The sequence below is a fragment of the Rhinatrema bivittatum genome, chromosome 6, assembly GCF_901001135.1.
Source record: "Rhinatrema bivittatum chromosome 6, aRhiBiv1.1, whole genome shotgun sequence".
In the NCBI taxonomy this organism is placed as follows: domain Eukaryota; kingdom Metazoa; phylum Chordata; class Amphibia; order Gymnophiona; family Rhinatrematidae; genus Rhinatrema; species Rhinatrema bivittatum.
In genome coordinates, this window is record NC_042620.1 from 308,645,311 (window position 1) to 308,717,399 (window position 72,089).

Sequence of the window (72,089 nt, forward strand, 5' to 3'; positions counted from 1 at the left end):
AGTGGCTGAATTCATCCTGCTCCTCTCTTTCCAACTTCCAGGAGGTGCCTGCTGTTAACATCATTTCCTTTTAGCTGGTGATTGATTGGTCTCTTTCCTTTCCTCTGGCGGATGTCAGTTTTTTAAAGTGCTGCCCTTCTTCTCTCCTGCTCCAGCATGAAACATGAAGGAACTCCGCTAGATAAGGAAAGCTTTGCAGAGGCACATGCACCTCTCAGAAAACTGGAAGTGCTATCCAGCCATGCGGGTGGTGCCCCTTCTGTTCTGGTGCCCCCGGCAACCGCCCAGCTCATCCAACCCAAAGATAAGTCTCTGGCTACTGCTCACAAGTTTCAAACTTCTGCTTATTTAACACATTTTGTGTGTGTCTTCACTTCCTGAAGTGAGTCACTTGTTTAGAAAATGAGCGTGTAAGAAAATAATTCGGAGAAAGCAAGTGTTGCTTACCTGTAACAGGTGTTCTCACAGGACAGCAGGATGTTAGTCCTCACATATGGGTGACATCACAAGATGGAGCCCTGTACGGAAAACTTTTCTGTCAAAGTTTCTACAAAGCTTTGACTGACACTGGCACACTGAGTGCACTGAGCATGCTCAGCCTGCAATTATCCCTGTGAGCCACAGGTGTCTCCCTCAGTCTCATCTTATAGCTAAAAGCGCAAGCGAAACTAAAATAAATGTAAAAATGTATACAGACCTAACTCCGCGGGGTGGCAGGTGGGTTTCGTGAGAACTAACATCCTGCTGTCCTGTGAGAACACCTGTTACAGGTAAGCAACACTTGCTTTCACAGGACAAGCAGGATAGTAGTACCGAGCTGAGGATGCCCGAGAGTGCACCAAATGCACCCAAGACGCGCGAAAAGTGCAATGACGGGGGTGGAATTTGGATCGGAGGGCATCCTGAAACCTTTAACAGGATGGTGGAAGGATGTTGGGTAGTGAAACTGAAAAGAATAAGAGTAGACGGACTGGCCAAACATGGAGCATGCCGGCTAGTCGTATCTAAGCAATAATGGGCTGCGAAGGTATGGAAAGAACTCCAGGTTGCAGCCTGATAAATATGTACAAGCAGCAGCGGCCCGAGGGGAAGCTATGAAGGCAGGGACGGACGCAACAGAGTGTGGTTACACACAGTGTTGTAGTGAAATGCCTGCTTGTTGGTAGGAAAAAGAGATACAGACCGTTATTTAGGAGGAATAGGTCTGTTTGCCCACAGGAACTCGCAGCTTGACACTTGCCACAGAAGGAAAGAGTTAGGTGGAATTCCTATGGAGTGTAGTGCGATCTAGATAGAATGCAAGTGCATAGAAACATAGAAACATATAGAAACATAGAAATGACGGCAGAAGAAGACCAAATGGCCCATCTAGTCTGCCCAGCAAGCTTCACACATATTTTCTCTCATACTTATCTGTTTCTCTTAGCTCTTGGTTCTATTTCCCTTCCACCCCCACCTTTAATGTAGAGAGCAGTGATGGAGCTGCATCCAAGTGAAATATCTAGCTTGATTCGTTAGGGGTAGTAGCCGCCGCAATAAGCAAGCTGCACCCATGCTTATTTGTTTTACCCAGACTATGTTATTAGCCCTTATTGGTTGTTTTTCTTCTCCCCTGCCGTTGAAGCAGGGAGCTATGCTGGATATGCGTGACGTATAAGTCTTCTCCCATGCCATTGAATCAGAGAACTTTGCTGTATTTTCATTGAAAGTGAAGTATCAGGCTTATTTGATTTGGGGTAGTAACCGCCGTAACAAGCCAGCTACTCCCCTCTTTGTGAGTGTGAATCCTTTTTTCCACATTTTCTCTTGCTGTTGAAGCTTAGAGCGATGTTGGAGTCACCGTAAGCCTGTGTATGTTTATTTAATAAGGGTATTGACTCCAGGCAGTAGCCATCATTCTGGCGAGTCACCCACTCTTCATTGGCAGCCTCTTGACTTTATGGATCCACAGTGTTTATCCCACGCCCCTTTGAAGTCCTTCACAGTTCTGGTCTTCACCACATCCTCCGGAAGGGCATTCCAGGCATCCACCACCCTCTCCGTGAAGAAATACTTCCTGACATTGGTTCTGAATCTTCCTCCCTGGAGCTTCAAATCGTGACCCCTGGTTCTGCTGATTTTTTTCCTTCGGAAAAGGTTTGTCATTGTCTTTTGATCATTAACACCTTTCAAGTATCTGAAAGTCTGTATCATATCACCTCTGCTCCTCCTTTCCTCCAGGGTGTACATATTTAGATTCTTCAATCTCTCCTCGTACGTCATCCGATGAAGATCCTCCACCTTCCTGGTCGCCCTTCTCTGTACCGCCTCCATCTTGTCTTTGTCTTTTTGAAGGTACGGTCTCCAGAGCTGAACACAGAAAAAACCCCCTCTCTCTCACGAGAGAGAGGTGTTGGGAAAAATGGGCAGAGTATAAACATAACAGATTGCTAACTCCATGGACTCGGCTCAGCTCTCAGCCCTTCAGGCCATCCCTGACCTGGCCCAGTGTCTAGCTGACCAGCAAAGGACATTGGAGACACTAACGCCTTCAATTAGCTAAGTTCTCGACTGAATGCTGCATCTCTGCCTGATAAGACTACCCGCTCTTCGCGGGTAGTCTTATCAGGCAGAGATCCACTATTATGCAGAGAACTTCCTGAACCAGTGCTGTATGCACTTCTCCTTACAGCCTACCTATTTCCCAGACGTAGTATCAAAAACTACATACATCCTGTCTCTTTTAGACGGGAAAGCCCTGACCTGGGCTTCACCTCTCTGGGAGCGTAACGATCCTGTCCTCAGTGATTTGACGGGTTTTCTTACCCTATTTCATTCAGTGTTTGATGACCCCGCTCATAAGACCGTCACTGGATCTGCACTCCTACACCTTCAACAAGGTACCAAACCTCTGACAGACTATGTTATTGAGTTTAAAACCTTGTCATCTGAGTTACTGTGGGACCTGTGTTGTCTATGGACTATCTTTCTGGAAGGTCTTAACTATCGCATCAAGGATGAATTAGCAGCCCATGAGCTTTAATCGTAATCTCATTCAGACCTCGATAATCGATACAAGGAAGTAAGGTTCCATCCTTCTTACCCACAAAGAAAAATTCTGCGCCAGCTGGCAACTTTGAAGGTCTAATGAAACATTTCTATAAATTCTCCTCAAAGGTTTCATTAGATCTTCAAAGTCGCCAGCCGGTGCAGGATTCTTCTTTATTGGGAAGAAGGATGGAACCTTACGTCCTTGTATCGATTATCGAGGTCTGAACAAGATTACGATTAAAGACTGATATCCCCTGCCTCTAATCTCAGAGCTGTTTGACCGGCTTCAAGGGGCCAAGATATCTTCGAAACTTGACCTGAAGGGGGCCTACAACTTAGTCCAGATTCGCAGTGGCGCCGAGTGGAAAAACGGCTTTCAACACTCAAGACGGTCATTTTGAGTACTTAGTAATGCCCTTCGGCCTGTGCAACGCACCCGCTGTATTCCAGAACATGATGAATGACATTCTGTGGGATTTGTTGTACAAGAGTGTCGTGGTGTACCTAGATGACATCCTGATATTTTCTCAGAATTTGTCTATGCATGTAGAAGACGTCAAGCAAGTTCTACTAAGACTCCGAGAACACTGGCTCTACACCAAACTATCCAAGTGTGAATTCCATAAAGACTCCGTGCCTTTTCTTGGCTACATTGTGTCTAAAGAAGGTTTCCAGATGGATCCCCAAAAATTAGAAAGTATCAAGAATTGGTCCCAACCTACCAGCCTGAAGACCCTGAGATGATTTCTGGGGTTCACCAACTATTATAGAAGCTTCATAAAGAACTACTCTTCTTTAACCATGCCCTTGACTGCCATGACCCCACTGTGAAAACTGACCATTTAATCCTACTCTGTTTCCTGTCTTTTAACCAGTTTGCAATCCACAAAAGGGCATTGCTTCATATCCCATGAATTTTTAGTTTTCTTAGAAGCCTCTCATAAGGGACTTTATTGAATGCCTTCAGAAAATCCAAAAACACCAAATCTACCGGTTCTACAATGGACGATTGTTATGGTAGGTTACAAATTTTTACTAATAGGTCTGAAACTTAATTTTTGATTTCTTTCAGAACCCTGGGGTGTATACCATCTTGTCCAGGTGATTTACCACTCTTCAGTTTGTCAATCTGATCTACTGCATCTTCCAGGTTCACCATAATTTGGTTCAGTTCATCTGAATCATCACCCTTGAAAACCACCTCTGGGACAGGCATTCAATAAAGTCCCTTATGAGAGGCTTCTAAGAAAACTAAAAATTCATGGGATATGAAGCAATGTCCTTTTGTGGATTGCAAACTGGTTAAAAGACAGGAAACAGAGTAGGATTAAATGGTCAGTTTTCACAGTGGAAAACGGTAAACAGTGGAGCGTCTCAAGGAACTGTGCTAGGACTGGTGCTTTTTAATATATTTATACATGATCTGGAAAGGGTACGATGAGTGAGGTTCTTAAATTTGTGGATGACACAGAATTGTGCAGAGTAGTTAAATCTCAAGCAGATTCTGACAAATTGCAGAAAGACCTTGTGAGATGGAAGATTGGGTAATGAAATGGCAGATGAAATTTAATGTGGACAAGTTCAAGGTGATGCATATAGGGAAAAATAAAACTTGCTGTGGTTAACAATGTTAAGTTCCATATTAGGAGTTACCACCCAGGAAAAAGATCTAGGCGTCATAATGGATAACACATTGAAATCATAGGCTCAGTGTACTGTGGTGGTCTAAAAAGCAAACAGAATCTTAGGAATTATTAGGAAGGGAATGGCAAATAAAATGGTGGATGTCATAATGCCTCTGTATCGCTCCATGGTGAGATCACACCTTGAATGCAGTGTGTAGTTCTGGTCGCAGCATCTCAAAAAAAGATATAGTTGCACTGGAGAAAGTACAGAGAAGGGCAACCAAAATGATAAAGGAGTGGCATGGTTCCCCTATGAGGAAAGACTAAAAAAGGTTAGGGCTGTTCAGCATGGAGAAGAGACGGCTGCGGGGGGGGGGGGGGGGGATATGATAGAGGTCTACAAAATCATGAAAGGACTTGAACGGGTAAATGTGAATCGGTTATTTATTCTTTCAGATAACACAAGGATTAGGGGGCACTCCATGAAGTTGGCAAGTAGCTTATTTAAAACAAATCGGAGAAAGTTCTTTTTCACTCAGCACATAATTAAGCTCTGGAATTCATTGCCAGAGGATGTGATTATGGCCATTAGTATAGCTGGGTTTATAAAGGTTTGGATACGTTCCTAGTGCAGAAGTCCATAGACTGCTATTACTCAATAAGAATTAGTAGCCTAGAATCTATTCATTTAATGTTTGGGTACTTGCCAGGTACTTGTGACTTGTTGGACACAGGATACTGGGTTTGATATATCCTTGGTCTGACCCCCGTCTAGCATGTATTATGTTCTTATATTATGAGATAAATGCCTGCCTACTCCTGCACCAGTAGGTGAGTCCGCACACCTTCATTGTAAAGATCGAGGTGCTCCACTCCCAGAACCCACATTCCTCCAAGGCTTTCTGAGCCAAACGTTCTGACCCTTTATAGGGATAAAGATGCCTGCAGTCTCTAGAGGGTCCTCTTGCCCCAAAAAGACACGATGTGATTTTTATCCTCTGGCAAAAATAGGGACCTCGGATTCCCCTCATGTATTTGCCATTTTCTCCAACTCACTGCCAAATAAAAAAAGAACCTTTAAAGGGTAATCTTATAAGCTTGGACTTAGAAATTGTGTCCGTCGACAAATTTTGCAATTGATGCTAGCTGGTATCACAGAAGCCACCCCTCTGGCAGCAGTGCGAACAAGGTCACAGCCCGTATCAGCCATAAAGACGTCTCCCAGTTCAATCACCGCTCTGCTTTTCAACCCTGCTCTATCAGTCTCCTGAGAGAGACGCAGACTAGCCCAAACCACCAGGGAGCAACGAGGTACAATTTAAAAATTCATCGCCATGGCCTCAAAGGCCTGCTTAAGGGTAGCTTCAATTCTCCTATCCTGTGCATCCTTTAGAGCTGCCCCTCCTTTCACCAGAATGGTAGATTTCTTTGTCACAGAACACACCAACGCATCGACCTTTGGGAAACGCAACTGTTCCCTTGCCACTGGATCCAAGGGGTACAGACTCACCAAAGTATGTCCCCTTTTAAAGTTTGCTTCTGAAGCACTCCATTCAAAGTCAATCAACTCTTGAATTGCACACAGGGCCGGTGCTATATTTTTTGCTGCCCTGTATGAACAATTGCTGTGCTGCCCTCCCCTGCCTCTGCATCATTCAATCTCTGTGCCATGCCCATCAAAAAAAGCCCAGTTCCCTCCAGCAATCTATGGGGGTCATTTATCGAAATGTGCTAAGGTGTTTTTGCATGTGTTAGCACCATATCATATGGTGCGATGCAAATTTGAAAAAAGAGGAGGCATGGGCTGGCCAGTCTGCAAAGTGCTATTGCACAGACTTAATGCTGATTTTAAGGTTTTAGTACATTTTGCAATGTCTCCTGAAAGGCCTGTTGTAGTAGATATGAGAGAGAGAGAGAGAGAGAGAGAGAGAGAGAGAGAGAGAGAGAGAGAGAGAGAGAGAGAGAGAGAGAGAGAGAGAGCACCTAGCTGTAATGCCCTCTCCCTAGAAAGGTATTTGTATCCCTATGGGAGGCCCACCTAGTAACTCGAGGTGAGGTTTAGTTATTAGTGTAGGGGGTTAGGGGCCACTTTGACATTTAGCGTGAGACATACGAACAGAACAGTGGTCTCTTGTGAAGATTTGATGACCTTCAGAGTGAGGAAACTCACTCCAAGATGATATTTGTGCAATGTTCTCTCAACCTAGCTTGATGGACTCTCTACCTGGGTAACATCAAGCTAGGTGGATAGATCAGTGAACAAATCTCATCTTTGGGTGAGTTTCCTCTCTCCGTAGGTCATCAAATCTTCACAAGAGACTACTGTTCTGTTTGTATGTCTCACATTGAATGTCAAAGTGGCCCCTAACCCCCTACACTAATACCTAAATCTCACCTTGAGTTATTAGGTGGGCCTCCCATAGGGATACAAATACCTATCTAGGGAGAGGGCACTATGGTTAGGTTCTCTCTCTCTCTCTCTCTCTCTCTCTCTCTCTCTCTCTCTCTCTCTCTCTCTCTCTCTCTCTCTCTCTCTCTCTCTCTGTCTGTCTCTGTCTCAGATATGGCACTTAGCACAAAGTCTAAAAATGTTATCACAATTTGTGCTAACTTAGCTCTTTGCATAGGTAATTAGCACAAATTGCAATAAACTGTATATTAACATAAAACACCCCCCCTTTGCTATCACATTCAATACTTATCACATTTTGATAAATCCAGGCCTATATTTTTAAAAACTGACACCCCCCCCCCCACAAACAGAACCCATGGTCAAGGGAAGGGGATTAGGTACCCTAAGCAAACCTTAAAGCCTTGCACACACACACACACACACACACACACACACACCCTCTACAGATGCACACACACAATTCAATTATGCATTTATAACAGATTTTACATGAAAAAAGAGCATTCAAAAATACAGCCTTCTGAGGCAAAATATCACTTACAACATGCATATTATATCTATATGCACTGCTGTGGTGCCAACCAGAAAATCCTGCAAAAAAGACACAGAACTCCTATGGAATTAGACGTTTTGTAATGTGTGCTGGGTGTGGGCTTGGCCCTCAGAAAGCCATGAATAAACAGAATTACCATTACAATATAGTAATGGTAACCTCCCATACCAAAACAACCCTAACTGCCAGCACTCAAACTGTAACAACCTTATCTATGAAAAGATAACACTGCACATATTACATCAGGCCCTAGAACACCAATTCACTTCCTATTAGGAAAATAGAACAAATCAGACTGCTATAGAACACTACAGTCACACATAAACAGACCCTGACCAAATACAGAATAAAGAGACCAGAAAGTATAAATAGAAACATGCTAAGAAAACCTGAACTGGAACCCACAACAAGCCAGCCTTATATGCAGAGCAACAATTGAAAAATAGAAACATTACCATTCTTCATAAAAACATTAAAAAATAAAATCAAGAAATATAAAACATCAATCATAATAGTAAAATCATAGTCATAAAAAAATAAATATTTCAAACCAGTTAACAAATAGAATATCCAAAATTTCTCAAACACCAATAAAATATTTCAAAACATCTAATGAATAAAAAAATCCAATAATTAAAATATGTTCTAATATTTCCCAAAAAGACCCCCAATAAAATATTTCAAAATAGCAGAAACATCAAATTACAACCAATAATTAAAACTAATTAGGATTTAAAAATCTCCTGCTCTCCACACCTGGGATCTTCTGATTTCCAGTCACCTTGAAATTGTTGTGGATTAGGGATATAGGCCCACACAAACTTTATCTTCACACACACACACACACATCCATATATTCATTCTCTCATATACTTCTCTTATACACATGCCTATGCTCTCACAAACACTTGCTCTCTTTACCTCACAGGCACATTATGTGTGTGTGAGCATGTCGGTGAGAACCTATATGTGATGCATAGGCTCTCACAGGCACACACACACATACACACACAGGCCCTTGCAGACAGGCTCTCACACAGACACACATGCGAACACATGCACACAAGCTCTGAGACACACAAAGCTCGCACATAGATACAGATACATTCAGATAAGCTCTGACACATATACACTCAAGCTCTCACACAGATACATGCACACAGGCACATGCACACAGGTTCTCACATACAAACACACACACGGCTTCCTTTATACAGGCCATGGTGGGATGGGTTCCACTGTGGCCCCCTCCGTCCTCTTCACTTTGGGCCATGGTAGGATGACCTCCACCACGGCCCTGCCAGCCTCTTTCTCCCTTAACTTCTGGCCATGTTGGAATGAGTTCTTTCTTCAGCCCCATCACCGGCCTTTCTGCGAAGGGGGGGGGGGGGGGGGAGTGGGAGCTGGAAAGCTATGCGCATGCGCGCAACTAGAAGCGTATACTGCTGCGGCCATTCTTCATTTTTGGCCGCCGGCGGGTTGAAATCTGCCGGCGGCTCTGGCCTCTTCTGCTGACACCGCCCTCCCAAGTGTGCCACTCCATGCAAATGCACAGTGTACACACCCAGTCACACCGGGCCTGAAGAAACACGATGCTGTGCATAAGTTAACCAAAAGAGGATCCTTCTTTTGCCTGCTCATAGTGTCACCTCCAGCCACACTAAGCATCTTCAGAGTCTGAGATATAAGACTTGGCAACTCATCTCTGTGAAAGAAATGAAGTAGAATTCTATGTAGCTCTAAATCCGGGGAGATTTCCCCCTCTTCCAAAGGGGAGAAATTCAAATTGTCATCAGTCATCTTTATCCACATCCTCCTGAATTTCCTCAGGGTCCATTGAGCTGTGGTGCTTGCACGTGGTGACAGACACCTGGGAACCCTGAGGGCACGACCCCAATTTCAAAGGTATTGCCATCTCTGTAGGGTGACCCTGCAGAAAGGTCTGTAGTCCCTGGAAGAATTCCACCCAGGAAAAGGTGTATGGGTCCATAGCAGGTCCCATAGGCCCCAATCTGATGTCCTCTGACCAAACATTCCCTGAAGACATCTCTGACATAGGGTTAATTGAAGAAGTGGACACCCTTGTTGTGTCACCCTCAGTGTCAATACCTACTGACCGAGAGGATGGACTAGCGTCAGCAAAATTAGTTAGAAGCAAATCACCTCAAGCATCCAGGCACTACTGACACAGATTCCCATAATTTCCTGGTTGTATTGCACTTAGACTTCTTTTTCACCAGTGCCATTCTTCCTCGAGTTTTTTTTGTGCGCCAAAATAAGATATATGTTCAACTTCATGCTCAGTATGCGCTTAAAGACGCATGTGCTCAATATGTGCCCAAACCGGCATTCAATATGCACTCTAGATGGCGCTCAGCACACACTCAAGCCGGCACTCAGACCTTGCTCAAGCAGGTGCTCAGTACAGGTCAGCGCACGCTCAAGGAGGCTCTCAGGAAGCCGCTCAGTATGTGCTGACATCACTTCACTACTGCACGGTGAAAAAGTGCCTATGAAAGTGCACAAAAACACCGCTGTGGCCTACCACGCAGCTCGACATGCTCAAGTTTAAGAGCAGAGCCCAGCCCAAAGGCTGCTCAACCTGCCGAGGTTGCGCCGCCTCCGCACCTCACTGAAACTGCCCAGTGATGTGAGAGGGAGAAGCGAAATACACCAACCACTTACGCCAAGGGCAGAAGTCCCAGTAAGGAAGGAATAGGGGAAAAGAAACCTCCCTATTCTTTTTTCTTTTTCTCCTGTTTTTTTTTTAACCTGTGCTCAGCCCTCCCTGGCTGAGAGCACGATCTGATCTCCGTCTATTGGGGAGAGGCTAAAGCCTCTACCGTCGAGCCTCCCTCGTCCTTCAACTGCTCACCTTTTTCTTTTTTAAGTCCCTGCTGTTAGGCTGCCGGACTAAAGGTGCTCAACTGAAGGAGGAACCCATAATATCATCTCAGGAGTTCAAGCTATTAAACTTTTCCATTCTTCTGAATTTTCCTTTTTTTTTTTTTTTTACTACAAGCAATCCCCAGTAGGGAATTGCATGTCCACCATGTACTGGAGACAGAGAATACTAGTGGGACAGGGCTAATTGTCCATGACATCAGCTTTTGCTCCATCTCCATCTGCTGGTAGTGGTGCACAACCCACTTGTGGGGCCTGGCCTTCCTGAAATCAGAGGAATACCTATTTTTGTGCATGGTTTTATGCTTAAAATTGTATTTAAATGCATAGTTAATGAATGACTGTGATGTGAAATTATGCAAAGCAGCTCATTAACTGTAAGCACATAGTAAAACTACACATGAAAATAGCTTTGCAAACTTGGTTTTACATAATTTTTAACTATTACTCATCCAGGTGTAAAGTTTTTGTGAAAATGTTTGCAGTAAAAAATCACTTGCAAAAAACTAAATAGTTTGTGCAGTTGTGCGCATGCTAGTACATTGGCCTCAACATATTTTGTGAAACCCAGAATGTTTTATGAAATATCTAGAAGTTAACTTTCAGACTGTTCTGAAGAGTTCATAAAACCTAAAATATTTCTGTGTTCTGTCTTGCATTTTCAGATCTGAATTCTGAAAAGTCTGCAAAACAAAACAGGGACTGTAACCAGGGCCGGCGGAAGCACTAGGCGAACTAGGCGATCGCCTAGGGCGCTGAGCATTAGGGGGCGCCGAGCCGCTGACAGCCAATGGCCGCCGGTGGACGTCATCCCAATGGCAGATACACACAGCAAGAAGATCGCAGGGCCGTGGTACAGTCGCGTCTAAACATGCTGGTGCTCTTCCTCCTTCCTGCCCGCGCGGCCCCGGAAGAAAAATGTTGCCGGAGCCGCGCGGGCAGGAAGGAGGAGAAGCAAGGAGGAGGAGCATCAGCCAATGCAGGAACTTCTCCTCCTTCCTGCCCGCGCGGCCCCGGAAGAAAAATGTTGCCGGAGCCACGCGGGCAGGAAGGAGGAGGAGGAGCATCAGCCAATGCAGGAACTTCTCCTCCTTCCTGCCCGCGCGGCCCCGGAAGAAAAATGTTGCCGGAGCCGCGCGGGCAGGAAAGAGGAGGAGCATCAGCCGCGTGCCGGAAGGAGGAGGAGCATCTGCCACGTTCAGAAGAGGATCAGCGCGGCTCGAGAAGACCGGGGCCACTGCAGAGCCCATCCTGCAGTGGCCCGTGAAGAGGAGGCCCAGAGGTGAGAGAGAGAGACTGAGGGTTTGTACAGTGTGTATGTGTGCGTGTATGAGATGAGTTGAGAGACTGTGTGTGTGTGTGTGGGAGTGAAGACCTGAATGTTTGCAGAGACAGCATGGGAGAGCCTTTGTGTGTGTGAGAGACAGCATGTGGTAGTGAGAGCCTGTGCTTGAGCAAGACAGCATGTGGGAGTGAGAGAGAGCCTGTGTGTGTGTGTGTGTGTGAGTCAGCATGTGACAGTGAGAGCCCGTGTGTAGGAATGATTGTATGAGAGAGAGCATGTGACAGTGAGAGCCTGTGCTTGAGCAGGACAGCATGTGGGAGTGAGAGAGAGCCTGTGTGTGTGAGTCAGCATGTGACAGTGAGAGCCTGTGTGTAGGAATGATTGTATGAGAGAGAGCATGTGACAGTGAGAACCTGTGCTTGAGCAAGACAGCATGTGGGAGTGAGAGTTAGACAGCATGTGCAAGAGAGAGACTGTGTATAAATGATTGTATGAGGGACAGCATGTGAGAATGAGTGCCTGTGTATGTGAGAGAGAGAAAGCATGTGAGAATGAGAACCTGACCGTGTGTTTGAGGGAAGCAGACAGATGGAGAGAAAATAAATATGTTATAAAAGGAATTGGCAAAAAAATAAGAAAGGGAAGGTGGAAAAAAAAAGCCTGTGACCAACCGATTAGAAAACTAAGATCAGACAGCAAATGTAAAAAGAAATAAATTACTTTTTACTGATTGGAACATGTAATCTTTGGGAATGTGCAAGAGTAGCACTTTCTCTATGCGGATCTCACAATGTACGAGATCAGCATAGAGGAACTGGAAGCCCATGGGGCCTGCACAGAGGAGGCAGCAGAATGGGCTTCAGTGCCAATAGCAGCAATCAGCACCTCCGCAATAGCCATACAGCGGCAGTGACAGTGGCAGCAGAAGAATGAGAGAGGCTCTGAGGTTGCTGGCAAAAGAAAGAGAGGGGGTCTCTGCCTTTAGTGTGTGCATGTGTATGAATGGGAGTCTGCCTGGGGGTGTATGTGTGTGAATGCATGGGTGCCTGCCTGTGTCTGTGAATGAGAATGTATGGGTGTCTTCCTGGGGTTTGTATGTGTGAGAATAGGTGCCTGCCTGTTTGTGGTGTATGGGTGTGTGTGAGAATAAATTGGTTCCTGCCTGGGGGTCTGTGTGTGTGAGAATGAATGTGTGCATGCCTGGGGGATGGGGAGGGAGTGGTGTGAAAATGAATGGGAGCCTGCCTGGGGTTCAGTGTGAGAATGACTAGGAGCTTGCCTGTGTGTGTGTGTGTGTGTGTGTGTGAGAACGAGTGGGAGCTTGCCTGGGAGTGTGTGTTTGTGTGTATGTGAGGGAGCCAGTGAGAGTGAGAGCATGAGTGTGTATGAGAAAATCCAGGGGAGTAAGAGTTTGTGTGGGGGTGTGTGTGGAGGGGGAGAGAGTGCCTTAGAGCCTGAGTGTGTCAGTGTCTGTGAGAGCGAGAGGTTATGGTTGGGTATAAGAGCATGAATGTGTATGTATGTGACAGTGTATGTGTGAGAGAGAATGGACATGTGAGTATGTGTGAGAGAGAGAGGATAACCTCCTAATCCTCGACAATATCAGGGTGACTGGAAATCAAGAGCTCCCATGTATGGACAGCAGGGGCTTTTTAAAATCCTTATTAATTTTAATTATTGTGTGTTATTTGATATATGTACTGTTTTGAAATATTTTATTGGTGTTTGGGAAATTGTAAAAAATGTATATGATTTTAATTAATATAAATTCTATTTATCAGTAGTTTTAAAATATTTTATTAGTATGGTTTTACTATTATAACTGATGCTTTGTTTCTTGATTTTATTTGTTTTATGAGGAATGGTGTTTCTGTTTTTCCATTATTAATACACAGAGTCTGGCTTCTTGGGGTTTCCATTCCAGTTTTTGTCTAATTTGTGCTCCTTTATTTTGTATTCTGTATTTGGTGAGGGTCTGTCTCTGCTCTGTGTGTGTGACCACGATGAGAGATTCTGCTAGCATGTAGTGTCTGTATAGGGATCTATAGCAATCGGGTTTGTTTTGTTTCCTCAGTAGGTGGTGTATTGTTATCCCAGGACCCAGTGTAATATTTACCCTTGCTTTTTCACAGGTAGGGTTATTATTGTTTGAATCCTTGGTGTTATTACTGTTATGTTATGATGGGATTGCAGTATAGATTTTGGGTGTCTCTTTTGCGGTGCTTTATGTTAGTTCACAATGTGTCTGGCAGTGGAAGCTGTTTGTGCTGCTGTTACTGTGAGGTGACACCAGAATTTGAAAATATCTTTTAGTATGATGAGCTGTAAGGGAAACATCCAAGCTCCATTGTTTGGGGGAATTTCAGTGGATGCACAGAGATACAGAACTGGAGGTGCAGGATTTGTATTGACATTCTGTCCCTTCCTATATATTCCAGACTTCATTCTCATAATCATATAGAATTAGTTGAATGAGGCTATCAAATAATTTTATAGTAGTTTTACTAGAAGTGTGAAACTGGCAGAGGACCCTTTGGACTTTTTTTAACAACACTTTTTTTTATAACCAATTTTAAAGCAGGATCCATGCTATAGAGGTGGGTGTGATGAAGAAATGTCATTTTGGCTCCCCCCCCCCCCACCCAAAACAAATTCTTCTGTCTAGAGATGCCACTGATTTTCTGTGGCACACAAATGCATTGGCCCCTGGGCGCCGGAGACCCTTGGTGCACCACTGGGTGCGAGCCATATGGGGCCGCAAGTGGTGGCAAAGAGGAGTGGAGATTTGGCGGGCCGCAAGCAGTGCCCAATCTGCTCGCGACCCAGAAAACCCCAGTCAGCGGGCGTGATTGAGAATGAGGTAGGAGTCGGGGCCGAGACCGGGGGGGGGGGGGGGGCAAGGAAGAAGGCTCGCCTAGGGCGCCAAATCCCCTTGCACCAGCCCTGACTGTAACCATCAAAAACTCGCAAGCAAAGAAGGTCACCCACCATTACTGGATTCCTAGAATTCCCATTAATAATGTTAGATAACAAGCATGCAACCAAAACACATTTCTGTTCAACAGTCAATCTGAGAGTAACAGGAGGATATTTCAGAACCAAAAAAACTGAAAACATAAGCAACAATAAACCTTAATTTAAAAATCTCTCTCTTTGAGGCCACTCCAGGCAGTTTATACAATTTGCAGCTGGGAGGCTGGTGGAGCCCAAGTGACATCAACAGAGGTGTGGCTTAGGGCTTCCCAACCATAAAAGAGTATATTCAGAGCAGAGAGAGAGAATAAGGAAAACAAGAGGGTGAGAAATAGGTTCTGAGCGTGAGGGGGCAGAGAGAGAGAGCGAGGCAGAGCAACAACAAAAAGCTAAGAGGATAAACTGCACTGGTCAGAGTAAAAGGAATTTAAAGGTAATCTACTAAGCCTTTTGCATTTCCTTCCTCGCGCTTGCATAGCTTGTATAATTCTGAGCAGCTTGATGCACTGAAATAGAAAGGCTCCCAGGGAACCACTGCTGTTTCTTTCTGTGTGCGCGCGTGTGCATGTGGGTACAGATCAGGGCACTGCAGTTGGATGCTGCATATTTTTTTGCTTTCTGTTTCTGATGCACTGGAGTAGAGATTGGAGTACGGTAGTTTCCTGGAGGGAGCCAGCAACTCTTCACCCCTTTTCGGGGGGGTGATCTTGAGAGGATGTACGATATTTGTGAAGGACTACAGAAGAGGTAGAGACATTAAATCTGGGCTGTTGATAATCCTGCTGCTGCTGCTGTTTTAGGAAAATCTACATAAGAAAAAGAAACCTTCAAAGAAGAAGAAATAGGACCCGTCCATCCTTCTTTCCTTCTTTTGTTTATGTTTTCCTACTACCCGCCTGAATTATTTCCTTGGATTTCTTCCCTTCGGATCCCATCTCCTCTGCACTGAGCATTTTGAAACTGGCAAAGTGAGAAGGTGGGAGAAAATAGATCGTTTTCAGTTTTTTAATGCTTTGATCATTGCCAACTGTACTGTGATAAATACAGCTGCAATGGGTATTAATTCTTGCAAAACAAAAAGAAAGCCTTGCTTTACAAATATTACTAAACTCTAGAGCCTTACCAGTTTTGAAATAATGCAAATTTTCTCCCTGATTAGCAAAACTGGTATGCTTTAAGTTGCCTTGATCGCTTTAAAAATAGCTATTAATATCCGAAGACAGAGGGTTAGGTCCTAACACCTTTATAAATGAAAAACTCCTAGATACCTTACTTGGGGTGGTCTAGTACTCAAAGGTCGACTGAACTTTCATGTTTAATATACGAGAAAGAAGCATGCAATTATTTTTTTTCTTTGCATAAAGTTGATAGTTTAGTTTTTTTTACATTTTGAATATGAAAGACAGTTTGACAAATCTTATCTGGTTAGGTTCTGACTTTCCATAAAGATCTTATTGCATTGCCCTGTTTAAAATATGCATTGATACAGGGAGACCTGTCTATTATTAGTGCTGCATCTATTTAAAAGGCAGTGTTTAATGTAGATCTCTGAGTGGAAGCCACTTTTCAAAGCCATTTACCCCAGTACCTAGTGATTGGTGGGTACAGAGAACTATCTGAAAATTGTCTTCATTTAGTCCGCAGTGCCTGCACTTTCAGCTGGGTTAAAAAGAGAGATTCCTGCAGGTGGGGAGAGAAACAGCAACATGCACACGAAATTTTGCAAAACTATCCATTCTGTATTTCCTCCCTCCCCTCCCCCACTTGCCTGCCCTGACACAAGCAACTTTTGATGCTTGTTCTTTATGCTAGCAGATTTTTCAAAGAGAAACTACTAGGGTATATTCTCTCTGAAAATAATCCGTAGATACAGGCAGCAAAATTACCTGCTACTTTGCAAGTACATGGATTTTTATTTTTTTTAAATTGCTCTCTTAATGTACATGTTTGCCTTTCAAACTCTATAAACCAAAATAATCTGTCAGTGTAGTGTACAGTACAAATAATTGCTTTGATAATCTCCCTAAAATGAGAGCACTGGCAGTGAAGGTATAGATAGATAGATAGATAGATAGATAGATAGATAGATAGATAGATAGATAGATATCACTTTCTGCTCTCATCCTACTATAATTAAATCTAACTTTGATCAACTGCTGTAAACACATTATCCCTGACAGTGGGTCATGGCTGAAATCAGCAATATTCTTTTCCCAGAGAAAATAAGCAATTTATTTATTAGAGGTCAGCAGCAAAGTACTTTGTAGAAAGGAAAAGTGCCTCTCAAATTTTTTTAAGCTCTCCTTTCCACCTACTCTTTAACAGCAAAAATGAATGAATTGAAGAGAAAACAACATAACTTTAAACCTCCTTATTTCTGAAATAGATAAGCATGCACTGTTTAAAGATCAGTCAAAGGCAAGGATAAAAACATTAAACTCCACATCTGGATGAAAATATAAATGTTGCAACAGGACTTGGTGCAGAATCTGAGCATCTAATCAGAACATTCTAGTCCACACCTAACCTAGCATCTTGCATAGGTATAGTTTTGTGGGGGAGGGGAACATGGGAAGCAGTGCCCTCCAAATACTCCAGGTGCTAGTGCTAAATTGGACCCTCTTCTGTTCCCCCCCCCCCCCCATCAATACGCCCTCCTTACCCCTTGCCCCGCAAAACCAAGAAGGAAAACTATGCCTATGCATTTTGGTACCAAGAACAGCTTCTCTGACAATTAAAAACACAGCACCCAGATGGAGGGTCATTACAAGGACTGGGCAAGCAGCACAACTGCCCAAACTGGGAGAGAGGGGAGAAATCCACACTGCCTTTTTGAGCTGGTCTGTGATTGTGTGAGCAGGCGAGCCGAAAAGGAAAGGGAGGCACTGAAAGCCCATAGTGCCCTCAAGTGTCCTGGCACCAGTTATGGGTCCTAAAACGACTGGTCTGGGCATTCAGCTTCTAGGTGGCATACACAGGAGGTGCCCGGACTCCATTCTGGGTCTTGCTCCATTTTTCCAGTTTTTAACCACCCTCAAAAATCCCTACTGTGCTGCATTGCTATCTCATTCATGCTGGCTCCCTCATTCCCCTTTTTCAATAACTCAGAATGAGAACCATCTGAGAGCCACAACTTTAGCTGTGAATTTTTTTGTTTTCCATTTTTTTGTTTCTCTGGGGAGAGAGGAAATATGTTTTGTATTATTGCCTAGATTAAGCTGCTGAGTTTGCTCCTTGAGCTTGCTAGCCAGAAAGATCAACTACTTTTGATATCATCCTGCTGTGGGATTACTGAAATGAAAGCATGTGTTCCAAATATTTACTTTTATTTACAGGATCTCAGGACAGAGATTCCTGTTTACCCTTCAATTCTTCAAAATTCCTGTGCCACGTAAATGGATGAATATCTAGTGTTATTCAGCCCCACAGCACTTTCTCATCCTGGAAAAAAGCAAACTGGGGGATATTCAGCTCTGTTTTACAGAGATTTACTCCCAAGCAAACATTTGTGTATACCTCTGAATTTCGCAGAACAGAAGCCCTGAAGATTAAATTGGATGTGTAGTTTTATCACTTTGTTAGCACATTGAAATCCCAGGGACACATGAGTACCCCTTGCCACATCAAAAAGAACTCCTTAAGGGGCAGACTTTCATTAATTCATTTTGAATGTCAGCACCACCACAAAAGAAAGAGGGGAATCCATTAAGATTTAGTCATGTAGCATAAGCTATATTTAATAAACAGTATATACATTCAAATCCTTTCTTCCACGCTTCTGGTTTTCACCCATAGGTAAAACTTCCCACTTTGTTGCATTCCCCTTTGGCTCCCCATCCTCAATTCATTCTTTTTTTTCTGGTGTCAAAAATCAAACTTTAGGCTCAAGTTCAAAAATGTTGTGTGGCTACTCACTCACACAGAGTGGCCTCCTCCGTATCGTTTCCCAGAAGTGGAGTCCTTCTGTTCCTGTTGGAAGCTTTTGCCACGCATTATAACAAAAGGCAGGTCCTGATGCACCAAGCTTTTTTCCCATAGACACAGAATGAGAGAAAAGTCTTAAATACATCAGAACCATAAAAACAATCTTGTTAAGATTCAAGAGGTTCACATTTCAGGTCTGATCTACTGTGGTGTTTTCCCCATTATTCGTCTTTGGAGGGTGGGGAAGGCTCAGTAAATCAGACTGGGTGGTCTGATTTCTCAAATTTTGTGCCTATGGGAGAGAAGATACCCTTCCTAAAAAAAAAGATCCTTGATTTCACAGCATCAAATGTAAGAGAATCCATCAGACAGCAAAGTTATCATTACAGCAAAAGAGATCCAAGAGTAATGAAGCCAACGTCAGTCACCCAGCTCACTATTACTCCTGTTAACCTCCCTTTATTCCCCTCAACCCCTCTATACAATGGTTAGCTCTATAGAGGGACACTTTTATAACCATCTCCTAATTATTTTTTTAAACAGACCAAAATACAGTCATTTCACCGAGCCTCCTTAAGCTGTATCAGAAACACTAGCATAACATGCTGGATTAATGCGGCAGTGAACAAACTGCCCATGCATCTGCCTCATTCACATCCTACCGTTTATGGTGCAGTCATACATAATGTTCTGCTTGGATTTGTTAATAAGAAGTATTATAGAAGCTGACGGTTAATTATAACAATGTTTTAAATCCATTAAAATGCACTGAAAATAATTAGTAGTGAAGGACATAATAACTGTACTCCAAAATTCTTTATAATATTTGCTATAATAGGGCAAAACCTCCTATTTTTCATTGTATGCTTTGTACTAAGAATTTATTCCATAATTTGCTTTCTGCCTTAGAATTTGATACCTGTAACAGACTCTATCCTTTTCCCTTTTTTTGCCCAGTAGCTTTCCACCTCTCTATTTTGGGCTTTCAGCCCTAGTCACAAGTTTCATGTACCCTTTTGGTTTCCCAACTTAGCTATATTAACTCAGTCACTGCAGTTACAATCCTCCGCCAGGCTTCACAGACTGCAGACCCCTCTGGAATGCAGCACCGTAGACTAAGTCTGGCCATAAGGGGTCACTGTTGTGTAATGACTGGAGCTTCCTTCCCTCAAGGGCTGTGAACAGTAACCCCACACAGCAGGCGCAAACAAAAGTACGCTGGATTTTATAAGATACGCGCGTAGCCGCACGTATCTTATAAAATCCGGGGTCGGCGCATGCAAGGGGGTGCACATTTGTGCACCCTGCGTGCGCCGAGCCCAGCGCGCGCTGCCTGTTCCCTCCGAGGCCGCTCCGATTTCGGAGCGGCCTTGGAGGGAACTTTCCTTCGCCCTCCCCCACCTTCCCCTCCCTTCCCCTACCTAACCCATCCCCCCGGCTCTATCTAAACCCCCCCCCCTTACCTTTGTTCCACAATTTACACCTGCTAAAAGCTGGCGCGCGATCACCCGACCCGGGGGCTGGTCCGGAGGCCTCGACCACGCCCCCAGGCCGGCGCCACGCCCCCGGCCCCGCCCCTGCAACGCCGCGTCATGCCCCCGAAACGCCGCATCATTTTAGACGCGCCCCCGACACGCCCCCTCCCCACCCCTTTTAGAAAGCCCCGGGACTTACGCGCGACCCAGGGCTCTGCGCGCGCCGGCAGCCTATGCAAAATAGGCGCGCCGGCACGCGAGGGCCCTGCGCGTGTAAATCCGGCCGGATTTACGCGCGCAGGGCATTTAAAATCCACCCGAGCATTCCCAGCCCACAATGACCTGCAAAACAGAGTCCTGACCTTTGAACTGAGCCCAGGTTCTCTGCAAAGCAGTGCACAATGCTGCCATTGAGCTACCAGAGCAGCCCAGAAGCTTTACTTTTTAAAATTTTCCAATCATAAAAAATAGTCTTTTTAATGAGTAAAAAGAATGAAAGGGGCTAACGTGATTTGAATTCAAGACCCGAACTCAGCAATTTTAGAAAACTGCCTCAGGCAGGTTTAGCATTGACTGAACAGGCAGACTAATCCTGATTACCCTTATGAGGTGCAAAGCAGTTTTTGTCTTCTAGGAAAGAACTGATTGACAGTATTATTGTAATAAAATGCATGCAAAGAAGTACATGAAAGGGAAACAGAATTTAAAATTGGGCATTGTTTATTGTGCTATTTAACATGTTTTGTGCACCTTCAAATTTAGATGAATATTTACAAATCAAGACAGTCTGTTGATGCTGCAAATTTACATTTAAATAGTATGCTATGTACAGTAACTATTCACTGCTCAGACAAACATTTGAAACATATGTACATATTGCAATGACATGATTTGCAATATCTAATTAGTGTGAAAAATATTTCTTTGCTTGAGCAGTAATTTTTCACTAATTAAAAGAGTATATATAGATATATTTGGCACTCTGGACATATAAAAGCACTAATATCAAGAAATGAAATTCATATGTGGAAAACACAAAAAACTTGAAGGAAGAAAAATCCCACGCTATATATATAGTCACTGAGAACCACAAAATAGTTATTTATGTGATGACCATCATACATGTATCCTGGCTATTGTGTAAGACAAATACTTCACTGCACTTATAGAGCCAAAAGTTAGGAATAATCATTGGTGAATCACAGTACCACTTTGTTGCTTGTACTTTTTATAGTTCTTTTTTTTAAATACGCAAATAATAATTCATAAAAGACATTTATCTTGAAAAAGTTCTGTTGACAATATAGATTTAGTCAAACACCCAAAACTGTCAGTGTTTCAAAATCCACTCTGAGTTCTGCATCAGGTGCAGTGGGACAATGTACGCTTCAAACTCATCGTTTAATTTCTGTACATTGTGTAATACCTTCAATATCTTTCAAAAGAAGGAAAAGCATAAACAAGTTACGTTGTTAAACTACTGTTCAAACTGGCTCTTTTTCGCGCCATTAACTACTTTAAAATGGCCTCCTCACAGGCACCTGGACTCAATAAAACAAAAGCAGGAACAGTATATGTTCAGCTTCCCGGTATAAATTTCTCATTTTTACATTTTAACAACATTACTTGTTTGTGCTTTTCCTTCTTTTGAAAGACATTGGTGATCTATGTACTGAAGATATTATACAATATGCTCTTTTCATCCTGTTGTGTAGAAGTTAAACGCTGAGTTTCAAGCTTACACCATTCCGCAGCCCCCAATGCAGATCCTGGAGTGGATTTCGAAACACTGACCGTGGTGGGTGCTTGGCTAAATCTTTATTGTCAACGGGACTTTTTCAAGATAAGTGTCTTCATGATTTCTTATTTGCATAATTAAATCATCACAGACCAATGATTATACCTAACCATTGGCTCTGTAGGTGCAGTGAAACATTTGTCTTGCACGATAGCCAGGATGTAATGGTCATCACGTAAATAACTGTTTTATGGTTCTTGGTGACTATACATAGAAAAGCACTGCCATAGAGTTTTAATTTATCATAAATTCCACCCCATTGGCTGTGCCTGAGAACTGTAAGAGATCACAGTGAACTAAGGGCATGCAGACATTCAAAATATGTGAAAATTATTCAGTGTGAGTAAAAACTGAGCTTTCCTCTTTCGTGCAAAGTTTGCAAAAATTATCCTACTTGTGAAGATTTTTTTCCACCACAGAATTTAATGAGAAAAATTTATTTATTTATTTATTTAACAGTTTTATATACCGACCATCATAGTAAATAACCATATCGGATCGGTTTACAATTAACAAGAATATAACTGGGGTAACAATTCAAGTACAGCAAAAACAGTAGGTAGGAATGAGTCAAAGTTACAATCAACAGGGTAAGAGAACTTGGAAGCTTGCAACAAGCTGGAAAGAAGATAAGGCAGGAAATAAATATGAGGTGATACCATAGGGCGTACGGGTTAAAGCATAATGGTGCTTTAACCTGGAGGTGTCAGAGTCCATTAGTGAGTGTAATCACCATAACGGGTAAGCATGAAGGACAACTAGTGATTGTCTGGTGGGTCGGCGAAGGCTTGGTGAAATAGCCAGGTTTTAAGTCTTTTTCTAAAAGTTAACAGACAAGGTTCCACTCTAAGACTTGAAGGGATGCTATTCCAGATGGATGGGCCAGCTATCGAAAACGCTCTGTCTTTGGTCATCGAGAGGCGTGAGGCTTTAGTAGGGGGAAATTTCAGGGTGCCTTTGAGAATATCTCTAGTTGGTCTGTTAGAGGAGTGGAGTTTGAATGGGATTTCCAGGTCGAGTTGAAGATGATGATGGATAGTTTTATGTATTACGGTGATTGATTTATATAGAATTCTGAAATTGTGATATAACATCAGAAAAGTAACACATTTCATCTAATTTACTGAAGTTGCTACCCCTTTCTTTTTTCTTTTATGGAAAGATATTCTCCAGTGTCTGACTTTCACTTGGAAAGAAGTACGACAAAACGTAGAACAAAATAACAATCAAAAAATACAGTCTGATATAGATGGAAAAGGACAGGCAAAATTCCCAGGAAAACAAAGGGCAGAAGGAAGGACAGTTAAATTGGCAAAGGCTCTATAAATGGAGGAGTACATATTTCATAGTCAGTACAGGAAGGGGCTAAAACATTCTTTCTGTATACAGCATAAGTGAAAAGATTAAGATTAAAAGTGGAATAGTAAAAATTAAAGGGGAGAACAGGATTAATGAAGAGGAGGATCAGAAGAAAAGAGATAGTTTAAGCAAATAAGATAAGATCGATGTTTACATTAGAAAAAGAGGGTGATGGACCAAAGGCAAAAAGCAAACGTATCAGTAACTGTGGGGTGAACATGGTACCGCATGCTGAGGAGCTAGCACTGAATGTACTGGCACAACTGAACGCAGGCAGGGCAATAGGACCAGATGGAGTTTCTCCCATAATATTGAAGAAGTTAAACAGGCATACCTAGAGTATTTGGCACCTGGGGAGGATATTTCTTTGGCACCCTCCCCCCCCCCAATATATAATTTTAAAATTTCCTAAACATCGAGAAAATATTTCAAAACAGCAGACACATCAAATAGCACCCAATAATTAAAACTAATAAGGATTTTAAAAATCTCCCTCTCCATATCTGTCATCCTAAGATTGTTGTAGACTGGGAGCACGCATGCACACACACACACACACACAAACAAACATTCACATTCACACAATATGCTACCTCTCTCTCATACACACATGCATGCTTGGTGAGACACACACACACACACACACACACACACACACACATACTTTCTCTGCACCTCTCTCACACACAGACATGCTTCCTCCATCTCTCTCTCACACACACACACGCTTCCTCTGTGTCTCTCTCACACGCTAACACACACACACACGCTTCCTCTATTTCTCTCTCTCACATGCACACATGCAGACAAAAACTGACCTGGAAACCACAAGCCAGATTCTGTATGCAGTGCAACAATGGAAAAGCAGAAAATCACTATTCCTCAAAACAATACAATCAAGAAACATAAAACAGAATAGTAAAACCATACTAAAAAATATACATTTCAAAACAGCTGATGAACAGAATAATATTCAATAATTAGAAGTTCCTATACAAATTTTTAAAAATTTCCTAAACATCAATAAAATATTTCAAAACAGCAGACATCAAATAACACCCAGTAATTAAAACTTAAGGATTTTAAAAATCCCCCACTCTCCATACCTGTCACCTTTAGATTGTCGTGAACTGGGGGCACACACACAAGGAGACACAAATAAATATGCTCCCTCTGTCTCTCACACACACATACACATATACAGTGTGTGTGTGTGTGTGTGTATGAAACAGATATACGTTTCCTCCATCGCTCTCACACATGCACGCTTCCTCTTTATCTCTCACATATGATTCCTCTCTCAGCCCCGCACACACACACACACACACACACACGCTTCCTCTCTCACCCCCACCCCTGCACGCAGGCACCCTCTCACACATACGCACCCACAGGCACACACACACACACACTCAGTTTTCTATACACTCACCATCTCATGCACACACATACACACCCTCATTTATACACACCCTCATACACCCACACTCTCATACACATACCCACACACCCTCATGCATACAGGCCCCCACACACCCTTATACACATACTCTCATACACACCAACACTCACATATATACAGCCACACACCCTCACACACACACACACACACACCCTCGTACACAGCCACACACCCTCACACACACGCCTTCATATATACACACACACACACCCTCATACACTGGTACTTACAGGGCCAGTCTCTCCCTTCTTCAGCCGCCGGAGTCAATGCTGGGCCTGTTCTCCTGCCGCCAGCTCCTGGAGCACCGCCGTGCCAGCTCCAGGAAATGCCGCCGGTGCCGCTGGCCTCTGCCACTGCAGCTCTTTGTGTTGGCGAGATTTTCCCTGCCAAGTCTCTGTTCCGCACCACTACAGGACTTTCCTGCCAGCGGCAATGGCACCTCTCCCCATGTTGCCACTTGGGGTGGACCACCCCCCTCGCCTCCCCCCAGCACACCTCTAAAGATAAATAAGTTACTGGCTGTACCCCTCAACTTATCACTTGAAACAGGAGAGGCTCCAAGAGACTAGAGAAAAAGTAGATGTAGTATTGTTCCATAATGGAGGGAACAGTGGGGAAGTGAAAAGCTACATACCGTTAGTTTGATAACTGTGTTGGGCAAAGTAATTGAAACACTACTGCAAGATAGAATAGTAAATTACCTTTATGATCAATGGGTTTATTTATTTTATTTATTTATTTAACAGTTTTTTATACCGACCTTCATAGTAAGTAACCATATCGGATCGGTTTACATTTAACAAGGGTAAAACTGGAGTAACAATTTAAGTAAAAAAACGAAAGATAGCAGTAGGTAGGAAAAAGGTCGAAAAAGTTACAATCAACAGGGAAAGAGAACTTGGAAGCTTGCGACAAGCTGGAAAGAAGATAAGGCAGGAAATAAATAATAAGTGTTACCGTAGAGCGTACGGGTTAAAAGGTTAAAAGGTGCTTTAACCTGGAAGTGTCAGAGTCCATGGTTACCAGTCTGAGATAAGATGGTTTCACAAGGAGAAGATCTTGACAAAAAAAGCTGGTTGATTGCTATGAGATGACCACAGCAGTAAATCATAGAGGTATAGTATATGTCAGCAATGAAAACAAGTAGATGGATCGGTATAAACAGGATTTTATTGAAGCTTGCCCGATTCTGGCTGAGTTTCGCTCAAAGAGCTGCCTCAGGGGCTTCTGCAATAATCCGTTGCTGAGTGCTGATTCGGTATGCAATACCCATACTTTTAAAGCTCTGCTTTGAAAGCAATTGATTTGAATATTATTCCAAAGAAACCTGCTGTGTTATCCCTTCTTGACTTCACCTTGCGATGTTTTTAAGCCAATTCATGTGGCTGATAAGCCCCTGAGGCAGCTCTTTGAGCGAAACTCGGCCAGAGTCGGGCAAGCTTCAATAAAATCCTGTTTATACTGATCCATCTACTTGTTTTCATTGCTGACAGCCATCTTGGATCGGCTACCGGTTTGCTTTCTTGGTATAGTATATGTGACTTAACTGGATTTTAATAAAGTATTTCACACTGTTCCACAAATAAAACTGGTGGGCAAGCTAACCAGACTCGCAGTTGGAATGAGAAATAGGGATGCCCATTCATTCTGAAACGAAAAACGCAACAAAAGAGGTTGTTTTGTTTCATGCCATTGTAAAATGAAAAACAAAATCCTTTTAGTTTGTTTTCAGTTTTTATAAACACAAAATGCAAATAGTGCATGCAAGAAAATTCTGTGCACGCTTTTTCCATTTTGTAAGCACTATTTGCAGATTGCACGCAAAGAAAGTAAGGGAAATGAAAAGGAAAAAGATGTGAAAGAAAATTAAAATGGAACCCCTCTCAGAAACAAAAACTTTGGTGTGCACACCCCTAGTAAGAAGTTGGTTGAGCAATGGAATCCACTCTGATGAAGGGAACGTGACCAGAACAGGGTCACAAAGCTTAGGAGTGAATTTTCAAAGGTGTATAAAATAGCAATTTTCAAAAGCCCATATATGTGCATAAAGTCTATTTACGTATATGAAACCCTTTTGAAAATTAGCTCCATTGTGTTAGGCCCAGTCCTTTTCAATATCTTGATTAGTGATATTGTAAAGAACAAGAAGGAGAAATGAGCCTATTAAGATATGAAAATCTGCAACAAAATAGACATTCTAGGGATGACAGCCACGATAAAAGATGACATTATAAAAGTGGAAGAGGGTAAATTTACTCTGATATTTCAGAGATTTGGAGACCCCTGTTGGAATTAAGGAAGGAAAATGAAATGTTGTGGCAACAGTTTTGATAAGAAATAATCCCTCTTTTAATGGATTTCTTTTCCTTCCTCCTCTTTATTTAACTAATTAATTTTTGTTTCTTTCTATGCTCTTTCCTCACCTGCTAGAGGTGGGCATAATTATATCTTATGTGTTATTGCATACCATTTTCCTTTAATGCTGTACATTGTGTATTTGTTCTGAATAAAGCTAATTTGACATTTTAAAACAATAAACTGAAAGGAAGGCCAAAGGTTTGGCAACTACAATTGAAAACAATCATTGCATTTACCGTGCAGAAATTCAAGGACAATTACTATTTTTGAGAGGAAGAGCCAGCAATCATCAAACAGAAAGAGACCTGGTCATCTCTGATGACCACAAGATAGCCAATCAGGGTGATAAAGCAATTAAGAAAGCTAACAATATATGTGGGTGCATAAAGAGAGCTATTACTAGTAGAGAAAATAAGTTGTATTACTTGGGTACAGGTCTCCTGTGAAACCCCACTTTGAATACTGTTTGCAGTTCCAGAGACTGCATAAAATATTCAAATGTATAGAATTTCAAAAAATAACCAGAAGGTAGCATTTTCCATAGAATGAAGAGCTCAAGGGCAAGGATGACCACAAGAAGCTGAAGGGAGAGAGGGTCAAAAGTTGTATGAGACCAGGGGCAGAGCGACAGTGATCTGGTTCCCCAGTTAGTAAGGATCATTGGCCCCTAACCAGCCATTTGAGGATAGGGGAGAGTGCGTGAGCCCTTTGGCACAGCCCAATTGCATGAATGGCCAGTCCGCCCATGTATAAGACAATATTTTTTTTTTCTGAATAGGTAATGAACAGTTGGAACAGACTTGTACTGGAGGTGGTAGGCGCAAAAACAGTAGCAGAATTAAAGAATGCATTAAACAGACACAAAGAGCCCTTAGTGGTAGGGGAATGAAGAAAGAAGGCTACAACTTTAGTAAGATCTGTGGCAAATCATTAGGCACAAATGGATGGACTGTATGGACCCAGAGTTCCTTATCTGCTGACATCTTCTTTGTTTCTATGAAATTCTATGGTGAATATTATTGTACATTTTGAGTAACGTCCATGAACATAAAACGTTATTATACAAATAGAAAATGTTATTTTACAAATGCTCTTATTTTCATTGCCATTTTCTCATACTTTAACATTTGCTGATTAACATGGAACAATTTTGTTTTGCATTTGCAGTTCAAAGAAGGAAAATCCAGCATGGCCCTGCCAGACAATGCTAGCAGTACCAAACAAGGTGAGGATTTGCCTTCCTTCTCAGAGATCATTGAGCTGAACGTGGGAGGACAGGTCTATATCACCCGCTACCCCACTCTAGTCAGTGTCCCCGGCTCCCTGCTCTGGGAAATGTTCAGCCAAAAAAATGCCCACTCGTTGGCTAGGGACAGTAAGGGCAGATTCTTTGTGGACCGGGATGGTTTCTTGTTTCGCTACATTTTGGACTACATGAGAGACCAGCAGCTAGTGCTACCCGATCACTTCCCGGAGAGGAGCCGTCTGCAACGTGAGGCAGAGTTCTTCAAGCTGCCTGAGCTAGTCAAGATGCTGGCTCCAAAGATAAGCAAGCAGAACTCCATAGGGGATGATCCGTGCCAAAGCGACCCAGAGGAACTGTCTCCCAATGCGGACACTGCACGCAACCTGGCCTCAGTCAGCGCAGCCTTGGCAAATGTTACTGCTGGTGCTTCTGGTGGCTCAAACATTGTGTCTGGAGGGGTCGGCCCAGACATACGAAGATCGGGGTTTATTACAATTGGATACAGAGGCTCCTACACCCTAGGCAGGGACAGCCAAACAGATGCCAAGTTTCGCAGGGTTGCACGAATAATGGTGTGCGGAAAAACCTCATTAGCCAAAGAAGTGTTTGGGGACACCTTAAATGACAGCAGGGACCCTGATCGACCCCCTGAGAGGTATACATCCCGGTATTATCTGAAATTCACCTTCCTGGAGCAAGCTTTTGACAAACTGGCTGATGCTGGTTTCCACATGGTGGCTTGCAATTCTACTGGCACATGTGCCTTTGCTCATGACCAGACAGATGACAAGATCTGGACTTCTTACACCGAATACGTTTTCTATCGTGAGTGACACACCCAAAAAAACAACCATCCAACCACACAAGAAAACTCTCCTTCCCTTCCTAGTGGCTGTTTTCTTTAGAAATAGACATCAATCCCTTAGATCCTGATTATTCCTTCTCCCTTATATTTCTGTCCTGATGAACCCTCTCTGGCTTTTTCCTGTACCAACCACTGCCTATCTGCCCGGCTTCCAGCTAGCCACGCTAGCCTGCACCCAACCTCTCAATGGATATGAAGCAACATTTTATTATGACTTTGTGTGGATAAAGTTACCACGTTATCCAATAAATAATGTTCAATTGCCCTCCCTTTCCTCCCCCCCCTGCCCCCCCATCTCCAATTCCCTCCTCTGGAATATCCATATCACTGTTGAACTTACATTTCTTATATGGTGCACATATATGCTGTAGGTTTTACAGGCTGTGGTGCATATTATTCTAATCCGAACTGGAGATAAGCACATTGTAAACAAGAAGGGTATTCACGTTTGGGGGTGGGGGTGGGGGGAAGAGGGGCGAGTAACATTATTTAAGGAAAACACTTAGGCAATAATTCTGGGAATGTCTTCAAATAACTTGGTTAAGAAGATAGTGCATCAAGCTGTGGGATAGCAGTAGGAAGAGATGGAACCATGGAGATTATTTATGGAGACTTACAGCCTCAGTAAGCAGCTTAACATTTGGACTATGGAGTGCTCTAGAGAGGCTTTTAGAACTGCCTGCAGGAGACACATGCAGGCCTAAAGATCGGATTAGAATGGGGGGGGGGGGAGGATATTCCAAAAAAAATACTGGAACTTGCTCTCATTCTAGTATGATCCCATACAGAAACAGTGCTGGTTTGAAAGCATGAAAACAAGAAGAGAGTTTTTGTGCGGCAAGTTCCTATGGTATGAATAGAAAGATTGGTTACATTAGGTGCAGTGGATCTTAAGGGCTGAAGATAGCAACAGGATGAGACGGTTTGTTTTCTCAGCATGATAACAACAGAGGCATGACAATACCTGTGAGTGATACTGCCAGGACCAGCAATTATGGCCTTCATTAAGGTACAGCCCACTGAAGTAAACACATTCCATTGCATGTAATTTATAATGGACGACAAATGTTTGCATTTATGAAGGATTACATCATTTTGGTTTGAAGCATTATATATAAAAAAAAAAGTGAAAGTGCTTTAAATTGATCAAATAGCACTGTAACCCAAAGTATGCACAACTGGGCAGTCTTGCTGAGACTATGAAAATAATAGTTCTAAAATCTGCTTGCGTGTGTTTGCTGGTATTGTTCACCTACGTGTGATCAATTGATCATCAGCCAATCAGGTGTATTATAAAACTTCTAAAGCCATTCCACGATAGAATAACAAATCTCTGACTGGGTCATGCTTTGTGTGTATCAAACTGCTCATTACACCATTCATCTTGGGAACAGAATTATTCACTGCATACCACTATGCAGCCCATCTACAGTGCATGAGAGATTATTGTCCATAAGCAGGTCAAGTCATACTACTAAAATCAGCTGTTCCTTCACAGAGGAGAAATGCACACTGGATAAAGCCAAATTATTCCACCTGATTGGTCCATTTTTTTCAAGCACATATCAATCGTCTTTTCAAAACATATGCTAGCTGTGACAATCCAAATCAACTCTAAAGTGTATTAGGTGACCAATGTACGAGGCAAATGATATACCATGCCATGAGTTCTGGTAGGTGTACAAAAGCTCAGTATCTTGGTCCCTCAAAATACAGTTGGTATTACTGCCAGCCAGATTTCCTGTTGGTGTAATGAGATGTGCATGTGTATATGACTAGAGAAGCTTATTATGAGGAAATAAGTTTCAGACAGCAATGATTTTCTATAGGGTGAGCAATGTTCTGGCTTCTGCCCCAAAGCTACCGTATTATATATGGTGATAATAAGAACCAGATTTATTTTTTTCTTCTTAGTTTGGCAGTGGCAGCAGTATACGAAGTCTGCCTTTCTACTGGTTTGTGACCTGTTTTCTGCGGCAGGCTTTGTTTCCACTGACTGGCTGCTTATTCTAGGGAACTGTAACAAGCACAGCTTTATTGTTTTTTATGAGTGGGGGGATGGGGATGGGGAGGGGCCTTTGTTACCTTTTATGTTAATCTAATGAAATTAAAATTTAAAAAAATCTTTCACTTTTATTCACGCATTTATGGGAATACACCAATGTGAAAGTGGTCATGAACCAGAACCAATAGACTCAGAGTCACCAAAACGACAAGGGGAAAATCATTAATGTCCAGATCTGTATTCATTTTGTATTTCCCTTTAAATGGCGGGGTTCTCTTTCTCCTCTCACCCTTCTCCTTTTCCTTTCCCTTTTTCTTACTCTCTCTCCCCCCTTTCTCTCTCTCTCTCTGCTCGTCTGTCTGTTTTTCCTGTTGGATAGACGTGATACTCATGGACAACCAACCTATCATGCAATTTATTATATTCTTCTACAATAGCAGAAGGGGCCTGTTATTGCTAGAGCAGGCAAGATGAAGTTCCTGTTTTAATGAAGATAATGAGCATTCAGGATAAAATACACCATCAGGGTAATTTTCAAAGGAAAATGTAAATGTAACACACTATTATAGCAATTTTCAAAAGCCCATTTCCCTGTGTTATGCAAGTAAAACCTATTGACAGCTCAATAGCATATATTGTAGCACTTAATGTGTGTAAATGGACTTTTAAAAATTGTTACAATAGTGTGTCACATTAACATTTATATTTTCCTTCAAAAATGACCCTTTCTAGTAGCAAGGCAGAATATTCTGCACTTTTATGTTCTTTCTCTGCTACTTTCCCTGTCTATATTCTTTTTCTTTTTTTTGCACTTTACTCTGACTAATGCATCCTGCACATGTTTAAAATACATCTATAACGTCTGCCTACTGTGCAGCGTTTCAGAAAGCCACAAGTAGTAATCAAACATTTACGGTTCAGTTACTGTTTACCCCAGCAGTTCCCTCGTGCTCCTTTTGGGCTTCAATTAAAAATGGCCTCTACTGGGCAGAAGGAGCCAGGAGCAGTCGTCTGCAAAAACTTGAAAGTTTCATCCTGTTTTTAACCCTCTCCCTCCCTCGCATGCACCCCAGCCCTCGCAGCAAGCCAAATCAAGGCAAGCCATTATTTTTGGCATCCTTTTCTAACAAAAAGTCCAAAGCATGTTACTGACGTACAGCAGATATGCCAGATACAATAAGTCTGGTCAATGGCTGTTACTGCTGTGACCAATGTATGGAGACCCTCCCCATCTCTACCCCCCCCCAACCCCCATCTCCAGAGCCCTGACCTCCACCTATGTACCATCTGCAGCCAGCCTAAGAAACTGAGTCTGAGCTTGGGAATTAAACCAGGATCTTCCATATGACAGCATACACACTATCCCTGAACCACTGGGTCTGTGGTAGTCTTTATTTTTATATGTTTTAACTCACTCCCCTTTCAGGGCAGCAGTGTTGACAAGAGAGTCACATTATAATGTGCTAGCATCTGATTGGTTAATGCAGTACGTGGGTCTGTGTGTGATGTTTGTTACAGCATAGCAAATAAGACCCAATCAGATTCAAGATCTATGATTGTAATTTTGTGGCTTTCGTGTTATGTTATATTATGTTGTGCTATTTTGCACTTACAGACCAGGTTTCTTGCTCACCTTGATACTGGCAGTGATGCAGAGGAACTGTGAAGAAGCAATTTAAAGAAATTTTAAAATTATTTAATTGTAATTTTTTAATTGCTATAAGATTTGCCACATAAACTTCTGAAATATTGCACAGTATATAAAGCACGTTTTTCTTTGGAGGAAGCTCCATTGCATGTGTTTTGTTTTGCATTGGTGCATTGGAAAGAGGTGAACCTCTTGTTATATTTTCTCTGTTTGGTATTATGAGATAATGCTTCATTGGGTATTTAGTTGCTAGGTTTTCCAAGGAAGAATGGCCTAGTGATCAAAGCACTGAACTAATCTTGAGGCATTTAAGTCAGGGCTTCCCAAATCTGTTCTGCGGACCCCACAGTCAGTCGGGTTTTCAGGATATCCACAATGAATATGCGTAAGATTAATTTGCATATTATAAAGACTCAGTACATGCAAATTTATCTATTGCTTGTTCACTGTAAATATCTTGAAATCCCGACTGGCTGTGGGGTCCCCAGGACAGGTCTAGGAAGCCCCGCTTTAAGTTTTGCTTTGCCCCCGACCAATGCTTTTGGGCAAATCACTTTTTTTTTTCTGTGCCTCAATTTACTCAAATATAAATGGGTAATACAATTATTCCTTCTTGCCTGTCCTGTTTAGAAGCTTTCATGCAATCCGGGTCCAGAAATGTGTTGCCAAGTTATCTAGCCTTGAAGTGACTGCAGTTTTTTTTTTTAAAGCACAATACTAAATTGTAAAACATGTGATTATTTCGATAGAGGTGCTATATACATTTAAATGAACCTTATTTATTACTGATTGCATAAGACATGCATTCAGTTGTGGGATCTATAGTAGGAATTTAAGCCTTCATAAATTTGGGAAGTTTACTTTCAAAAATCTTGCGCCTCCACTTCCCCTCTGAGTTTTGAGATGTCACATTATTAGCCGGATTCCCTGGTGCTCCTCAGTTCTGTTCACACATTTTCTAATGCTTGGGAGAGAAGAATCTGATTAAGACTAAACCAAGCACTGTTAGTCTTATGTGACATACAAAAATATAGGTGAATTTCTGTGAAGGCCTAAAGTATTTGCTGCACAGACCTGATAACATTTTTTTTTTTAAATTTCAGTTACTGAATTTAGTTCATCAAAAGAGATTCTCCTTTAGATGATCGCAAATAGGGCTTATAAAAATTTCGAATTATTATTTAGCAAAGCTTTGATCCTGACCAGGATTCTGAGTTGCCTGCCACCCTGGCTTCCTTCTTTGCAGCAGAATCTGATTCTGCAGGCAGTTCGGAGACCTCCGGTAATCAGAGGATCAGGCCATTACTCAAAACGTATTGAAATACTGGACAATTTTGCAAAAGAGACAATCCTGGCTACAAAACTGATCCAAAAATGCAAGCTAAATGACATAATGAAGATTGGGGAAGGAATTTCTTTCACTGTATCTCAAAACTAGGTAAGATCCATAGGGGTTTTCTATTTCCCCTCTGGGTTATCACATGTAGAGAACTTTTTAAGCACTTTGAAGTATTTGGTCTTCTTTCAGCATAGCACTGTCACTTTACCCGTGGCTTGAGAGCTGCATTTGGCTCTTCTGCATTGCATACTTTTTAAAACACCAACAGAACATGCTACAGCTAAAAGCTGAAAGTTGTAAGGAACTATCATTTCAATTTGACCCACTGAAACACTGCTGAGGCCTAAGCTAACTTGCGTTCCTATGTGTCAAAGCTTAAGAACCATGCTGTGTGGTTAAGATTAAAGAGGCGGTGCTCCTGGAACAAAACTATCCAAATCTTTAGTGTTCCCCTGATTGTCACACCTTCAGCTCCTTCCTTTCCTCTAGCTCAAGGTACGGGATGCAGTCACTCACCAGGTGGAAGCAGCAGGCAGCAGTAGAATGGAATTTAGCAGTGACCTCCTTCCTCTAGTATTTTGCAACAATGCTGTTGAAAGACAAGGGCATTTGTGAGCGAGGTTTTTTGTTTTTACCATGGGCCTCATTAACTCAACACTAAGCACAATATTTTGGCAAAGAGGGCTAAACAGGAAAACTGTTTACATTTATTGACTTGCAAAGGGGCTTTTAATGGCATTCTTTTCTTTGCAATGTCAACAATCTTGTCCTGTGTAGAGGTTGCATGATCTTATTCAAACTGCTGCTAGTGTACAGGAACTTCACTTTCCATTCAGTTAGACACTCCACACTAATCTCCTGGTGGAAAAAGTGTTTAACGGCAGGATCAATTCATATATATCAATGCACCGATTGAATGAGTTCATTGTCCAGTGGCTGCACAGTAAGGAATTGCGAGTCTAAATTCACATCAGAATTAAACCATTTCAACAAAAGAAACAAGGGAACAGTTCAGAGTACTAACCACCTAGAATGCAGTATACCATATATTGGCAAATATGGGGGGAGATATTCAGCTGCTATCCGATTGAGCCAGTTAGCCGAATAAATATATCCGGCTAACTTGCCCAGGATATTCAGTGGTGCGGCTGCTGAATATATCCAGCTATCTAATAGCTAGATAAGTTTAACTGGCTAATTTTAGACCTACTCAATATTTATTTATTTATTTAAGTTTTTTCTATACCAACATTCAGGACGGTGGTCCCATCATGCTGGTTCACAAGAAACAGGGGTGAAATTATAATAAACTTTACCATTTAAACAAAAGTGCAGAAAAGCAGTTACATATAACAAGGAAAACAATAACTTGGAATGAGAGAGGAAATGAAGATCAGATAGTTATATACAAGTATAAATAACATTGTGAAAGGTGGTTATTAACGCTAATGCTAGCGGAGCTTGTTGCATGAAGGGAGTTAGATGGAGTTGGAGTTGGGGAAGGCCTGTGTGAACAGCCACGTTTTGAGTCTTTTCTTGAATGTTGAAATGTTGGGTTCCATTCTAAGATCGGGGGGAATGGAGTTCCATAATGTTGGACCGGCTGTGGAGAATGCCCGATCTCTAAGCGTGATGTGTCTGGTAGTCTTGGCTGGAGGTACTTGAAGTGATCCTTTGTAAGCATCTCTTGTCGGTCTTGTGGAATGGTGTAATCGGAGAGGAATATGGAGATCGATTGGGGCTAATTGATGGATGTTTTTGAAAATGGTGAGAATGGCCTTGTAGATTATTCTGAAGTGGATGGGCAGCCAATGGAGGTCCATCAAGATGGGTGTTATGTGTTCTCTTCTCCTGGTGTTGGTGAGTATACGGGCGGAGGCATTTTGTACCATTTGTAATGGTTTGGTATGTGATGAAGGGAGACCAAGCATGATGGTGTTACAATAGTCCAGCTTTGCGAAAATGATTGATTGTAGGATCGTTCTGAAGTCATGTGTGTGGAAGAGAGGTCGTATTCTTTTCAGCACTTGGAGCTTATAAAAGCAGTCTCTGGTGGTTTTGTTGATGTTGGCTTTCAGGTTTAGGTGATTGTCAATTTGAACTCCAAGATCTCTCACTTGTGTAGTGCTTGGTACGATAGGATGAGTGTATGTGATGGAACTGTTTTCAGGAGTGATGAGTAGAAGTTCCGTTTTTGATGAATTTATTATCAGGTTGAGACTTGTAAGCAGTTGTTTGATATTTTGGAGGCAGGATTCCCAGTAGAACAGTGTTTTTGCGAGCGATTCTTCGATGGGGATCAGTACCTGAATATCGTCGGCGTATAGAAAATGTTTGAGATTGAGGTCAGTGAGAAGTTTACATAAGGGTAACAGATAAATGTTAAACAAGGTAGGAGACAGGGATGAACCCTGAGGGACTCCTACTGCTGCGGGGTGTAGAGAGGATTCTTTATTATGAATTTTGACCTTATAACCTCTATTGCTGAGGAAGGTTCTGAACCATGATAGGGCAGTGCCTGAGATACCTATGGCTGATAATTGGTTGATGAGAAGGGAGTGATTGACCGTATCAAATGCAGACGAGAGGTCAAGTAGTATCAGAAGGAAGGCTTGTCCTTTGTCTAAGCCTAGGATGATGTAGTCAGTCATAGAGATGAGGAGGGCTTCCGTGCTTAAGGTTTTACGGAATCCGTATTGTGATGGAAATAGAAGGTTGTTGTCTTCAATGTGGTTTGAGAGTCGTGAATTTACCAATTTTTCCATTATCTTGGCTATGAATGGGAGGTTAGCTATCGGTCTGAAATTTTTAGGATCGTTTGGGTCGAGATTTGGTTTTTTGAGAAGGGGTTTGAGTGAGGCAAGTTTGAGGTTGTCCGGGTAGAGTCCTTGTGTGAGGGAGCAATTTATGATGTCTGCCAGGGTTTTGGAGATAGATTCTGGAATTGCTAGTAGTAGTTTGGCTGGGATGTGATCCGAAGGATGAGAGGAAGGTTTCATTTTCCTTAGGATTCCTTGGATCTCAGCGGATGAAGTTGTGTCGAGTTCTTCTAAACGAGTGTAGTTGATTGAGGGTTGAGGAGTGGTTAGTGGAACAGTGGGGTTCGTGGGGAGCTGCGATAGGAGAGTATTGATTTTATTGTTGAAGAAAAGAGCTAGTTCTTCTGCTTTTGATTGAGCTTGGTCATGTGAGCTTGGTCATGTGAGCTTGGTCATAGGAGGTCTAACTTATCCACTTAACAGGCTGGGCGTGATTTACTAAGGCTTTTCTCCCATTCTGTGTCTATGGGAAAAATGCTTAGTAAATGAGGCCCTTAGTTGGAGAAGGCTGAATACTGGCAGCTATCCTGCTAAATTGCTGGATAAGTAACTCTCCCCTGGAATACCCATGTCCTGCCTCTCCCAGTTAACCAGATACATATTTATCTGTGTAAGTGGCGGCCAAACCTATCCAACTAAGTGGCACTCATTATCAAACTCTGTATAGTTTATATTAAGTTGCATACTGATATGAAAGGAAAAGGGTAGGGAAGGATGAGGGGAACTGTTTTTGATGAGCGTGAGCATATTTAAAAGCATCAATATTAGCAATTTAGAGATAATGTTAAACCAGCAAACAGAAGCAAGTAAATGTCAGACTAGCAATCAAAAGCATGTAACTTTTCCCTAGCTTTAAATTATTTGCAAAGTCACTTTGTTCCTCCAGTAAGCATTGAGGTTCGTGTAGATCATTAGTGGGGGCCCGATTATCCCATGAGGCCATAGCAAAGGCTGCAATATGAGATTAGTAGAATTGACCAGTTCCTGTGGACCTACAGGAGATCGATGGGGAGGGACAGTTGCTGGCCAAGCACACGCATGCAGTTGTGCATCTGTCCACCACCACTGCTCCCCTCCCACCAATTCCTCTTCATCTTTCTCCCCTATTGCTGAACTTGGCTGGCAAGAGGAGGAGTAGATTAGCAATGTCTCAAGCCATCTTCTCCTCCACTGTTGGTTGGGGCCTGACAAGAGTTTTGAACCATGTGTTTGAAAGCACAATATACCAGCTTTGAAAGGCAAAAGAGAAGGATTTATTCATTTAGTTATTTATGAACTTTTAATATACCAACATTCGTAGAACACATCACGCCGGTTTACAATTAACTCAAAGAAAGGAAAATTACATTTAACGGGGGATGGGGCGAGGGGAGCAGGCAAGAAAAGGGGAGAAGAGAAGGACTGGGAACGAGTGGGACTAAGAGTAGAGAACTGAAACAAAGTAAAGAGGAGAAAAATATGGCGTAAAGAAGTAAAGAGGAGAGGATATGGCGCAAGGCACCACCTCTGTTTTCCTCTGCTTGCCCACACAGATCAGTGTGGGACTGGAGGTAGCAGCATGAAGCAGACAGTAAGAGAGAGAGAGAGGCTGGGGGGGGGGGGGGTCAATTGGCAGGAGAAGGGGTGAGAGAGCATTTTGCATAGATTGGCTAAGGCAGGGTTCCCGAAACTATGGTTCGCAGGCACAAGGCCAGTTTTCTGGCCCAGCTATCTTCAACTAAATCATCCAGTGTTGCATGGCCACGTCAGAAGCATTAAGGTACATTTTAAAAATAAGTAAACAACTGCCAAATAAAGCAGCTAATGTCCAGGCATCATAAAAGGGAGACCTCCAGCTATGAGTGTCATCAGAGGGGGACACCCCCCGTCATGTGCATCAGTGGCAGGAAACCAGCACATGCAGTGCATCATTGATGGGCAGCCCCATAAGAGCTCCATGCAGCATGACTTGTGATTCCCACATTTCTTTTTTTTGGCTGCCTCATTTATGAAAGAAAGGAAGAGCTGCTGAAGTACAGAAGATGTGATGCATCTGGAGGAAGGGGGGAGGGTAACCAGAGAGGAGACACTCCTGAGGCAAGATGGGAACTGGAGAGGAGATGCTACTAAGGGAAAGGGGGTATAGGGAACTATAGGGGAGATGCTGTTGAGGCAAGGGAGGGTGGGGAACTGAAGTGGAAACTCTGCTGAGGGAAGGAATGGGAAGCCAGTTGATAGAATATATATATATTTTTAATGTTATGAATATCTTTTTATGTATGCATCTCAGAATGCTTTTAAGTTTGATTAGATTTTGGGATTTTATTATTTTATGTCTTATTTTATTTGTATCTGGTTATATGATGATTTGTGTTATCTGGTTATGAAATGAGGGAAAGGGGACGCATAGGTGAGACACTGCTAAGGGAAGGGAGGGGAAGTAGAAGGGGACATGTTGTTCCAGTATCTCTTATATAGCATAGCAAATGATTCTAGAGAAGGAGCCTGCCTTTGAACTAATTCCTTTATGTTAAACCAATTTTAAAAAGAAAACATTCCAAAAATCCTAGTTCAATCCAAGTCTGTTCCTCTCTCCCTTCCACTCAGCAAATTCAGAAGGGATCCTTTACCCTCTCCCCATTTGTCCATTCAAGTGGTTTCAAATATCTCATATGGGCCTTCTCTTGAAAGGTTTGGGGCCCCCTGGACTAGAGAAGATCAGTTCAGGGTAGCAGGAGATTGGTTGGAGGAAAAGGATGAAAAAGGAGATGAGGAATCATTTGGATGGAGGATGAGAGAGAGCATTAATGAGGGGGGAGAAGATCGTGTGTGTGTGCATATAAGTGAGATAAGATCAATTTCTGTGATGAAGGGAAAGAAAGAGGACCAGGGGATGATATGAACCCATCTGAACAAGAGGTTCTTCCACTTTCCATACCCTACTATATTTTGGCATTATTACTTGATTGTGAGGGGAAGCAGGGCCAGAAACAGGAGAGGAAGACTTTCCTCACCCCAGTTCAGGTCCTCAGTAAATTGCATCCAGATCCCTGCCACCCACCCCCAGATTGCAAAACCTCCCTTCTTCCCAGATTCCAGAATCTCCCTCCTCTGAGATCCCACAACCTCCCTCCTCCTCCTATCCATCCTCCCTCCCAACTCTCCCAACTTTCCTCCTTCACTGATCTAAAAACATCCCTTCTTTATTCTTCCCTTCCCCCCAGTTTGTTTCTCCAGCAAATCCTCCCTCCTCTTCCCATCCCTGAGATTGCCTCTTCTTCCCCAATCTCGGGCATCTCCTCCTTCCCTCCTCTCCCTACCCCCCTTGTCTCTCAAAATAAGTGAAAGTTCCAATTTGGGAGCCTCCCATCCTTGCTATTCCCTATAAGCTTACCCCATAGAAGGGGGTCATCTTCTAGGGGCAGGAGCGACTCACACTTACTCCTGACCCATTGGTGCCATCTTGAAAAATGAGAGCATGTGAACATCAGCCAAAACTGGTCTAAAATCACCCTCCTTAAACTTAAAGATAGTGAAAGAACACTAAAAGTTTACATTTATTCCATAATCTTAGAACAATTCTCCACCAATCAAAGCTGATCCTCCATCCCCCAACATTTCCCTCCTTGTCATCCATCCAAGCTACTCTGCCTAATATTGGGTTACAGAACCCTCCTTGGAATCACCTTTTATCGCCTTCCTCCCCATGAAAACGGCAAATATATATACATTCATATTTCCAAATATGCCACCCTCCTGCCAAATAATTTGGCACCATGTACACTGAGTAGCACTCAGTGATATTCTGGATGGGACTCCCAGGAACTCATAGGAATTTCTTAAGTATTTTTCCATTCAAGAAGTATCATGTCGAATAGAGTTGAACCGATGAGAACCTTTCATGAGAAATCAGTAGCACATTATTGGCAAGTTCTGGGGCAGATGGTAGTCCGGGTAAAGCCATGAAGTGGACACATTTATCACAGTTTTGTTCCAGTGCAAAAACTGCCCACTTCAGCCTTGGCATTTTGCCATTAAGAACAGTGCCATATTTTATTAACTTTATTTATTTATGTTTAGCTCACACCTTTTCGTTAGTAGCTCAAGGCAAGTTACGTTCAGATATGGTAGGGTATTTTCCATGTTCCCTGAGGGCTTACAATCTAAGGGTCCTAGACAAAGAATAGGGGAAAAGCAATGGAAGGTGAAGTGACTTGCCCAAGGTCACAAGAAGCTTTGGACTGATAATCTGGTGCAACTTTTGTACTGGAGAAAAACTTTGATAAATCTATCCCGTAGTCTATTATTGTGACATGATCAGTGCCTTAAGCATTGTGGATAGGCTTAAGCACAAACGCTACCTTAGGCATCTGTAGAGTTTTTCTGCTTGATGGTTGCGACACAAAATATTTCCACTGTTTTTTTACATTTCCTGTTGTTGTCATTGATGTTGCTCTTGTCTATGCATATCCTGCCTGCGGAAACACAGACGACTGCAGAGTGCAAGAGCCTGTCTGTCCAGTCCCCTTGCAAAGAATTCCCAAAGGACAGCAAAATCTTTCAGAAAAAAAAAAAAACCTTGAAATCAAAAGCACTCTGGGTTTATCTTATTTTTGAATGTGAAAGCAGGTCCATAGATCTCAGATTTCTTTCTGACGATCTTAAAAAACAGAAGCAGGTTAAAAAGAATTCACAGGGTTACATGCATATTCCAACAATATTTGTTATACCAGCACTCCCTAGTCAGACAAAAAATGCCAAGTTCCTTGGACTCCCAAAGCAGGCAGTGAGAAGCACATTTTATTTTCTAAGATACATTATTTTCACTCAAAGTATACAATTTAAAATAACATTTTCAAAATGTAATTGGTAGACATCAGATACATAATTTAAAAACAAAATAAATGCTTTCCAGTATGCCCTGCTTCTAAGTTTGCTAGCCACATGCACATTTAAAACATGAATAAATTTGCTTCCACTTGTATTTTATTTTGATTTATTGTGGTTGCTTTTTTGCCTGTACCACTATGAGTCAAACAGGTTGGAGTTTTAGGTTATACCACATCTCCTTATACATACACACAAACATATCCCCCCCCCCCCCCCCCACACACACACACACCCCTCATCCACCACTACACACTGCTCCCCTGGAGCAACTACAACACACACACACACACACAAACACAGCAACACAGCAGTTGTAACACGCACACTCTTAAATTGTCACACGAATCTAGCCTTGTTTATATTAGACTTGATAGGATGTTTATAACATAAGGACAAGCTCAATGACAATTTCTGAAAGAGCGTGTGAATCAGTGACACAGATCTAATTTAGGAATATTTTATGGACTTCTAATGACACAGGTCAAGAAACAACTTATTTGTAACCAGAAAAAAAATTGCATTCTAGGAAGAGGAAGGAAGTTGTTTTCACTACATTAGTAGGGCCGTCTTTAGGCTGATGAAAAGCTGCAGTCACACCAGGTCTTGCAGCTGGAGAGGTTTCTAGGGATTGCACCCGCACAGATCGCTGAAGATGGACTGATCCACACAGGGCCGGCTGACCCAAGGAGGAGAAACAAAACCAGCTCCAGGGGGGCTGCCTGAGGAAGAAGGGGGAGGGACTGAGCCAACGCCACATGGAGCCACCAGCAGAAGCAGCTGAAGGGACAGAGTTGGCTTTCTGCAAGAATGTCGACAGGAGGAGATGGCATACGTCTTTGCACTGCCACTCCATTCCCCATCCACAGCACAACTTAGTCTGTCATACCTGATGCCAGTTTGAGAAAACCGTACTCAGGAAGGCACCAGGACCAAAGCGACTGACCTAAAGCACTTCAGAACCTGATGTTGCTTCCCTATTTCCGACTAGGGTTGCCAACTGGGTCCACATTTTCAGGACAGGCTGATCCGTTCCTGGTTTTTATCCCGCTGCAAGCAGGGACTTGTACTCTTGCTTTTCTAAAGTACTGCAATAGGGAAGTCAGAGTAACAAGTCCCAGCAGGCAATGGGATAAATCCAGGAGTGGATCAACCTGCCCTGAAAATCGGGAGCCAGTTGCCGCAACCTTACTTCCCACCATTGATTGTTTCATTATGCTCTAGAGAACCAATCAGCAATGGGAGGCAAGGAAAGTGACAGTGTGCTCCTCTAGAGGTGCTTTTTCATGCTTTTACAGCCACTATAATGCTGCTAATGGGAGAAGTAGTCCATATGCCTATAACTGAAGAGTCAACTGAGTTAAAAGATTCTAAATGTTCCCTGTCAACTGAAAATAAAGTTTTTAATACACACAAAAAAACACACTTTGAAATGTCTGTATGCCAATTCCAGAAGTCTAAGAAGATGGGAGAGTTAGAGTGAATAACACTAAATGAAGAGATAGACAAAAGTGGCATCTCAGAGACCTGGTGGAAAAAGGCTAACGAATGGGACAGTGCTATACCAGGGTACAAATTATACTGCAACGATATGGTGGACAAACGTGTGGGCAGGGTGGCGCTTTATGTTTGGAATGGCATAGTCGAACAGGATAAAGATCCTGCAAGAGAATAAATGGTCATTAGAAACTTTCAGGTACATTTTAAAAGCGCTGCTCGTTCAAAAACAGCCCCATACACACACGTGTGTGTGGGCCATGTGTGAGCAATGTGAATTTTAAGAAGCCAGGAAGTACGCTCCTACATACCTGCGCACGTGTCAAGAAGAAGCAGGCAGAATTTTGCAAGGCTGAACATGGCAACACGCACCACTACTGGTCCTGATGAGGTGCAAGTCTGAAGATTTTGGGCCAGAGGGATCCTGAAACCTGAGGATTGGGGGGGGGGGGGGGGGGGAGAGAGAGAGAGAGAGAGAGAGAGAGACAAAATGACACTCTGTATATCTCCCACTATAAGAGGGGCACTTTCAACTCTGGGTAGGGTTTGGGAGGGGGCAGTGGTCTTCTTAGGGTGCAAGGGTCTGTGTAGACCCTCGTTACACTGACACCCCCCCCCCCCCCTACTAAATTTAGTAATAGCAGTGGCTATTTTCTAAGTCATCTTGATTAATAGCAGGTAATGGACTTCTCCTCCAAGAACGTATCCAAACCTTAAATCCAGCTACACTAACTGCACTAACCACATCCTCTGGCAACAAATTCCAGAGTTTAATTGTGCGTTGAGTGGAAAAAAATTTTCTCTGATTAGTTTTAAAGGTGCTACGTTAACTTCATGGAGTGCCCCCTAGTCTTTCTATTATCCGAAAGAGTAAATAACCGATTCACATTTACCCGTTCTAGACCTCTCATGATTTTAAAGACCTCTCTTCTCCAAGCCACTGCTTATTACCAGCATTAGTAGCCTGGGATCTATTTAATGTTTGGATACTTGCCAGGTACTTGTATCCTGGACTGGCCACTGTTGGAAATAGGATGCTGAGTTTGATGGACCCTCGGTCCGACTTAGTATGTCATTTTCTTATATTCTTATGTAAAGATCATTCAACTAGAAGATAATGAGGTAATTCACTAATTGCATCAGGGCAGTTTCTGTGACATGCAAGGGACAGAAAGCAGATTGATGATCGAGAAAAGACGTGCAGAATTGCTCGCGTCTGATGAACAATAGCTCATTCAAAAACTTTAGACAGGAATGTAAGTTGAGAAACGGACTTTAGCTAACGAGAGAGTTGGGATCTAGAGAAGACTTTTTAAGAATAGGTAGGACTGATGCAGGCCTGTATGAATCAGAGAAAAGTGCAGAAGATAGTGAGGGGTTGAAAACTGCAAATAAGGGGGTAGGGAGATTAAGGGCCTGATGTATGAAACGTCCTATTTTGTGGCTATGGTAAAAATACTTAGTACATAAGCACCTAAGCTAAAAAGAAAAGGGAAGTGAGAAAGGAATTAGTGAGGACAGTAGTTGTTTTAAAGGTATAAATGAGTTCCAATTGCAGGGTATTAAATACTGGGGCAAGAAAAAGGTGTTAGATATTGTGCAAACATCCTGACTTGTAGATTTTTTCCATCCTTTTATCCTGAAACAAATTTGGCTCTGGGGGGGAGGGGGGGGGGGACACGAGGAGAGATGCAGCTGTCAGCTGAGCTATTCTATATTTTATGACCTATAGAGACCCCACTTTTAAGCCAGAGAGAATCCTGTAACTCCTGTATACGTTAATGAACAGGCAATACAAAATTGCACTGGTTATTAAAAAAAAAAAACAACTTCAAAAGCAAGAAAAAAGAAGTAAAACTAGCATAGTTTTACTTTTTCACTTGATTAACTGTGTGTGTTCTCCAGTATAAAATGAGAATGTCTGTGAGATAAGCATACTTAGATTACATGTGCAACATTTAAGAAAATAAAACACTCCATCATGATGGAGTGCTGAATTCATCAGAGACTCCCCTGAAAAGAGAGAATGTAGAGGTTTATTAAATGAAGACAGCTGGATGGCTAAATTGGCTAAATTTTCAGTAACCAGTAATTTCTGTCTGGTATTTCCTGTGTGTCAATCAGCTGTGGATTCTGCAATATTTCCAGTGCTTTGCTAGAGGAAACACCTGAACATTGTGGTGTTAGATGAGACTGTATGCAAATCAGTGCCATTAACAAGGAAACGAATAAGCTGTCATGTTTCAGAAAAATGTTAAAAAAAAAAATAAAAACTCCATCTGGTTGACACCCTGTGGATTGTAACATCAGCAATCTCTCTAGCATGAGCTGAGGTTTTCCATCATAAGCAGTGGGACATAGCCTGCCTAGCGGAGGCACTGCCGAATTCTTTTTATACACAAAGACAGAAAGAAGGAGCTGAGAAATGTTTCTTTACCAAATTTCTGCTCAATGAATCAAATTAGCAATATGGTAATTTCAAAGGCACAGTAAAAAGGGTTAGACAACAAAAAGTAGCATTGTCACCACACCTAGGTCAATTCATACAGGTTGACCAAGTCGCATTGGAGCAGGAGAGATCAGGAGAATGAGCTCTGCTGTACACCAGAGATCCACAGCCAAGAGGACTCTGAGAGTCAGCTGCAGTAAAGATAAACCAGTGAGGGAGATTCCTCACCCCCCCCCCCCCCCCCCCCACACACACACATACACCCCACACCATGGCCTGCTTACCTGCTGCTCAGTATAAAGGTTCTCACTGTCAAGACATTAGAGCCCAAGCAACAGAAAGAGCAGACTGTCCGGACAGAAGGTAACTGGGAGCGTGACAATTGCTTCCAGCACTATCGGGGTTTAATGACCAGAACTCACACTGCGCTTGGCCTCTCCTGGTCTGATAACTTGCTGCAGTGAGAGACAGATTTGACTGGACTCAGGAAGATTATACTGTGGCTTCCGTGAGAGAAGTGCCCTGGGGAAGGACAGGACGTTAAATGACCACAAGCAGTTTCTGGACAAAGACCAGAAAGGACATAAAATTAACAATTCAGCCCGAGGAGTAGCTATGAAAATTTCCTCCACCCAAATATCACCAGAATTTTTCTGGATTTTAACAAAATGTTCTGTGCATCAATCTAAATTGGTATCAGATTCACAGTTGGAAGGGTCTTCTCATTACAAAGAACTGTTGGATAAAAACTGTTCAATCTCTGCTTTTTTTTTTTTTTTTATTAAGGGTGACTCACATCTTGTTTTTCCCTTTAGTTATTTCTTATTTATGCTATTTCTGTTCAAAGGCAAATTCCTGTTGCATAATCCTGTAATATTTAAAGCCGTATCTGGCTAAATTCTAGCCGCTAAATGACTTAGGGAATTAGAATTTAGCCGCATAAATCGGTGGCGAGCCAGAGTTAGTCGCATTAGTCGCATAAGTTATGCGGCTAACTCTGATATTACTCTGGGTTACAGTTGAACAACATACATAATTAAATGCAATAAAATAAATCACATATAGATCAAAATAAAATGGTATATATAAATCAATAAAAACATAAATAACATAAAAGAAAATATAAATATGAGACAAATATTGCACAACTTAGTCAGTTCCTAAACTTTACCAAGGTCAGCAGAATGTATTAATAAATTAAGTGAAACATTAAATGCCATCTTCAAATGCAGATGTAAATAACCATGTCTTCACAGCTTTTCTAAACTCCTTCACATTATTAAGTAAGAAAACCTTTTCAGGCAAAAGATTCCATAATAGTGGCCCTGCTACAAACAAAGCCCTGTCTCTTGTTTCTGCTAATATACCATCCTAGATGATGGAACATCAAGCAATTCTTTATTTAATGATAACAGTGAGCAAGAAGGTTGATATATATGTAACATAGATGTGTATGTATTTGGATTTTCAGAAGGCATTCGACAAAATCCTGCAAGAGAGGTTTCTAAGAAAACTGAAAAGTCATGGGATAGGAGGCGATGTCCTTTTGTGGATTGCAAGTTGGTTAAAAGACAGGAAACAGAGAGTAGGATTAAATGATCAGTTTTCACAGTGGAAAAAGGTAAACAGTGGAATGCCTCAGGGAACTGTACATGGACCGGTGCTTTTTAATATATTTATACATGATCTGGAAAGGGGCACGAAGAGTGAAGTGATCAAATTTGTGGATGACACAAAATTATGTAGAGTAGTTAAATCTCAAACAGATTCTGATGAATTGCAGGAGGACCTTGAGAGACTGGAAGATGAATTGCAGGAAGACCATGCGAGACTGGAAGATTGGGCTTCCAGTTGGCAGATGAAATTAAATATGGACAAATGCAAAGTGATGCATATAGGGAAAAATAACCCTTGCTGTAGTTACACAATGTTAGGATTTACCACCCAGGAAAGAATTATAGGCGTTATAGTGGATAATACATTGAAATCGTGTGCTGTGGTGATCAAAGAAGCAAACAGAATGTTAGGAAATATTAGGAAGGGAATGGCAAATAAAACAGAGGATGTCATAATGCCTTTGTTTCGCTCCATGCTGAGACTGCAACTTGAATACTGTGGGCAATTCTGGTCACCACATCTCAAAAAGGATATAGCTGCATTGAAGAAAGTGTAGAGAAGGGTGACCAAATTGATAAGGGGCATGGAATCGTTGCCCTATGAGGAAAGGCTAAAGAATATAGGGCTGTTCAGTTTGGAAAAGAGACAACTGAAGAGGGATATGATAAAAGTCTACAAAATAATGAAAGGCGGGCCAAGATGGCGTCGTGAATGGTCGCAAGAGAGGTCGCTCTGAGAGTTTGTTTTTCCTTTTTTAAAATGCCTCCAAAGAGAAAAGGCAAGGTGCAGGTTTTCCCCCTGGAATCCCCCCTACCCGAAGGCCAGCAGCGGATTACCTCATTTGCCTCCGTATCGGTGGAAATGGGAGGATCTATCCCCGCTTCAGCATCTGGAGAGGGACCTGCGTCGCTGTATGGGGAAACCACGCTGAGTCCCCTGGACTATTGGCCCCCACCGCCTCCAGTGCTGGGAAAACCTACCAGAGGCAGCGCTTAGAGATGACATCACCCGCTCGATGGGAGGGGAAGTCGAGATGGAGGATCCAGTATGCTGTGGAGACAGCTTCGATAAGGATTCCAGGTGAAGCAGAAACATCTTTTTCACCAGTTGACTTTCTGGAGGAAGAAAGAAGGATAGCAGCGGCACAGGCAGTGGTCTCTCCAGAATCCTCGAAGGCTCGGGAAGGGGGTGAGTTTTTTCAGTTACCCCTGAAACCAGCTATTGTGACTCTGGACAAATTGTGGGATCTGGTTTCTAGCCTCGCGAGGCTAGTAAAGGACACTGAGAGTTAAATATTCAAAACTAGAATCAGATATGCACTCTCTGAACCAAAACTTGGGAGGCCAGATTAAGAACCTCAACTCTAAAGCTGACCTGATGGAACAAAATATACAACAAACTGTGAATGTGAAGTTGATAAAAGACTATGGAATCCAGTCCAAAAGACTGGAAGCCTTGGAAAATCATGTGAAGCATCTCAACTTAAGGTTTTTGAATTTTCCTCGTGTCCTAGGAGAGGATATTTTTATTACTTTAAAAAACTTTTTCCTGGAAAATTTAAAGTTTGAAGAGTTTAAACTTCCTATGGTGAACAAAGCTTATTTTTGTGTAAAGGGGGAAGGACTAACAGTGTTAACCAGATTGTAGCTCTTGATAACCTGTCACAATTCCTGGAGAGTTCCAATGATAGAGATATTAGATCGGGGTGTACTTTTGGTATCATTTGTGTCTGAGAAAAACATTAATGATATCATGAGAAAATACTTTCAAAATTATCCTAATACATTTCATGGTCAAATTATACAAATGTTTCCTGATTTTGCTAGGACCACCCAAGTTAGGAGAAGGGAGTTTTTGAATATGAGATTACAAGTACTTAAAGTAGGTTATACATTTATTTTAAAATACCCTTGTAGATGTTTAATACAAGTGAAAGATGAGAGTTTTGTATTTACAGCATCAGAACAACTTAGATCCTTGATGGGTAATTGCCAGGTTCTTATGGCCTGGATTGGCCACTGTTGGAAACAGGATGCTGGGCTTGATGGACCCTTGGTCTGACCCAGTATGGCATTTTCTTATGTTCTTATGAATGCCAGGGAATTAAACATCTCCCCTGGGCAACAGACCCCCTGATAGTCATTTAAAGAAAGCCACCGAATCCATTAAGCCAGTTGTCTTGGTTTGATTTCCTTAATATTCTCTTTAAAGTATACGGCCCCTTGTTTCTTGAAGGATGTAATTAATATTTGTTAACCTGTATGTTCAAGGTGAATTTGGTCTGATTTTACATATCTTTTCTTTGCATTAAACTAAGATTTATGATTACTTTTATGAAAATTTAATAAAGTATGAATTATAAAAAATTAAATACATAAAATAATGAAAGGACATGAACAAATTAATATAAATTGGTTATTTACTTTCTCAGATAATAGAAGGACAAGGGGGCACTCCATGAAGTTAGCAAATAGCTCATTTAAAAACAATTGAAGAAAATTATTTTTCACTCAGCGAATAGTTAAGCTCTGGAATTTATTGTAACTGGGATTAAAAAAAATTTGGATAAGTTCTTAGAGAAAAAATCCATAAACTGCTATTACGGTAATTTAATAAGCAATAGTAGCTTGTGATTTATTTAATGTTAGGGTACTTGCCAGGTACTTGTACTTGGATTGGCCACTGTTAGAAACAGGATATTGGGCTTGATGGACCCTTGGTCTGACCCAGTATGGCATATCTTATGTTCTAAAGTTCTTATGTTCTTAACATAGATAAAATCCAACATAAAGAACCATTTAAAGATCTGCATCAATATCTTATTCTGAATCCTAAAATAAATGTGTACCCAGTATTAATGACACATTGCTAGTATGATCGTTTATCGGGGTCCCTCTTAGTATACGCACAGTTGCATTTAAAACGCCACATCTAAAAAAAGATATAGTTGTACTGGAGAAAGTATAGAGAAGGGCAACAAAATGCTAAAGGGCTCCCCTGTGAGGAAAATCTAAAGCTGTTAGGGCTGTACAGCTTGGAGAAGAGATGGCTGAGGGGGGATATGATAGAGGTCTACAAAATCATGAAAGGACTTGAATGGGTAAATATGAATCGGTTATTTGCTCTTTTGGATAATACAAGGACTAGGGGGCTCCTCATAAAATTAGCAAGTAGCACATTTAAAACAAATCGTGGAAAATTATTTTTCACTCAGCACACAATTATGCTCTGGAATTCATTGCCAGAGGATGTGGTTAAGGCAGTTAGTGTAGCTATTAATCAACAGGGAATAGCCACTGTTTGTTGCACTTAGTAGCATGGGATCTATTTAATGTTTGGGTGCTTGCCAGGTACTTGTGATTTGGATTGGCCACCATTGGAAACAGGTTTCTGGGCTTAATGGATCCTTGGTCTGACCCAGTATGGCCTTATCTTATGTTCTTATGTACTAAGTAATAGTAAAGATTTTAATGCAGATGAAGACCCAATAAAAGAAAAAGAGTTGCAATAGTCTGAGAAAAGTAAAACCTGTAAAAACAGTATGAAGATATTCTGGTTCCAATAATGGTTTAAACCTCTGCAATATGCATAGTTTAAAGAATCCTATTTTAATTAGTTTATTAATGTGAGACTTTATTGATAATTTCCTGCCATCAAATGCCCCAGATTCCAAACATAAGATTAAAGTAAAATCTTTTTGCCATCAAATTAGAACTCTGTAGATATTTCGGTTTTCAATTGCTTCCGTTTTTTTAGATTTAAGGTTAGTCTGTTATTAGATAACCAACTTCCGATCACTGTCTTTTTCAAAACTTGTACTATCTCAATTCTAGCAACTGTTGAGAAAGATTCTCATACAGGGTTATCAGTTCTTTTATTAGGAACTAAGATTTGATCATTCTGCGGTAACTTAGCACAGAGATCTTCAACCATCTTGCAGAAGTAATTAGCAACCTCATTAGGAATGGATGTAGTGCCTAATATACCCAGTGATCATAAAGTTAGCTGGAAAAGTTTAGCTCTTTGACTGCCCTAAAGTTATCTGTCTATGTTAACCAGATAATGCTGAAAATTGGCATTTATCTGACTAACTCTGCCCCGGAATACTCCCAACCCACCCCAGAATTAACTGGATAACTTTTAAGCCAGACAAAAAGTAGTCCACCTAATTATGCCAGTCAGAGTAATGGGATTTTCAAATCCTACTATATTTCTGGCTAACTTTGCTTGGACAAATGATGCTGAATATTGGCCTCTAAATATTACTTCAAGTACAAGGCATGCTTATATTCAGAATGTTTTTTCTGACTCTGGTGGGGCCTGGGCAATTACATGGGGAGGACCATGAACAGAACGGGCTACTTGAGGTTGGAGGGGAGTGGTTGCAGAGGCACTGTTTACCTCCAATTCATCATGAACCTGTAAACCACTGTGTCTCTGATTTATAAAAGGGCCCAATAGGATTCTTGTGTGCCAGTTTCCCCCTTCCTTGGTGCCAATTTCACTGTAGAACCTGAAGTAGGTGCCTCATGGATAACAGACAGCAGAATACATTTTATTTTAAAATGAGTCATATTGCTGTGGACAATGAAGGGAAAATCTGCTTTCTGATTCTGGGCACTTTTTCTCACTATGCTGGCCTCTGTTTTTGAGCATCTTTGCTTTTTATTATCCTAATTTCTGAGGCTTATGCAGAGTTTTACTTTTTGAATCCATGCATAATGCATTGAATGGGGACACATGTTTGGGAAAGCAGGCTCCTTTAGATCTAGGTAGAATTCCTGTTTTATTATTCTACAATCCAAAGGGAAAGAAGGCTTAGGAGAATGTTATCTCCCCTCCTAATACCTTTGTGTTCGGTATCCCATCCATACCAGATATTCAAGTCATGCCAGGGGGGGACATGAGGTCTTTGACTTTGACTATTTAATTTTTTCAGCTCTGTGCTTATTTACGGAAGCATGCAAGCACATGTATCAGAAAGTAGGCTCCTTTCGTTCTGAGCGGAACTTCGTATTTGAATCATAGTTAGTACTTCAAGGTCGATTTTAAAAGCGTTGCTCATGCAAAAATGGGCAACTATGAATGATGGGGACCATGTGCATGTTAAGAAGCTGCAAAGGTTGCATGCCCAGAATAAGGAGCAGCTCGTGGGTGTTCTGAGTGGGGGGTCCAAGACTGATGCAGATAACTACAAATTTTGCATGGGTAATGTGCATATGTTGCCTATGTAACTTTGCTGGAGAGAGAGAGAGAGAGAACCTCTGTATAGAGGCAATCATATACTCTCTCTATATGTACCAGTCTAGAGGAGCACTTGGAATCAGGGTGGGTTTTCCAGAGTTGGTTTGGGGTTAGGGGGTGGGGTTGTTACAAACATTTGTAAAATTGACATCATTAAAGAATTATAGCCCTTATGTGATGAAAAGTCTAACAAGAGGAATTGATTTGTACACTGCAGTGCTAGCCCTTTTCTCTCTCTCTCTCTCTCTCTGTCCTCTCACTACGCATGTACTTTATAAAATGTGCATATGCATGTTCCTTTTAAAATTTACCCCGTTTATTTCTTATACTTCTGCAATTGCTTACAATGGACCCAACGTAATAGGATGTGCTCAGCAGAGTAAGCAATTTTATCTTCGGTTGTGCACACATTTATTCGTGCACAAACTTTACTCCCAGTACAGCAAGAAGTTTTGCACACCAAAACTTTATACGCTACTTAGCGCCTTCTCATGGAAATCCCATGCAAATGAAGATGTTAACTATTATCTTCAAATGCAGAGAGAGGTGCTGGCTGAATTATTTTTTTTTTTTTTAAACTTTATATTTAAAAAGTTTCAAACATCATGCACTCAATATGCAAACAATTCTCTGCATCTTCTCAGCTATAGTACAAAAACAGAATAATACATATAAAAATCTTAACATTGGAAATTTTACTCTTGGTCTGAGGTAGAATAAAGTTTCCAGTGCTAGTGTTAGTCTATGGGCGGAAGCAATGCCAGAATCTGTAGTCGGAATTTTATACACAGAAAACATGCTTTGTGCATATAACTCATGTTTTCTGCCCATAAAATACGATTTGTGCATATAAATCATGTTTATCTGTGCGCTAAGCCTTTTCTTTGCATACATTTTTTGGTTTGTGTGCATTTTCTAACTCCCAATGCATTAGTATACAATTAGCTTTCTGCATCGGAAGTTAAAAAAAAATAGGTTAAGTGTTAAGAAGCTATGCGCTGAATTTCAGCACACAGTTTTAACCCTCAGCCAATGAAAGGCAGACATCTTTCATAAATGGCCATGCTCCAAGATTTCAAAAGGTTCCTCCCATAAAACTAACTATGCCATCGGACATAGCAATCCTTCACGCTAGGGCATTGCTAGCCATGCTAGCTTTGCTGCTGAACCACAAGTCCAGCCATTTTTTTAGCTGGTCATTTTGGGGCAATAATTAAACAATTTGTTTGGGTAAACTTGTGTGTACTCGCATAAAACCATGGTCTGATTATCTTTCCCCTCTATAAGGAAACGTGTCCTCACGTTCATAGCCCATGTACTTTTACCCACTGAAAATAATGGTTGGGGGTCGGGTCGGGGGAGGGAAAACAAGCATGAAGATTGCATGAATATTTCAATGCCTGCTCCATGCAGGTGCAAGAATATGTGGGTAAGTTTAACCCATGATCCGCATATCAAAAACTCAAAATAAATAAATAAAATAAATATCAGCCAGATTTTCAAAGGGAAGCTGGATGAGGAATTTCTCAAGGAGAATGAGCTGGCAATCCCACGGATAGCTTGTACAGCAAACCCCCACAGTTAGCATTATTGCTCTCTATCGATATCTATCCGTGCGCTACTGGCACATATTTCTGCAACCATCGGCACAGCAGCTCATTGGCTAACCGGGAGAAGAGTGGAAATGGATACATGGCAGGAGTTTCAAGAAATTCACACTCTTGCGTCATCAAAAATAAAATAAAAATCAGAATGAAGGATAGAATCTGACTAATAAGCCACTGATGCTTTTACAATTTTTACTAAAATATTAATTTTTATCAAAATCTCATGTTTTGCATATATAGTTAAGGATATATATATATAGATATAGATACCTTACTCCTAAAACTAACTGCAGTGAAATTATCATTCAGATTAATTCAGTGAGTGCCAATTTACCACAGCTAATTTATCTCCAGTAGTTAGAGTATCTTAAAATAACACTCTTTTGGCACTGCAGTAGTTCAGAACTGCCAGAGTACCCAGTTTCTGGAGGAAGACTTTAGATTACTCTTAGCTTTGTCATTCCCTCTTCTTGGGAGAGGACTCATTAGAGGAAGTGTGTTTTGTTGTTGTTGCTGCTGCTGCTATCTTGTTGCTGTGTAAAACTGGAAAATCCTGATGTATCGGTGATTCTTAAGATCTTTTGTTGACTGCTGGAACCCCCAGAGAAGAAAATGCTGGAGATACCTTTTGACTGAGACCCTTCTTAATCCCCAGGTATAGCTTCACGAGAGGCATTAGTCAAAAGATGTGAAGCAATGGAATTCTGTTTTTTGGGGTGCAGTGAGATAGTGATATGTAACTATTCCTATCCAGCGTGAGATATACAGCCCTTGTGTAGCCCCTTTGCTGGTGGTAGGCCTGGAAGGCAGGGGTCACATGGGGTACATGGAGTTTAATTTTCTACCTGCCCCTCAGTCACAGGGTCAGGATACTTGCATTGGTGGGGGAGGAACACTCCTCCAAGACCCAAGATTTGGGGATAAATCTCTCTCTCTTCACTGCAGGTAGGGATGTGAGTACCAACAAAATACTCTGGATTATCAAGGATGGTATCCAAACATAAGCAAGTTGTGGCAGTATAAACACCAGTTCTTGGCACAACAGATTGTTATGATAGTTCTCCAACTTTCCGTATTTGTGCAAGTATATCTCAATAGATGGACTAGGGAAGAACTCACCCTCCAGGGCATAGAAAAGCATAGCTTCCCAGATAGTCAGGGGTATCCTATTTATAGGCAAAAATCTCCTTCCAAAATACTGGTAGACAAAGCAGGGTCTGAACCCACTGCACAGCTCCCAGTGCTACTCCCATCCAGATGGAGTTCTCCCATCAAAAAGGCCCTACTCACTGTTCTCTTTTTTTAGATGAAAGGTCCAGGCAGCAGATAGAGAACAATCAGCTCTTATAATATTCTCCACTCTAGGGCAGGGTGGCAACAAAAATCTTGCTCCCAGATCCACAAAATGAAGACCTTACTCAAATGACCGAAAACTGGAATTTTCTGGCAATAGTTCACCACCATCCACCAACCATGGATTGTGAGCTGGAGTGGGCAGAGTCTTCCCCTACCATGGCTACTCCATATAAGGGACTTCCTTGTAATCCTATCCCAGGCTATGAACCAGAGATCTCATCAGAAACTCCCAAAACTCAGCAAATCTCAGGAACACAACTCTGGAAACAATCCAACCAGTTAGGAAAGGGGTTGAGCTTCCTTCCTATCCTGGATTACAGACAATGAGGCTTGGCCCCTGAAGTAGGCCAAATCTACAAACAATAAAAATGCTCCTCTGTCTCTAAACCCCTGAACAGAATACTGTCATTTCCACCATTGAGCTATGATGCAATCTACTTTTTTTTTTTTACAGGCTAACCACTCCAGCAGTTGCTGTTCTGAAAATGGAGTGCTCCTCCCTCTATTGCCTAAACCCAGAGTATGGAACTAGGGATATCTAGTGGTAATTCCAAAGGTTCACCACATTTTGCCTCTAGTCTAGGTCCACTACACCAGAGGATGGCAAACTCCGGTCCTCGAAGGCCACAAACAGGCCATGTTTTCAACCTGGGCACAAACAGGTCAGGTTTTCAACCTGGCCTGTTTATGGCCCCTCGAGGACCGGAGTTTGCCACCTGTGCCCTACACTATCTGCCTGACCATTTTTTGTGTGATTCAAATCCACAATGGCAGGCTCCTAAACATGCATCAGAACTTCTATCCTTTTACATGCCTGAGAAGGGGATGCATTCATGACCTGCCACTGCCACTATCATCACAGTTGGGTACAGGAACAGCCCCAACAAGAGAAAGTCTCTATTTGGGGGGGGGGAGGCTGCGGTGCAGTAGATTAGTTTGTGGTTTGTGGAGAGGAAGGAGAAGTGCCTGGTGCTGCTGATGCTGGCAAAATAATGGCAATTTCGTTGATTAGCAGCCATTCTCTCTTACTCAAAGCCGGCCAGGCTAGCCAAATAAAAGCCGTTTGGCAACCCTAGACACAAGGGCTAGTTGTTCTGGTGGACAAGTGATATTAATGGACACTAGCCATTATTTCTGTTTAACATTGGTGAAAGCTTTTAAGGGATTGTGAATGGGAGAAAATTCAAGCTTTTTGCCAGTTCTGGTTATCTAAGGGTGGAGTGTAAGATGTTTTTTACATTCTTTCACAGGGGGTAGATTTTAAAAGATGCGCGCGCCCGTCCATGTGCGCACGGTTCCTGGCGCACGCACATGGACGTGCTGATTTTCTAACATGCTCACACCGGTGCATGTTATAAAATCGGGTGGCCGCACACGCATGTGCGGACGGCACACGCAAGGGGAGAGGTGTGAATTTTTGCAAAGTGCGCTTGGCGAGGGCCTTCCCCAGTTCTCTAACCCCCTGCCTAACCTTCCTTCCCCTCTCCTCCCCACCCCCTAAACTAACCTACCTTTTCTCAAATTTTGTATTTTATTACTTACTGCTCCTGGGGAGCAGAAGTAATTTATGTGCGCCGGCCGCCCAGACCGCGCCCCGCCCCTTTTTCAGGGCCCGGCACTTGTGTGCGTATTGGCGCTTCCGCGCGTGGCCAGGACCTTTTGAAAACGCAGGGCCCGGCCATGCGCGCAAGTACAGATTTGTACGCACGCTGGGCTTTTTAAATTCGGCCGATACTGTGGAGAAGGAAATCACACCTTTGGAGGGTCAGGTGTTTTCTTGAAGAGTGGCCATTCGACGACACACTCTGTACATCGAGCAAAATTTACACCCTGTCAAATCCGAATACTTTTTAAATGGAGTTTTCTGGGGTGTCTCATTCCCCATTGTACATATCCAAAACTTTACTCAAAATAGTACTTGAAAGCGAAAACTGTCTATCCTGTCAGTGAGTCCTTACTGCATCCAGTCAAACACCCTCCCTCTACCCCTCCCCTTTACTCACTATATTCTTCCACGGAGGAGTACTCCAGCAGCAGAAAGCAGTCACTTTTCCCATACTGCCCTGAACTGGGCTTAGGCGGCCTAAACATCTTTTAAATAAATAAATAAATACATGACATAAATGCTATTCTTGAGTTGCAGACGGTGTGGCACTTACAAGAGGAGCTTTATCCCTTGCACAGTAGCCACAGATGTTCAGACTGCTAGTCCTGTAGCGTCTCCTTTAGGAACAGGCCCTCCCGTCCCCGTGTTCATTATTATCCCAGAGGTGGAAGCAGACTTGCCCTGCTCTGCTGCTGTGGTCGCCCCTGGCAACCACAGGCTGCTTCCTGCCACTAGAGGGCGGCCAGCAAGGTCTGCAATAACATCTCCTCTGGCAGTGGCTAGAAACCCGTCTCCTCAGTTAGAGGGTGAAAATGTTTGCAGGAAAAAAACGTCGAAGCTTATGATCATTATTTATCTCAACAGGAAAAATAAAACCATTGTGTAAAGTTTTAATGTCATAATCTGGTTACTAAATAATGATGTGAGCCGTTTTGCTTTTGGATGGAAAAATGATCTATAAGTGAAGATAAATATATATAACCCTTTCTTAGTGGATGGCACATATCCTAAAGGGCCATAAAATAATTTATTAATACGTGGCTAGCTCCTCAGTCTTTTCTCAAGAAGTGGGTCCTTTCTGTGGGGGTGAAGGAAAAGCTTCTTGGCCCAGGCAGGATTATGTAGTATCCCATAGGGGTATGTTACCCTTCCACTTTGGGACAGGTACACTTACTAATCAGGCCAGACTATGGATGGGTATTTAAATTAAAGTTTACTTTGACTGAGTTCAAAATAATCAAGCGGTACAGCAAATAAAATGTCCAGTTGCATCCAGAGTCCTTAGATTTACATAAGCCAGGATTTAATTGATCTCTAACTCTATGGATGTGTCCCTCCAGGCAGGGGCTTGAAACTGTCTTATCCTCCATGGCAGGAAATGATAAGTGTCCCAATTGGGCTTGGGGGTATCCTAACTGTGACAGATACCCTACCCAGTACCTGAAGTACATGAAGAATCCCATACTCCAACCTGGCAGTGTCCCATGTCCCAGGAGTAGAAACTCCGTTGGGGGGTCTCCAAATGTCCTTTTTTTTAATCTTCTCCTTTCGAACACCACTTTTTGATGCTAATGCAGCCCTCCTGGAGGAAAGGCCAGCCACTGAAAGCAACCCTTCCAGCTTCCAGCTTAGGGCAAGGAAGGGTGGCAGAAAACAGCTTCCATCCCTCTTGGTGAAAAAACGAAATCTCTTCTCTCTCAGCACAGTCATTGCAGCCTCTTCTTGGATGAGGCAAAGAGGCACAAAGCTCCCTCCCAATTTTCTGAGCAGGGGATTCTGCCTGTTAGAAGACTCAGGGCAAAACTGTGAGAAAACTTCAGAAAATGACGAAAATCTTTCTTCCCTCTAGTCCACGTCTGGGACCTGGCAGGGCAGTGTCTCTCCCTCTCTATGCTAAGCTGAGGATCTAACTTGGAAAGCACACTGAAAAACACTCTTTCCTTGAAATCATATCTATACTCCGGGAATCTATCTCCTGCCTCCGCTGGATGGGGTTTCACAGAGCAGGCTCACCATGGAGAGGATCCAGCTTCTTCACTACCTCCCTACTGGGCAACAGGCAACCAATGTCGCAGGTTTACTCTTTTACCACTCCTCTTTTGGTAAATGACTTGCATGTTTCATGATATTCCGGCCAAGCTTCATTTCGGATATCTTTCTATCCAGCTCTCTAGGATAATCTGGATGAGATCTCCTGTAGTCTGGAATAATGGAACCCCTTACGATGCACTGGTCAGCATACTCTGCTATCCACATGTCCCGTTGGTTTTCAACAAAGTTCAATAAGTGAATTGACAGGTAGGAGTACTGCAATCCAAATAGTGCCTGCACTTTCTTCCCTACTAACCGTTCTGCGCCAGACACTCTGTATAGCTTCTTGGGGTCCAGGGCTGCACTTGGTTCAACCCAGGATTAGTTCTGAATCTCTGGGGTAAGGCCTTAATCCAAAAGGAAATCTGTGTCCCAAACAACTTACTGCCCACATAGGAACTGCTCTTCTCTCATGGAGTAGGCACTGGGGATAGTGAGTTACTGTGGGGGTCTTTCTTCCCCTGCTGATGAGACTCCCAAGCTAATCACTGTAAAAGCTTTGCCCATGGCCACGTCATACAGTTCCCTGTAGGTCCTAGGCCCCTTCACCAATAGATTACACTTGGGCATAACCACTGTAAAGTATTCAATAGCCTGGGTATGGCTCACTGCCAAACTGCTCTCCCTGCAGATGCTACTGCTCCTACTGGCTGGGGAAGGAGGTCTTTCTGATGATCATGAACTGCTAGAAAATTCATCTGTTGTCCTGCCTCTTCCCATAGGCCTCCATAGCTCTGCTGATGGTAAAGCATTGATGGAAGGGCTGTTCAACACTCCCAATGGTCTAACAGCTGCCATGGCCTTCAATAGTAGGCCACATCCATGGTCTACTGGCATCAACCCTTTGCTTGCTTCTCTAGTGGTCATGGCAGCTGCTTGCACATCAATGTGTTCAGCCCAAGAGAGGGGTGACTCCAACCCAGTAGCTGGTACAGGAAGGGGTTCGGTGATGACCCGTTATGCCACCATTCAGAGTTCCCTCACGATTTAACGGGGGATGGTTGCCCCACCTGGGCACTCTGTACTACCTTCTCTAGGGCAATGAGCAATTGCGGTCTCATCACTCTGCTCCTGACCCATGGGGATCCTCTCTTGCTTCTTCAAACAGAGCCATGCTGCACAAGTTAACGTGACTAGCAATGCTCTTTATCCCTCGTGGCACTCTACGCATTCAGCTATCACGGTTGCCATACATCCTTCCAGTAATAGTTGCAGCCTTCCACAGTACTGGAAAAACTGTGGTCGTTTGAGCAGCTCCTGCACTGACACCATCACTCCCACTTTCATGATATTTGTACTCACATACATAGGGTTTACTGAAGTGGATAGGGATACCCCTACAACCGATGCTGAGTACTCCTCTTCTTTGTGAGACAGCAGGCTGCCATCTTCCCTCACTGGTCGTTCTAAATCCACTCAATCTGCTAAGTGGAAATGACTCAATTGAATTTTGCAGTCTACACGGATAAGGCCTTCTGCTTGTTCACTCGCTATTTGCATGTTGCTGCTGTTTCTGCACACCGCTTCTCATGCTAGTCTGTGCATCAGCTGCAAGCCACCAGTTTTATGGGCTGCTACTGCATGTACATCACATGCATTCTTTGTAAAACCCCCCCCCTCCCCATTTTTTCACACTCTTGGCTCTCGTTCCCGCTCCCTCCCCAAGGTTACCCAGCCATTTTTTTTATTTTTCAGCATTTTAATTCATGGTATGCAGGAAAACATTACAGTTGCGTGCACAATCACTTTTATCTTTGATAACACACAATTCCAAATATATTTCTACTGCTCTCGAGTCCTACTTGCACGAGTGCCATTCTATGTAACCCTTTTCTTTGAAGTGGCATCTTTCTTCAAGGGCACACAAAAGTAATTTATAGTTCTGGAGCTGCCTACACTGACTTTCTTCGCTTCCCTCCTTTATCCCCAAGGTGTGAAGCATTTCTGTGAAGGGAAGCTGATGCTTATGGCCCAGGCGGTGATGTGATTTTCTAAGAACCTTGTTTGAAATTCCCTCTGTAGTCTGTGATGCTGTGGCTCTGCAGGGACAAATGCACTGGACACAGAACTTGCTGTTCAAATAATAGTTTACTGTTTCTTCCAAAAGCTAAATCAATGTCCAATTATGAAAAAATGAAATTATAGCTGTCTTTCTGCTATGTAAGTGGCTCAGGTTGCTGATGCAAATCTTTTCACTCCTGCTCTGACTGTGTAAGAATCAAGTAAGTGGGGAAAAGGACTGGAAGGCTCATCTGCATACTGTTCCCAGCACTCCCCAGGAGAGGACTTCAGAGGTCTCAGCGAGCAAGCCAGGCTTCAAACTTCATAGCCCCAGCTTCCAGAGGCCCTGCACCCTGTGCAGTAGAAGAGGACTGGAAATGAGTTCCTAATGGCATGCAAAACTCAAACTTCTCAATCCATTGAGAGAAGATCAACTTGCTGGTGGTTGAAGAGGATTAGAAGTATAGCGTTGGGAAATTTTAGGACTTAAAAATGTTTGGAGAGAGGTGAAATAGAAGGGTATATTCTTTAGAGTTTGTTTGTGTCTGAAATAATAAACAAGGCAGAGGAGTTAATTCTAGTGTCTTTCTTTCCCTCCCACCCATCCCTAGCTCATCTCTTGATTTATAGGCAAGAGATACTTTCTCATTAAAAATCAATCAGGCTATTATCTAAATCATACTTTTGCACCAGCCCTTATTGAGAGTTTTATCATCCCCTTATAGGTCACTACCAGATTAATTAGTGAATACACCTATAAATTTAAAGGACTCTAATTGTACACATTCCAACTCCCATAACAACCTAAACTTAACTAGAAACTCAACAAAATTAAGATGAAGGCAGCAGTCCAGCAACAAGAGGGGGTCTTTCCAGTCTTTTGCATTGAGTGTCACATGTATGATTTTTTTTTTTTATCCACTGGTGAGAAGTTGTAAGTGTGCACCCAGTGCAAAGAGCTCCTGACTCTCAGAGAATGATTCCGATCTCTGGAGGCTAGAGTGGCAGACCTGGAGGAGCCGAGGCAGACAGAGAGGTATATTGATGAGAACTTCAGGAACATAATAACCATGTCCCAAATCCAGTCTGGCATCCCTGGTGCTGCATTGGATCAGAAAATCTCCCAGATGGAGAGTATCACCCTGGTGTAGCAGGAAGTGATCTTGTAGCAAGGACCTCAGATGATGCACTGTGCTCTCGCACCGAAGATGAGTCTCCCAGGGGTACTACCCAGGAGGGAACGGTTAGGTTGGCCATTATTATTAGAAATGTAGATAGCTGGGAGGCTGGTGGAAATGAGGAACGCCTGGTAACTTGCTTGCCTGATGCGTAGGTAGCGGATGTCACAAATCACCTAGATAGGACTTTAGATAGTGCTGGGGAGGATCCGGCTTTTGTGCTATATGTGGACACCAATGGTATATGAAAATGTGGGAGGGAGGTTCTGGAAGCCAAATTTATGATTTTAGGTAAAAATCTGAAAACCAGAACCTCCAGCATGGCATTCTCTGAAATGCTCCCTGTTCCATGTGCAGGTTCCCAGAGGCAGGCAGAGCTCCAGAGTCTCAATACGTGGATGAGATAAAGGTGCAGGGAAGAGAAATTCAGTTTTGTAAGGAATTGGAAAACGTTTTGGGTATGGGAAGACATTTCTGAAAGGACAGACTCCACCTTAACCAGAGTGAAACCAGGTTGCTGGCACTAACTTTTAAAAAGGAGATAAAGCAGCTTTTAAACAAGAACAATCAGTGTATGGTTTGGAGGAAGGTATCTTTGAAGGATACTAATGAAACAAGAGAGTTAGGACATCCCAACAGAGAGGTTCCAATCAAAGCAAAAGTAGTCCATGTGCCTATAAGTAAAGAATCGCCTGAGCTAAAGGATTCCAAATTTCCCCTATCAACTGAAAAGCAGGTTATTAATACAAACAAAAAACACTTTGAAATGTCTGTATGCCAATGCCAGAAGTCTAAGTAGTAAGAAGGGAGAGTTAGAGTATATAGGCGTGAATGATGAGATAGATATAATTGGCATCTCAGAAACCTGGGGGAAGGAGATTTACCAATGGGACAGTGCTATATCAGGATACAAATTATATTGCAATGATAGGGAGGATCAACGGTAGGGGTGTGGCACTTTATGTTCGGGGAGGGCATAGAGTCCAACAGGATAAAGAACATACAAGAAACTAAATGCTCAGTTGTAGGAGTAATGAATAGGCATCAGACAGCTTTCATGGCAGGCAGGAAGAGAGAAGGCAAAGAGGATTTGTCCTCAGAGCCTCTTCCTTTTATTGTACATTCATACAAAGGCAGATGATGTGTCATTACATGATTGGCTACTTTCCCATAGCAACAGAAGAGTCATTACACCATTGGCTTTGGCTCAGGGGGTGTGCACGGATCATATCATTGGCTGCTGAAATCTATACCTCCTGACTTTGTCCTGCCTCTGACTAGGGAAAACCCAGCCCTACTTTCAGGCTATCAGGAATAATTATAAGCCAGAGAAATACATGAAGTCAGGTATCCTTTCCTAGGCAGAGAGGCTTAAGCACAAGTGATGCTTTTATTCAGGCAAAGGTCAGGGAGAAGGGAAGTTAGTGTTTAAACCCTGATGAAATGGCTTGCTGGCAAGCGCATATTTCCCACATCTCACCCTTTCTGTTTTTGTTTAGGGCAGCTCAGTAAAGCTTTAGACCCTTATTGAAATCTGTTATGTCTTGGTATGGGCTGGAAATAGGGGAAGAGGGATTATGGAGAGAAGAAAGCTAATTCGACGTGGTGTGCCAGCTGCCGATGAGCTTCTGAATCTCCATATCACCCAGAGCTGGTGCAGGTGGTGTGCCAACGCTGCAGGGCTCATGATTCCCTATTAGGCATCTTACAAGACATCTTTGTATCCGGGCTGAGAGCAAGGTTTCAGTATGGATATGAGGTTGGGTATGCACTGAATACAGCATCACAGGCAAATAGTTAAGACAATTACAGTAATTATAAAATAAATCACCCTTTTGAGACCAGAAATATCAGGGAGTCAGGACCATAGCCAGTCCCATGGAGAAGTAGGTATTCTGTCTGAAAGTGGTGCATCAGCAACCATGGTTTCTATCTGCTATATGGTATGTGTGAGGTTTGCTTTATAGTCTGATATGTACACACAGCAATGAGATCCAATTAATGCACAAACACCACCCTTTAAGGCTAAAATAGCTTCTAAGGTTTAGCTGTTCTGTAATGCTACTTCTCTAATCTGAGAGACTTTTGTTGTAAGTAGTTTTAATGCATGGACTGTCTGATTAAATATGGCAGTCGTCCAGTTAGCTAGGATGTGTAAGTCCCTGTAATTCATAGCTGTTCCCATTGGGGGAAACAGGCTTCTAGCTATCTGAGTTTCTGTATACTTTTCTATGGGATTATTTATCACCTCCCTTTTGTTACGGAGCCTTGCTTTAGGTAAATTTTTGACTGCATAGTATGAGGGGAGGATGTAGCCTAAAGTGCATCTGTCTTTCCATCTTGGGGAAATGTACATATATGCTCTACGCCCACATAACATCCATATGTTTCCTAACAGATAGTGGACATGTCATAGGTTATCATTTGGCTATATAACTACAAAAGGTAAATCCTTCATCCCCTCTATACTTTCTGTACCTGCTTGGGTCTCCCACTGCACATCCTGAAATCTGCCAATTGCATACATATATGTGGTATAATTATGTAAGTGTTCAGTGATTAATACAAAGGTTCGGTTACAATATGGATATTTCCCACCTGAATTCCCTTCCCATCCCCTGTATCATAGTCCCAATAAAGAGCGGCAGTCTCTTGAATACAGCTACCAATGTGTAGTATGGTATTATTAACTGGAGAGTTAATGAAAACCTCTCTGTAAAGGATAATTAGTCCATACTGTAAGGTTAAATGGTACAGCATGCATCAGTAGTTCTCCGCAGGCTTGGGTTGGCATGTGTGTGCAGATCCAACAGTCTGTTCGATTCAACAGGTGTGAAAAGTTCTGTGCATCGAGGATGTACATGTTATCCTGTCAGAGTCCTTGTTCTGAATTCGCCATAGCTGGAGAAATAAGGCAAAGGAGGAGGGTGCAGAACACAATTGTTAATGAGTTGGCATTCAGGCAAGAAAAAGCGGCTAACAAGTTCTCTGGAGTTTTCTCAAGGCCTTGCTGTTCTAAGAGTTGTGCAGATTGGTTGGATAGGGCCTTGATCTGTCCCCAGGTCATGTGGTGCTGCTTTTTGCAAGGAGTCCGGTCTCTGTCCTTCTGAGGGCTGTGGAGGCTCAGGGAGAAGTTTGGGATCGGGTCCTGTAGACCTGGACACCTTTCCATCGTTCCACGGCTTCATATACCTGTGGAAGCAAGCAGAGAAACATATCCTCGTTCCCCATTTTAAGGGAACGGGACCGTACCAGACATTAAATATTCTATACAAAACTGATGGCTATGGGTGACTAACCCTAGTCCCATAATGATTACTCATGGCTGTGGTCTTAAATTTGATATGTTTGGATGATTTAAAGTGATTTAAAACAATACTTTGTTCTTGTTCAGCCAGTCCTTCTTAGGGAAAAATCCAGGGGCAATTATCCCTCCTTTTTGTTTTTGTTTGGTCCAGAGCTCTTAAGGGTATGATTGGCTCTCTCCACAATGGCTTGCCCTGTGGTGTTGTAGGGGATGCCAAATAAGTATTTAATGTTCAATTATTGACAAAATTCATGTAAAGGAATGGCTGCAGAAAGCAAAGCCATTATCAGTTTTCAGGACAGAGGGTAGCCCCATTATCAAGAAAGTTTTTATGCAGTGATCAATTTTCATTCAGTAAATTAGCAATAAATATAAATTAATCGTTTAAAGGAAAAGTCATTTGCAGTAAGCAGTATCAAATGACAAGTATATTAGACATTACATTAAACATATGTTACACAAGACTGACATATATTCATTCATCTTGCAAATATTAATTTACACAAAACTGACACATATTCATCCATCCTGCAAATATTTCTTGCATCAAGACAGACAACAGATAACACATAATTTGAGCTAAAAATCTTACCAAAAAGTTATCAAAAACAAAATTAGATCAAGGATCAAAAATCAAAAGTCAAAAGGCGTTAGAAAAATGTTAAAATAAACTGCAAAGTGTCATCTTCACATCTCCTCATGGCAGGAAGGCTGTAAATCTGGAAAATATTAAAAACTGGCATACAGCAAAAATTTATTAAGGTAAGGATTAAAGTGAAATTCTTACTTTTTTAACCTTGAAGAATCAATTCTATTATTCAATTTAATAAAATCAATTTGTATTTGCAAGAAAAGGCTTGGGAGGGATTGCTTTATATGTAGCAACCTCTGTCAGTAAAAATTTTAAGGTTCAGAATTCTGTAAAAATTTTGTGAAAAAGAAAATAAAACTGAAGTGTCCTTAATACAGAAGGTCTGTAGGCCTGAAAAATAAAAACTATTATACAACAGAATTATTAAAACAATAATATAATATAACTTGTAGAATAACATAGCGCCTCCTAGTGGAGACCCCATCATTACTTTATAGATTGCAACTATTGTTCCAGGTTGCAATCAATAATACTCTGAGCTTACTTTCAATGTGGAATATCAGAATAGAATTTCTTCTTATAATTATTAGAATAGGAAATTAAACACGCTGTTCAGTAATCTCAGTTCAGTATTAAGGAAGTTTGAAAGTATTAAAAGATTAATAACAGATGAAGGGCTAGTGTAGTAATGCATTGAAGGTTGAGGGAAAAGATTTGGATCAGCAGGATATCTGAACTGTCTCGTGCCCCCCTTTGAAAGCTGCAAGCACAGTTAAAGAAAAGTATTAGTTATAGCAAATATAGAAAAATTATAACAAATATATAAACTAGAGAGAGAAACTGCAGTACTAAGTCCAGTTTTTTTTCTTTCTTTTCAAAAGTTCTCCCTCCCTCCCCCATGAGTGGCAAGCAAGAGTTAAAGGTGGGGGGGGGGGGGGGGGGAGGAGCAGTGTTTCTCAAAAGAAAAGAACTGCACCCAAGGAATTAATCCTTCAGTCAATAGGAACTTAAAGATAGCATTGTTTAACAAATTTAGATAACATCGACCACAGACAATGGCTTGGCAAGGACTGATTCCTTGCAGACAGATACTATTTTAATTTACTTTGGGGAGAATCACAGTAAGAATACAAGTTCTGTGTGCTGGCAATTCAAACTATAAACTTAAATCTCAGAGAAATGGAGTCATTTTAAATGTGAGCCAAATTAACTTTGTAAAAGGGAAATTTACACATGAAATTCACACAGCAATTGTTCAAATCTCAGTACAGTTTTAACATAAGGCTATGCATACACTTTGTGGGGGAAAATACTCTCAAAGTATGCAGATTTTCTGTAACTGAATTCAAATAGAAACTACTCCTTAAGCATGCAGTCCCTCTGCAACTGAACATCGAAGACCAGGAGAAACCATTTTTTTCCAAATTTGTACTGTCTGCACAGTTACTTTGCCTAATCTGGTCTGCAAGAGGTCATTGAAGTGTATAATTAAATCAATTTTTTCATAGTGATATTTTCTTTGCTTGTAACGCAGGAGTCTAATTAAATCCTTTTTTTCATATTGATATTTTCTTTGCTTGTAACGCAGGAGTCTAATTAAATCCTTTTTTTCATAATGATATTTTCTTTGCTTGTAACACAGGAGTGCAGCTGCCTGGCCCAAGGTCTTACATGCTGATTTCTTTGAAGACCTGGGGGCAAAGCCACTGCTCATGGCATTCCGGGCTGCACTCAACTCTATTGCTGCCACACCTAGTTCTTTGTTTCTTTCTGTAATGGGAAAGGCTTGAATCCCTTTCAATAATTCCTCCCTTGTGAGATTTCCATGTTCAAGGTGGAATCCCATGCTGACCGCTGCACATAAATTGTTACCGGGAGCAGTGGTTTGAGATAGTAATTTACCTGCACAAATTGGTGATGCAGAATTAATGACTGGCTCAGGCAATGGCAAATGGGTGTACAGGGAGTGGTTGGTGGGGGAAGGGGGTTGCAGGCAAGATGGAGGAAGGCTAGTTTTTCTGACCTCTGTGTTTTCAGTTTCCTGGGGCCTTTTCTCTGAGGTGGATGCAGAGGAAGCCTCAGGAGCCATGTGATTGTGTGTCCCCAGATGTTCTATTTCATTTTCTGTCCCCCTTTGTTCATGGTTCTTTTCTGGGATGGGGAAGGCTTGAAGTCCTTCTAATAATTCTGTTTCTGTAAGGTTTTCTTTCTGCAGTTTCTGCTGAAATTCAATGCTAATCGCCCCACCCAGGCCAGGTTGTAGCTCTATTGTTCTCAAGGACTGCTTTTCTGAAGAAATGGGGAAGGTGTGAATTGCTTGTGCCTTGGGTGTAGATATGGGGAGCTGAGGATACAAAGAATTTGCTGTCTCTGAGGAAGACTGAGCATAAGATGGGGGAAGGGTATGTCTGCCTGCTTCTAAAAGCACATGGTTTGAAACTGCTGTTTTTAAACCTTTTTTTTCTGTGCGTTCGATGGCTTCTGTACATTTTTGCCAGATTAATCTTAGTTTTATGGGAGCTCTGGGAGCCGTATGAAGATAATTGCCGATTGAGATCCATTCCTGGGTATTTAGAGTTCCAGCCTCCATCGAATACCAAGGGCAACGGCAAGCTATTTCACTTATTAATTTTTCTAAGTCCCCCAGGCTGACTTGCGCTATTTTTCTTCTGGTGATGAAATAATGATTATTGATGATTTGCTGTAGCTTCCTGGCATGTAGCCTCTGCTGTATAGTCAAATCATTGCCCATGCTTACGAGTGTGGGGAACAAACTTGCTAAAAAATACTTAAATATACTAAAAAGTACTTTAATATACTTACGATTAGCAGATCTGTTGAACGGTACGTACCTTTAAGCTATGACCAGCCGAAATAAGCATGGGGTTTATCATCACGTCGCAAGGGTCACCAGATATAGGAGTAATGAAGAGGCATCAGACAGCTTTCATGGCAGGCAGGAAGAGAGAAGGCAAAGAGGATTTGTCCTCAGAGCCTCTTCCTTTTATTGTACATTCATACAAAGGCAGATGATGTGTCATTACATGATTGGCTACTTTCCCATAGCAACAGAAGAGTCATTACACCATTGGCTTTGGCTCAGGGGGTGTGCACGGATCATATCATTGGCTGCTGAAATCTATACCTCCTGACTTTGTCCTGCCTCTGACTAGGGAAAACCCAGCCCTACTTTCAGGCTATCAGGAATAATTATAAGCCAGAGAAATACATGAAGTCAGGTATCCTTTCCTAGGCAGAGAGGCTTAAGCACAAGTGATGCTTTTATTCAGGCAAAGGTAAGGGAGAAGGGAAGTTAGTGTTTAAACCCTGATGAAATGGCTTGCTGGCAAGCGCATATTTCCCACACTCAGTAAAATCTATATGGGTAGAAATCCCATGTGTGTTGGGTAAGAATATAATGCTAAGAGTATATTACAGTCCACCTGGTCAGAATGATGAGACGAATGAAGAAATGCTAAGAAAAATCAAGGAAGCTAACCAATTTGGCAGTGTAGTAATAATGAATAGTGGGAGATTTCAATTACCCAAATATTGACTGGGGAAATTGAACATCAGGAAATTTAGAGACATAAAGGTCATGGATGGAATAAATGACTGCTTCATGGAGCAATTGGTTCAGGAACCAACAAGAGAGGAAGATATTTTAGATCTAATTCTTAGTGGAACGCATGATTTGGTGAGAGAGGTAATGGTGGTGGGGCCACTTGGCAAAACTGATCATAACATTATCAAATTTGAACTAATGACTGGAAGGGGGACAATATATAATTCTACAGCTATAACACTACATTTTCAAAAGGAAAACTTTGAGAAAATGAGGAAAATAGAAAAAAACTGAAAGGTGCAGCTGCCAAAGTTAAAATTGTACAACAGGCATGGACATTGTTTAAAAATACCATCTTAGAAGTGCAGTCCAGATATGGTCCATGCATTAAAAAAGGTGAAAGGAAGGCAAAGTGATTACCAGCATGGTTAAAAGGTGAAGTGAAAGAGGCTAATGCAAATAGGAAAAAGCATAAGCATTGTCAAAAGTATAAAACAATGATGAGACAGGCTAAGAAAGAATTTGAAATGAAGTTGGTCGTAGAGGCAAAAACTCATAAAAAAAAACCCTTTTTAAAATATATTCAAAGAAGGAAACCTGTGAGGGAGTTGGTTGGACCATTAGATGACTGAGGGATTATAAAGAAGATAAGGCCTTTGCAGAAAGACTAAATTAATTCTTTGCTTCTGTTTTTACTAATGATGATGTTGGGAAGACACTGGTTTCAGTGATGGTTTTCAAGAGTGATGAGTCCGATGAACTAAACCAAATAACTGTGAACCTGGAAGAAGTAGTAGGCCAGATTGACAAACTAAAGAGTAGCAAATCACCTGGACCAGATGGTATGAGCCCCAGGGTTAAAAAATGAAATTTCTGATCTATTGGTTAAAATTTGCAACCTATTATTAAAATCATCCATTGTACCTGAAGACTGGAGGATAACCCCAATATTTAAAAGGGCTCCAAGGGTGATCCAGGAAACTATATACCAGTGCCAGGAAAAATAGTAAAAAGTATTCTAAAGATCAAAATCACAGAGCATATAGAAAGACAGGGTTTAATGGAAATCAGTCAGCATGGATTTACCCAAGGGAAATCTTGCCTCACAAATCTGCTTCATTTTTTTGAAGGGGTTAATAAACATGTGAATAAAGGTGAACCAGTAGATGTAGTGTATTTGGATTTTCAGAAGGTATTTGACAGTCTCTCATGAAAGGCTTCTAAGAAAACTAAAAATTCTTGGTATAGGAGGCGATGTCCTTTTGTGGATTACAAACTAGATGAAAGAAGGAAACAGAGTGAAGAATTAAATGGTCAATTTTCTCAGTGGATAAGGGTACACAGTGGAATCCCTCAGGGATCTGTACTTGGACCAGTGCTTTTCAATATATTTATAAATGATCTGGAAAGAAATATGATGAATGAGGTGATCAGATTTGCAGATGATACAAAATTATTTAGAGTAGTTAAATCACAAGTGGATTGTGTTAAATTGCAGGAGAACCTTGTGAGACTGGAAGTTTGGGATTCCAAATGATAGATGAATGTGGACAAGTGCAAGGTGATGCATATAGGGAAAAATAACCCATGCTGTAGTTTCACAATGTTAGGTTCCATATTAGGAGCTACCACCCAGGAAAAAGGTCTAGGCATCATAGTGGATAATACATTGATATTGTCAACTCAGTGTGCTGCAGCAGTTATAAAAGCAAACAGAATGCTAGGAATTATTAGGAAGGGAATGGTGAATAAAGTGGAAAATGTCATAATGCCTCTATATTGCCCCATGATAAGACCGTACCTTGAGTACTGTGTACAGTTCTGGTCACTGCATCTCAAAAAAGATATAAAGTTGCACTGGAGAAGGTTCAATCAAAATGATAAAGGGATGGAACAGCTCCCCTATGAGGCAAGACTAAAGAGCTTAGAGTTGTTCAGCTTGGAGAAGAGATGGCTGAGGGGGGGATATGATAGAGATCTTCAAAATCATGAAAGGTCTAGAACGGGTATATGTGAATCGGTTATTTACTCT

General features: G+C 42.0%; 1 protein-coding gene across 5 annotated transcripts; it reads left to right on the top strand.

Annotated features, from left to right (window-relative positions):
- The first annotated feature begins 15,080 nt into the window (after positions 1 to 15,080).
- Positions 15,081 to 33,057, top strand: LOC115094419 (BTB/POZ domain-containing protein KCTD12-like). 5 transcript variants are annotated; one of them, XM_029607452.1, is made up of 4 exons: positions 15,081 to 15,216; positions 15,584 to 15,759; positions 21,898 to 22,025; positions 28,327 to 33,057. In XM_029607452.1, the coding sequence occupies exon 4, from the start codon at positions 28,348 to 28,350 to the stop codon at positions 29,236 to 29,238; it is 891 nt and encodes a 296-aa protein (XP_029463312.1). In that variant the 5' UTR covers positions 15,081 to 15,216; positions 15,584 to 15,759; positions 21,898 to 22,025; positions 28,327 to 28,347; the 3' UTR covers positions 29,239 to 33,057. The 5 variants fall into 5 exon arrangements, with proteins under 5 accessions (XP_029463312.1, XP_029463313.1, XP_029463311.1 ...); XM_029607453.1 differs by having other exon boundaries at positions 21,898 to 21,980; XM_029607451.1 differs by lacking the exon at positions 21,898 to 22,025.
- Positions 33,058 to 72,089: the final 39,032 nt, after the last annotated feature.

Excerpts from the sequence above, each read along its gene's own strand:
- LOC115094419 (XM_029607452.1), top strand. The coding sequence starts at position 28,348 with ATGGCCCTGCCAGACAATGCTAGCAGTACCAAACAAGGTGAGGATTTG.